The 71,900-nt window shown below is 46.0% G+C and overlaps 2 protein-coding genes across 3 annotated transcripts; both read left to right on the top strand.

Annotated features, from left to right (window-relative positions):
- Positions 1 to 26,260: 26,260 nt before the first annotated feature.
- LOC123443600 (DNA mismatch repair protein MSH5) lies at positions 26,261 to 61,929 on the top strand. 2 transcript variants are annotated; one of them, XM_045120060.1, is made up of 34 exons: positions 26,261 to 26,568; positions 28,426 to 28,457; positions 28,764 to 28,858; positions 29,042 to 29,122; positions 29,195 to 29,267; positions 29,833 to 29,896; positions 36,724 to 36,875; positions 37,183 to 37,284; positions 37,369 to 37,396; positions 37,461 to 37,492; positions 37,583 to 37,640; positions 37,737 to 37,823; positions 38,368 to 38,424; positions 39,431 to 39,532; positions 39,646 to 39,690; positions 40,293 to 40,370; positions 46,397 to 46,447; positions 46,536 to 46,617; positions 51,495 to 51,568; positions 51,632 to 51,728; positions 52,290 to 52,386; positions 52,468 to 52,557; positions 52,659 to 52,723; positions 52,813 to 52,871; positions 58,546 to 58,622; positions 58,791 to 58,877; positions 58,946 to 59,007; positions 59,100 to 59,161; positions 60,240 to 60,293; positions 60,401 to 60,483; positions 60,584 to 60,615; positions 60,862 to 60,885; positions 61,157 to 61,272; positions 61,379 to 61,929. In XM_045120060.1, exons 1-34 carry the CDS (start codon positions 26,500 to 26,502, stop codon positions 61,463 to 61,465), a joined length of 2,454 nt encoding a protein of 817 aa, XP_044975995.1. In that variant the 5' UTR covers positions 26,261 to 26,499; the 3' UTR covers positions 61,466 to 61,929. The 2 variants fall into 2 exon arrangements, with proteins under 2 accessions (XP_044975995.1, XP_044976003.1); XM_045120068.1 differs by lacking the exon at positions 61,379 to 61,929 and having other exon boundaries at positions 60,862 to 60,926; positions 61,157 to 61,248.
- On the top strand, positions 32,034 to 34,592 carry LOC123443611. Its single transcript, XM_045120079.1, has 2 exons — positions 32,034 to 32,667; positions 34,354 to 34,592. The coding sequence occupies exons 1-2, from the start codon at positions 32,046 to 32,048 to the stop codon at positions 34,395 to 34,397; spliced, it is 666 nt and encodes a 221-aa protein (XP_044976014.1). The 5' UTR covers positions 32,034 to 32,045; the 3' UTR covers positions 34,398 to 34,592.
- Positions 61,930 to 71,900: the final 9,971 nt, after the last annotated feature.

Below are 71,900 nucleotides of genomic sequence, written 5' to 3'. Positions count from 1 at the left end.
AGTGGCCCAATCCCTTTTGTAGCAAGGGCAAGCCTACACAAAGTAACGTAGCGAGGACCAGTAGTAAAAGACTCGTAGGCAGTGGATCGGTGATGGATGAGTGTGACGGATGTGATTCATCATGTAACAGCTATAACATGGAGAGATATGTAACTAGCTCCCATTCATCAATCTAATGTAGGCATGTATTCCGTATGTAGTCATACGTTCTTAGGGAAAAGAACTTGCATGACATCTATTGTCCATCCCTCCCGTGGCAGCGGGGTCCTAATGGAAACTACGGGATATTAAGGTTCTCCTTTTAATAAAGAACCGGACCAACGCATTAACACGTGGTGAATACATGAACTCCTCATACTATGGTCATCTCCGGGAGTGGTTCCGGCTATTGTCACTCCGGGGTTGCCGGGTGTTGACGTGCAACTATTCCTGACTTGATTCCTCCACGGCAACAGAGCCAGAAAAGAGATGCTTCCAGTTGCTCAACAATTACAAATTGTCTTGCAATAGCCCACGAGCACGTGGGATCGCGACAGTTTTCGAGGGTAGAGTATTCAACCCAAATTTGTTGGTTCACACGACGGGAAGTGAAAGAATATTCTCAAGTATTAGCAGCTAAATGTGTCAGATTCAACCACACCTGAAAGATTAGTGTCTGCAAGCAAAGTATCAACAGCAAAGTAGTATAATAACAACGGTGCGAGAAACGATCTGTTGACGGCAGACTATTCCTAACCGTTGTATCAATGGCGCTAGTAAGTTGCCCGTGGACGGGGAATATTCTTTCCCGGCAACGGTGCCAGAAAAAGTATTGTAGCAGGTAGCAGCAGTGTAACGAGTAACAGCAGTGGCAAGGAACAGCAGTAGTAACAGCAGTAGCAAGTAGCAGCAGTAGCGAGTAACAGCAGCAGCAAGTAATAGTAGTAGCAACAATAGTGGCAGCAGCAGCAGGACAAAGCAAGTAACAGTGGCAGCAAGTAACAGTAGCAGCAACAGTAGTAACAGCAGCAGAGCAAAACAAGTAACAGCAGTGGGACAAACTCGTAGGCAATGGATCGGTGATTTGTTTGGATGACATTCATCATGCAACAGTTATAACACTGAAAGATATGTGGCTAGCTCCCGTTCGTCAATATGATGTAGGCATGCATTTCGTGTGTAGTCATACGTGCATAGGGAAAAGAACTTGCATGACTTCTATTGTCTCACCCTCCCGTGGCAGCGGGGTCCAAAAGAATACTACGGGATATTAAGGTTCTCCTTTTAAAAAAGAACCGGACCAACGCATTAGCACTTGGTGAACACATGAACTCCTCAAACTATGGTCATCACCGGGAGTGGTTCCGTTTATTGTCACTCCGGGGTTGCCGGATCATAACACATAGTAGGTAACTACAACTTGCAAGATCGGATCTAACACACACATATATTGGTGACAACATAATAATTTCAGATCTGAAATCATGGCACTCGGGCCCTAGTGACAAGCATTAAGCATGGCAAAGTAGTAGCAACACCAATCTCAGAACATAGTGGACACTAGGGATCAATCCTCGTCAAAACTAACTCGATTACATGATAGATCTCATCCTACTCATCACCGCCGAGCGAGCCTACGAATAGATTACTCACGAACGATGAAGAGCTTCATGGAATTGGAGAGGGAAGAAGGTTGATGATGACGATGGCAACGATCTCCTTGATCCGGAGCCCAAAACGGACTCCAGATCTGCCCTTGAGATGAAGAACGGGATGTGGCGGCGCCTCTGGATCGTGAAACGCGATGAAATCTTCTCTCTTGATTTTTTCCAGGACGAAAGGGGATAAATAGCGCTGGAGTTGGGGGCGGCAGAGCCACGTGGGCCCCACAAGCTTGGTTGCCGCGGCCAGGGGGGAGGCCGCGGCGTTAGGGCTTGTCGCCCATTGGCCCGTCCCCTCCAGTGGATCTTTGCGCATGTATTTTTCATATTTTCCAGAAATATTCTCCATAAATTTCCAGGACGTTCCGAGAACTTTCATTTCTGCACAAAAACAACACCATGGCAATTCTGCTGAAAACAACGTCAGTTCGGGTTAGTTCCATTTAAATCATGCAAATTAGAGTCCAAAACAAGGCCAAAAGAGTTTGGAAAAGTAGATACGATGGAGACGTATCAACTCCCCCAAGCTTAAAACCTTGCTTGTCCTCAACCAACTCAGTTGACAAACTGAAAGAGAAAGAAAAACTTTGACAAACTCTGTTTGATCTTGTTGTTCCAACTATGTCTAACTCATAACCAGAATTTCAGCAAGATCACAAGTTAACCACATAAGCAAGTGACACAAAGGTCTCACGATAAACTAATATCAATGGAATAATCAGCTAGCGAGCAAATAATAATGAGTTTCAGATACCAACAATTCAATCAAAACAAGCATGAAGCAATATGAATAGGTGGTATCTCGCTAGCTCTTTCTGAGACCGCAAACATAAATGCACAGCACTTTCAAAGATCAAGGGCTGACTAAACATTGTAATTCATAGCAACGAAGATTCAGTCATAGTCATACTCAATATCAATCAAAATCAAAGCATAAAAATGACAGAGGTGCTCTCTAATTGGTGCTTATATAAGAAGAGGATGACTCAACAGGAAAATAAATAGACAGGCCCTTCGCAGAGGGAAGCATTGATTTGCAGAGGTGCCAGAGCTCAAGCTTTGAAAACACAGATAATAATTTTGGGTGGCATGCTTTCATTCTCAACGCAATGACCAAGAGTTCTCAATATCTTCCATGCAACTCATGCTATAGGCGGTTCCCAAACAGAAAAGTAAAGTTTTAACTCCCCCACCACCAATCAATCACACTCCACGGCTAGCCGAATCCTCGGGTACCGTCCATACTAACATCAATCCGGTGGGAGTCTTGTTTTACAGTTATGTTTTCGATTTAAGCGTGGAACTGGGCATTCCAATTACCGGCCCCTTTCTCGTGAATGACAGTGAATAAACACATGTCGAGGATAACACGCCTAACATGGAAGATGCCAATAGCCCCCTGTCACCACATGAGCGGTTCGGGCATGCAAAACAGATTATTTCTTGAAGGTTTAGAGAATGGCACATGCAAATTTACTTGGAACGGCAGGTAGATACCGCAAATAGGTAGGTGTGGTGGACTCTCATGGAAAAACTTTTGGGTTTATGGAAGTGGATGCACAAGCAGTATTCCGCTTAGTACAAGTGAAGGCTAGCAAAAGACTGGGACGCGACCAACTAGAGAGCGACAACAGTCATCAAGATGCAATGAGTTTGACTAACATTGAGTGCAGGCATGAGAAGGATATAAATCACCATGAACACGAACATCATAGAGGCTATGTTGATTTTGTTTCAACTACATGCATGAACATGCACCAAGTCAAGCCACTTGAATCATTCAAAGGAGAATACCATCCTATCATACTACATCATAGTCATCTCAAAATCTATGTTGGCATTCAAGACAAACCATTATAAGCTCCTAGCTAATTAAGCATGGCATCAGAAACTATGATCTCTAAGTTGTCATTGCAAACATGGTTCTCTCTCAACAAAGCTGAATCTGGAATGACAAGCTAGTCATATTTACAAAAACAAAATAGATAGAGTTCATACCAGCTTTTCCAGTCTCAGTCACTTCATCATTTATCATCATTATTGCCATTCACTTGCACGAACGAACGATGTGAACAATAATAAGAGTGCTCGTGCATTGGACTAAGTTGAATCTGCAAGCAAACACAAAGGAGAAGACAAAGTAATATGCCTCTTTGAAAGCTAAACAAGTATGCATGCGAGAGCCACTAAACATTGTAACCAATATCTTCTACCTTGACCCAAAGAAAAAGAAAACTATTTACACGGGAAAACTCCCAACAAGCAAAAGAAGAAGGGAAAATCTTTTTGGGTTTTCTCAAAAGGACACAAAACAAGAAAACAAGAAAACAAAAATAAACTAGCATGGATAATGCAGTGGCAAAGTGTAAAGACCGACTAACAAAGTGAAAGCATGAATGTAAAGTTGGTGCAAACACATACTCCCCCAAGCTTAGGCTTTTGGCCTAGCTTGGTCTACTCCCAAGGATGGTCCTCGCGAAACCCAAAATCATAATCGGGGTTATACGGGAGCGTTGCAGCCACTGCCTGAATAGCTGCCTCATGGAGACGAGCAGCCGCCGCCTCCCTCTCATACTCCTCTGCCTCTCCTATGGTTATGTAGTATCTCCGTTTTACCTGAAAGTCAAAGAAAGTAGGAGCAGGAAGGGTAATATGGAAAACACGTTGTCGGTTAAATATCAATAGGTATAGGAGGGATTCATCATCCCTCTCAAGGAACTGGTAACGTGTCATAGCGACGCGGTCAAGGAAAGCTATATGGAGCGGGGGATCTCCTGCGCGGATGGGTACTCCAAGAAAATTTGCTATGCGAGTGGCATAAATGTCGCCAAAGAAATCCCCATCAATAGCATTCTTATCCAGCCTCCTTGCTATAATAGCTCCCATGTTGAAGCTTTTGTCACCCGTCACTACGCTCTTAAGGATGCTAAGGTCGGATGCGCATAGGTGACAATGTTCAACCTTGTCGTTAATGCATCTACCTATGAAGAGGGCAAAGTAGTGCAAGGCAGGGAAATGAATGCTTCCTATGGTAGCTTGCGTGATGTCTCTAGTTTCTCCAACAGTTATACTAGAGACAAAATCTCTAACCGAAGATTTAGCAGGATCTTTAAGATTACCCACATCGGGTATCTTGCAAATCATATTGAAATCCTCCAAATCCATGGTGTAGGATTTATCATACAGATCAAACAGTATGGATGAGTCATGTCCAACTGAAAATTTAAATCTACGCACGAAAGAGGCAGTGAGCATAGAATACTGCTCACATTTATCTGAGAGGAAATCTTCTAACCCGGCATTGCGGACAAGTGTATCAAACTCATCCTCGAAGCCTGCTTTGATCATGAACTCATCGGAAGGCCATTCACATGGTTTTACAGGTGTGTCCCTTAGTTGATAAGGATCGGGCTCCCTAATAGAAAGACGGGGGACCCTTCTTACTTGAGGAACCACCATGAAACTTCCTCATGAACATAATTTGTTTTTGCTGAAATTTTTGAAGTTCAAGAGAAAAGTGAATAAAGACCAACCACACCTTGTAGCAACTACTCCTACTAGTGCCTAGAGACCGTATCACACGCTAAAACTACTTGGGACCAGCTAAAATCAACATTTCAAGCTCAAGAACAAGGTCACCAAGGTAGCAAGAATACACGAAGGATAAAGCACTAGAGTAGAAACTAATTGGACCAATGGAGGAGTCACTTACCAAGGATTAATTTCCCCAAAATGGTTCGGAGAATGGTGCTTTGAGCAAGGAGATTGAAAATCACAGCCAAATGAGCAAGAACACGGGTTTGAGCTGCGAAACGATTTTTTCTCGAGGTAGAAGAAGAGGATGGGAGCTGGAATGAGTGGAGGGGATCCTTGTGGGCCCCACAACTTGGTCCCCGCGGCCAGGGGGGAGGCCGCGGTGACAGGGCTTGTGGCCCACTGGTGTGGCCCCCAGGCTAGCTCTTAGTCCCAGTATTTTTCAAATATTCCAGAAAAAATCATACTAGATTTTCAGGACCACCGGAGAACTTTTATTTTCGGGGTATTTTTCTCCGGGACGCTAAAACAAAAAACAGGGAAAACTGAACTAAATCTATCATTTTTCTTCTAAGAAACAGAAAGTGAAAGCTTAAAACAGAGGTATGTGACTCTTTGATTCATCCATTTCATGGTCATCAAAAGAAATCTATCAATGGGGTTGATCAAATCCTCATGACAAAACCTTTTCAAATCGCAAAAGGAAAACGGAGAATTTCGAATAGCCACTAAGTCATCTCAATGGGGATATGAATCTCCCCAACAAGCAAATCATACTTCATCTTAACACGAGGAATAGGGCATTCAAAGCTCCCAATAAGAATCGATGAAGTTTTTTCGATAGCATTGATGCAATGTACTTGATATCATTTCTTCGGAAAGTGCACTGTATGCTCATTACCGTTGACATGGAAAGTGACGTTGCCTTTGTTGCAATCTATAACATCCCCTGCAGTGATTAAAAAGGGTCTTCCGAGGATGACAACCATGGCATCGTCCTCGGGAATATCCAAGATAACAAAGTCTGTTAAGATAGTGGTGTTAGCAACCACAACAGGCACATCCTCGGAAATGCCGACAGGGAAAGCAGTTGATTTGTCAGCCATTTGCAGAGAAATTTCAATGGGTGTCAACTTATCCAGTTCAAGTCTACGATAAAGAGAGAGAGGCATAACACTAACACCGGCTCCAAGGTCACATAAGGCAGTTCTTACGTAGTTTCCTTTAATGGAGCAAAGTATAGTGGGCACTCGAGGATCACCAAGTTTCTTAGGAGTTCCACCTTTGAAAGTGTAATTGGCAAGCATGGTGGAGATCTCAAGATCTGGTATCTTCCGTTTATTGGTCACGATATCTTTCATGTACTTGTCATATGGAGACATTTTGAGCATATCAATTAACCACATCTGCAGAAAGACAGGTCTTATCATTTCAATAAAGCGCTCAAAATCCTCATCATCCTTTTTCTTGGATGGCTTAGGAGGAAAGGGCATAGGTCTTTGAACCCATGGCTCCCTTTCTTTACCATGCTTCCTAGCAGTGAAGTCATTCTTATCGTGTCTCTTAGGTTGTGGGTTATCAGGATTAACCATAGGTTCAATCTCCACATCCTTATCATTGCTAGGTTGAGCATCATTATGAATGTCACTATCCATATTGTCACCGGGTTCATGTTCATCACCAGATTGTGTTTCTGCATCAGACGTAGAAATATCATTTGGTTCTTCAGGTGTGACAGTATTTGGTGAACTGACATGTAGGTTTCTATCATCCTTCTTCTTAGGATGACTGGGTGTATCAGCATTAATTCCTTGAGAATCTTGATCAATTCTCTTAGGATGTCCTTCAGGATACAAAGGTTCCTGAGTCATTTTGCCTCGTCTAGTAATGACTCTGACAGAGTTGTCATTTAATTCATTGAGCAAGTCATTCTGAGCTTTAAGTACTTGTTCTACCTGAGTAGTAATCATAGAGGCATGTTTACTCAGAAGCTTCAGATCATTGACATTTCTGTCTACGCAAGCACTTAAATGACTAAGCATACGAGTACTTTGTTCCAATTGTGTGCTAACATAATCATTGAAACTCTATTGTTTGGCAACAAAGTTGTCAAATTCATCAAAACATAGGCTAGCAGGTTTGTCAAAAGGAATATCACTCTCATCAAACCTACACAGTGAATTTACTTCTACTACCTGTATCGGGTTATCGAGACCATGGATCTCTTCGATAGGTGGTAGATTTTTTACATCTTCAGATCTAATGCCTTTCTCTTGCATAGATTTCTTGGCTTCTTGCATATCTTCGGGGCTGAGGAATAGAATACCTCTTTTCTTAGGAGTTGGCTTAGGAGGTGGTTCGGGAATAGTCCAAGCATTATCGTTGATCAAGATGTTATTCAGTAGGATCTCAGCTTGTTCCACAGTTCGTTCCCTAAAAACACAACCGGCACAACTATCTAAGTGGTCTCTAGAAGCATCGGTAAGTCCGTTATAGAAGATATCAAGTATCTCGTTCTTCTTAAGAAGGTGATCAGGCAAAGCATTCTGTAGCTAGATGAGCCTCCCCCAAGCTTGTGGGAGACTCTCTTCTTTGAGTTGAGCAAAGTTGTATATTTCCTGCAAGGCAGCTTGCTTCTTATGGGTAGGGAAATATTTCTCACAGAAATAATAGACCATATCCTGGGGGCTACTCACACATCCAGGAGCAAGAGAAGTGAGCCAGGCTTTAGCGTCATCCTTTAGAGAGAAAGGAAACAACTTAAGAATATAGTAGTAGCGGATCTTCTCCTCACTAGTGAAAAGGGTGGCTATATCGTGTAGTTTGGTAAGATGGGCTACGACCGTCTTAGACTCATAACCGTGGAAAGGATCAGATTCGACTAGAAAGATTATCTCAGGGTCGACAGAGAATTCATAATCCTCATCGGTGATAAAGATAGGTGAAGTGGCAAACTTCGGGTCGTATTTCATCCTAGCTTTCAGAGATTTATCCTTCCACTTGAGATGTAATTTCTCAGCGTCATAGGCATCCTTACACACAAGAAAATCCTCAGCTATCTTTCCCTCCATAACATAACCCTCAGGTATATCAGGAAATTCATATCTAGGAGAGCTAGATCTAGCAGGAGCAAAATCAGGTTCTATCTCAATAGTATCAGCAGTTTCAGAAGCATCACGAGCATTGGCAGTGACTCTAGCAATATGAGCATCAAGGAATACCCTTAGTGGCGTATCAGGCAAAGTAGTATCAAGCATAGCATCTCTAGCGGTATGAGGCATAGCATCTCTAGCAGTATCAGGCATAGTAGCATCATAAGCATCATCAAGCACAGGCGACATATCAAGATTTCTAGCAGGAGGTGGTGTCGCAAACTTACTCATAACTGAAGGTGAATCAAGTGCAGAGCTAGATGGCAGTTCCTTACCTCCCCTCGTAGTTGAGGGCAAGACTTTGGTTTTTGGATCTTTCAGATTCTTCATAGTGATCAGCAGATATAAATCACAAGTGACTCAGAGAATATAGCTATCCTTCCCCCGCAACGGCGCCAGAAAAATGTTGTTGACGTGCAACTATTCCTGACTTGATGCCTCCACGGCAACGGAGCCAGAAAAGAGCTGCTTCCAGTTGCTCAACAGTTAGAAATTGTCTTGCAATATCCCACCAACGCATGGGATCGCGGCAGTTTTCGAGGGTAGAGTATTCAACCCAAATTTGTTGGTTCGCACGACAGGAAGTGAAAGAATATTCTCAATTATTAGCAGCTGAATGTGTCAGAGTCAACCACACCTGAAAGATTAATTTCTGCAAGCAAAGTATCAACAGCAAAGTAGTATGATAACAACGGTGCCAGAAACGATCTGTTGATGGCAGACTATTCCTAACTGTTGTATCAATGGCGCCAGCAAGTTGCCTGTGGACGGGTAATATTCTTTCCCGGCAACGGTGCCAAAAAAAGTATTCTAGCAGGTAGCAGCAGTGTAACGAGTAACATCAGTGGCAAGGAACAGCAGTAGTGACAGCAGTAGCAAGTAGCAGTAGTAGCGAGTAACAGCAGCAGCAAGTAACAGTAGTAGCAACAGTAGTGGCAGCAGCAGCAAGACAAAGCAAGTAACAGTGGTAGCAAGTAACAGTAACACCAACAGTAGTAACAGCAGCAGAGAAAAAAAGTAACAACAGCAGTGGGACAAACTCGTAGGCAATGGATCGGTGATTTGTTTGGATGACATTCGTCATGCAACAATTATAACACGGGGAGATATGTGGCTAGCTCCCGTTCGTCAATGTGATGTAGGCATGCATACCGTGTGTAGTCATACATGCATAGGGAAAAGAACTTGCATGACATCTATTGTCCATCCCTCCCGTGGTGGCGGGGTCCAAAAGGATAATACGGGATATTAAGGTTCTCCTTTAAATAAAGAACCGGAACAACGCATTAGCACTTGGTGAACACATGAACTCCTCAAACTATGGTCATCACCGGGAGTGGTTCCGGTTATTGTCACTCCGGGGTTGCCGGATCATAACACATAGTAGGTAACTACAACTTGCAAGATCGGATCTAAAACACACATATATTGGTGACAACATAATAATTTCAGATCTGAAATCATGGCACTCGGGCCCTAGTGACAAGCATTAAGCATGGCAAAGTAGTAGCAACATCAATCTCAGAACATAGTGGATACTAGGGATCAATCCCCGTCAAAACTAACTCGATTACATGATAGATCTCATCCTACTCATCACCGCCCAGCGAGCCTACGAATAGATTACTCACGAACGATGAAGAGCTTCATGGAATTGGAGAGGGAAGAAGGTTGATGATGATGATGGCGACGATCTCCTTGATCCGGAGCCCAAAACGGACTCCAGATCTGCCCTCCAGATGAAGAACGGGATGTGGCGGCGCCTCTGGATCGTGAAACGCGATGAAATCTTCTCTCTTGATTTTTTCCGGGATGAAAGGGAATAAATAGTGCTGGAGTTGGGGGCGGCAGAGCCACGTGGGCCCCACAAGCTTGGTTGCCGCGGCGTCAGGGCTTGTGGCCCACTGGCCCGTCCCCTCTGGTGGATCTTTGCGCATGTATTTTTCATATTTTCCAGAAATATTCTCCGTAAATTTTCAGGACGTTCCGAGAACTTTCATTCCTGCACAAAAACAACACCATGGCAATTGTGCTGAAAACAACGTCAGTCCGGGTTAGTTCCATTTAAATCATGCAAATTAGAGTCCAAAACAAGGGCAAAAGAGTTTTAAAAAGTAGATACGATAGAGACGTATCACCGGGTCATAACACATAGTAGGTGACTATAACTTGCAAGATAGGATCTAAAACACACATATATTGGTGACAACATAATAGGTTCAGATCTGAAATCATGGCACTCGGGCCCTAGTGACAAGCATTAAGCATAGCCAAGTAGTAGCAACATCAATATAGAACATAGTGGATACTAGGGATCAATCCCCGTCAAGAACTAACTCGATTACATGATAGATCTCATCCAACTCATCACCGTCCAGCAAGCCTACGATGAGATTACTCACGAACGATGAAGAGCATCATGGAATTGTCGATGGAGAAAGGTTGATGATGACGATGGCGACGATTTCCCCTCTCCGGAGCCCAAAACGGACTCCGGATCTGCCCTCCAGTTGAAGAACAAGGGGTGGCGGCGCCTCCGTATCGTAAAACGCGATGAAACCTTCTCTCTAATTTTTTTCCAGGCGAAACGGAAGATATAGAGCTGAGATTGGGGGCGGTGGTACCACGTGGGCCCCACAAGCCTACACGGCGCGACCTAGGGGGTGGCCGCGGCCTGTGGGCTTGTGGCCCACTAGCACGCCCTCTCTAGTGGATCTTTGCGCAGGTATTTTTCTTTTATTCCATAAAAAATCTCCGTAAATTTTCACGACATTTCGAGAACTTTATTCTTGCACAAAAACAACACCATGGCAATTCTGCTGAAAACAGCGTTAGTCCGGGTTAGTTCCATTCAAATCATGCAAATTAGAGTCCAAAACAAGGGAAAAAGAGTTTGGAAAAGTAGATATGACGGAGACATATCAATTACCTATGGGTAACCCGCCCTTAATGGGTCGGGTCACAAAAGGGGCGACTCACCATCAGCAACGCGTTCCACGGCCCGGGAGTTGAAGGGCGGTTCGAAAGATCGTGCGGATGATGGAATATCAAGGAAGCTCTTGATCGTGGGGAACACGGAACTTAGAGATAAGGAAAGTTGCAAAGAGTAGAATGGCAGGACTTTGTAAACCCTAGGGGCCTCGACCTGTATATAATGGCGAGTCCCAGGGAGAGGCCAGGCGAGTTAGAGAGAATCTAGAGCTAGGTCAGGCGAGTTACGCCCTCCCTGTAATCGAAACCACCATTAATCCATATAAAGCAGGACGTAGGCTTTTACCTCCTCACGAGGGGCCGAACCTGGGTAAATCTGAGTCTCGCTTTCGCTCACCCCCTTCGAGTCGCCACCAAGGTGCGATGGCTCCATCTCTGAGTCCTTTCACGAGGACATCTGCCGTGACAAAACCACGACACACGGGATCATGTGTTACCGAACGAGTAAAGAGACTTGCCGGTAACGAGATTGAACAAGGTATAGGGATACCGACGATCGAATCTCGGGCAAGTATCATACCGATAGACAAAGGGAATTGTATACGGGATTAATTGAATCCCCGACATCGTGGTTCATCTGATGAGATCATTGTGGAACATGTGGGAGCCAATATGGGTATCCAGATCCCGCTATTGGTTATTTGCCGGAGAGGTGTCTCGGTCATGTCTGCATGGTTCCCGAACCCGTAGGGTCTACACACTTAAGGTTCGGTGACGCTAGAGTTGTAATGGGAATTGTATGTGGTTACTGAAAGTTGCTCGGAGTCCTGAATGAGATCTCGGACGTTACGAGGAGTTCCGAAATAGTCCGGAAGTGAAGATTTATATATGGGAAGTCCAGTTATGGTCGCCAAAAAGGTTTCGGGGTTTATCGGTATTGCACCGGGACCACCGAAAGGGTACCGGGGGTCGACGGGATGGGCCACCTGTCCCGGAGGGCCACGTGGGCTGAAGGTGGGTGGGAACCAGCTCCCTGGTGGGCTGGTGCACACCACCCAAGGGCCCAAGGCGCCTAGGGCTGGGACCCTAGGGCGTGGGGGTTGCCTCCCACCAACTTGGGAGGCAAGCCACCCCCTTGGCTACCTCATACGTCCATTTTGCATGCTTTCATGTTGATATTCATTGCTTTTTGGGCTGTTATTTCACTTCACGGTACAATACTTATGCCTTTTCTCTCTTATTTTGCAAGGTTTGCATGAACAGGGAGAATGCCGGCAGCTGGAATTCTAGCCTGAAAAAGGAGCAAGTTTGAGATGCCTATTCTGCGCAACTCCAAAAGCCGTGAAAATCAACGTGAATTTTTTTTGCGATTTATAAAAAATACTGGGCCGAAGAAGTGCCAGAGGGGTGCCAGCAGGTGGCCACATGCCTGCTAGGCGCGGCCACCCCACTGGCCGCGCCTAGGGGGCTTGTGGGCTCCCTGCTGGCCCACTCTTTTGCTACAAGAAGGATTTCGGTCTGGAAAAAAAATCAAGAGGAGGCTTTTCGAAGGATTCGCCGCCGCCACAAGGCGGAACTTGAGCAGAACTAATCTAGAGCTCCAGGGAAACTTCCCTCCCGGAGGGGGAAATCATCGCCATCATCATCACCAACACTCCTCTCATCGGAGGGGACTCATCACCATCAACATCTTCATCAGTACCATCTCATCTCCAAACCCTAGTTCATCACTTGTAACCAATCTCCGTCTCGCGACTCCGATTGGTACTTGTAAGGTTGCTAGTAGTGTTAATTACTCTTTGTAGTTGATGCTAGTTGGATTACTTGGTGGAAGAGTTTATATTCAGATCTTTGATGCTACAAATTACCTCTCTAGTCATGAATATGATTATGCTCTGTGAGTAGTTACTTTTGTTCCTGACGACATGGGATAAGTCATGCTATAAGTAGTCATGTGAATTTGGTATTCGTTCGATATTTTGATGTGTTGTATGTTGTTTTTCCTCTAGTGGTGTTATGTGAACGTCGACTACATAACACTTCACCATTATTTGGGCCTAGAGTAAGGCATTGGGAAGTAGTAAGTAGATGATGGGTTGCTAGAGTGACAGAAGCTTAAACCCTAGTTTATGTGTTGCTTCGTAAGGGCTGATTTGGATCCACTAGTTTAATGCTATGGTTAGACTTTGTCTTAATTCTTCTTTCGTAGTTGCGGATGCTTGCGAGAGGGGTTAATCATAAGTGGGTTGCTTGTCCAAATAAGGGTAGTACCCAAGCACCGGTCCACCCACATATCAAACTATCAAAGTAACGAACGTGAATCATATGAACATGATGAAAACTAGCATGACAGAAATTCCCGTGTGTCCTCGGGAGCGTTTTTCCTCCTATAAGACATTGTACAGGCTTGTCCCTTGCTACAAAAGGGATTGGGCCACTTTGCTGCACCGTTGTTACTTTTGTTACTTGCTACTTGCTACGAATCATCTCACCACACAACTACTTGTTACCGATAATTTTAGTGCTTGCACATATTACCTTGCTGAAAACCACTTGTGAGATCCTTCTGCTCCTCGTTGGGTTCGACACTCTTACTTATCAAAAGGACTATGATAGATCCCCTATACTTGTGGGTCGTCAAGACTCTTTTCTGGCGCCGTTGCCGGGGAGTGAAGCGCCTTTGGTAAGTGGAACTTGGTAAGGAAACATTCATATAGTGTGCTGAAATTTATTGTCACTTGTCACTATGGAAACTAATCCTTTGAGGGGCTTGTTCGGGGTATCTTCACCTCGAACGGAAGCACAAAGAGTTGCTCCTCGACGTGCTGCACCTACTGAAAATATTTGCTTTGAATTTCCTTCAGGTATGCTTGAGAAACTGCTGGCTAATCCTTTTACAGGAGATGGTACATTACATCCATACTTGCACCTAATCTATGTAGATGAAGTTTGTGGTTTATTTAAGCTTGCAGGTTTGCCCGAGGATGAGGTCAAGAAGAAGGTCTTTCCCTTATCTTTGAGGGATAAGGCGTTGACATGGTATAGGCTATGTGATGATACTGGATCATGGAACTACAATTGGTTGAAATTGGAATTTCATCAAAAGTTTTACCCTATGCATCTAGTACATCGTGATCGGAATTATATTTATAATTTTTGGCCTCGTGGTAGAGAAAGCATCGCTCAAGCTTGGGGGATTAAATCAATGTTATATTCATGCCCCAATCATGAGCTCTCACGAGAAATTATCATTTAGAACTTCTATGCTCGGCTTTCTCATGATGATCGCACCATGCTTGACACTTCTTGTACCGGTTCTTTTATGAAGAGAGATATTTACTTCAAATGGAATTTATTGGAAAGAATTTAACGCAACTCTGAAGATTGGGAGCTTGATGAAGTTAAGGAGTCAGGTATGAATTTCAAGTTTGATTGCGTTAAATCCTTTGTTGAAACAAATACTTTTTGTGATTTTAGCGCTAAGTATGGACTTGACTCTGAGATAGTAGCTTCATTGTGTGAATCATTTGCTTCTCATATTGATCTCCCCAAGGAGAAGTGGTTTAAATATCATCCTCCCTTAGAATTCAATGTAGTTAGACCCAATCCAATTGAAGAGAAAGTCATTGCCTATAATGATCCTATTGTTCCCAGTGCTTACATTGAGAAACCACCTTTCCCTGTTAGGATAAAGGATCATTCTAAAGCTTCAACTGTGATACGTAGAGGCTACATTAGAACACCTACACCCCCTGAGCAAATTATAGTTGAACCTAGCATTGCTATTATCAAAGATCTCCTGTCCGACAATGTTGATGGCCATGATATTCACTTCTGTGAAGATGCCGCTAGAATTGCTAAACCACACGCTAGAGACAAACATAGGCCTGTTTTTGGCACGCATGTTGTTTCTCTTAAGATAGGAGATCATTGTTATCATGGTTTACGTGACGTGGGTGCTAGTGTTAGTGCAATACCTCAATCCTTATATGATGAAACCAAAGACAAGATTGCACCTATTGAGATATAGCCTATTGATGTCACTATTCAGCTTGCCAATAGAGATACTATCTGCCCTGTGGGAATTGTTAGGAATGTTGAAGTCTTGTGTGGTAAAACGAAGTATCCTGCTGATTTCCTTGTTCTTGCTACCACTCAAGATAGATTTTGTCCCATCATATTTGGCAGACCTTTTCTCAATACTGTCAATGCTCATATTGACTGTGAGAAGCAAATTGTCACTGTTGGCTTTCAAGGTGTGTCACACGAGTTCAATTTCTCCAAGTTTGGTAGACAACCTCATGAAAAAGAGTTGCCTAGTAAGGATGAAACTATTGCCCTAGCTTCTATTGTCGTGCCTCCTACTGATCCCTTAGAGAAATACTTGCTTGAGCATGAAAATGATATGCATATGGATGAAAGGGATGAAATAGATAGAGTTTTCTTAGAACAATATCCCATCCTTAAGAATAATTAGCCTGTTGAACTGCTTGAGGATCCACCCCCACCAAAGGGTGATCCTGTGTTCGAGCTTAAACAGTTTCCCGATACTCTTAAGTATGCTTATCTTGATGAAAAGGAGATATATCCTGTTATTATTAGTGCTAGCCTCTCAAGAGCATGAAGAAAAGAAGTTACTAAAAACTCTGAGGAAGCACCGTGCTGCTATTGGATATACTCTTGATGATCTCAAGGGAATTAGTCCCACTCTATGCCAGCACAGGATTAAAACTGATCCTGATTCCAAACCAGTTGTTGATCATCAAAGGAGATTAAATCCTAAGATGAAAGAGGTAGTAAGAAAAGAAATACTAAATCTCCTGGAGGCATGTATTATCTATCCTGGTGCTCATAGTGACTGGGTGAGTCCGGTGCATTACCGTTGTCCCTAATGCTAAGGATGAATTGATCCCACAGAGGATTATTACTGGTTATAGGATGGTGACCGATTTTAGGAAATTGAATTAAGCCACTAGGAAAGATCATTACCCTTTGCCTTTTATCGACCAAATGCTAGAAAGACTGTCTAAAAACACACACTTCTGCTTTCTAGACGGTTATTCTGGTTTCTCCCAAATACCAGTTGCACAATCTGATCTGGAGAAAACCACTTTCACCTGCCCTTTCAGTACCTTTGCTTATAGATGTATACCTTTTGTCTTATGTAATGCACCTGCCACCTTTGAAAGATGTATGATGGCTATATTCTCTGACTTTTGTGAAAAGATTGTTGAGGTTTTCATGGATGACTTCTCCGTTTACGAGTCTTCTTTTGATGATTGCCTCAGCAACCTTGATCGGGTCTTGTAGAGATGTAAAGACACCAATCTTGTCTTGAATTGGGAGAAGTGCCACTTTATGGTTAATGAAGGCATCGTCTTAGGACATAAAATTTCCGAAAGAGGTATTTAAGTCGATAACGCTAAGGTTGATGCAATCGAGAAAATGACATTCCCCACAGATATCAAAGGTATAAGAAGTTTCCTTGGTCATGCTGGTTTCTATAGAAGGTTCATTAAAGACTTCTCTAAGATTTCTAGGCCTCTTACCAATCTCTTGCAAAAGGATATTACTTTTGTTTTTGACGATGATTGTGAGGAAGCCTTCGAAATACTTAAGAAGGCTTTGATAATTGCACCTATTGTTCAACCACCTGATTGGAACTTACCTTTTGAAATCATGTGTGATGCTAGTGATTATGCTGTTGGTGTTGTCCTAGGGCAAAGAGTTGATAAGAAGTTGAATGTTATTCACTATGCTAGTAAAACTCTAGAAAGTGCCCAAAGAAACTATGCTACTACGGAAAAGGAATTTTTAGCAGTCGTGTTTGCATGTGAAAAGTTCAGGTCTTACATAGTTGACTCCAAAGTCACTATTCACACTGATCACGCTGCTATTAAGTACCTCATGGAGAAGAAAGACGCTAAACCTAGACTTATCAGATGGGTTCTCTTGCTACAAGAATTTGATTTGCACGTTGTCGACAAGAAGAGTGCTGATAACCCCGTAGCAGATAACTTGTCTAGGTTGGAGAACGTTCTTGATGACCCACAACCTATTGATGATAGCTTTCTTGATGAGCAATTGAATGTCATCAATGCTTCCCGTAGTACACCATGGTATGCTGATTATGCAAACTATTTCGTTGCCAAATATATACCACCTAGTTTCACATACCAGCAAAAGAAGAAATTCTTCTTTGACTTGAGACATTACTTTTGGGATGATCCTCACCTTTATAAGGAAGGAGTAGATGGTGTTATTAGGCGTTGTGTACCTGAACATGAATAGGGACAGATCCTACAAAAGTGTCACTCCGAGGCCTACGGAGGACACCATGCGGGAGATAGAACTCCACACAAGGTATTGCAATCAGGTTTCTATTGTCCCACTCTCTTCAAGGATGCCCGTAAGTTTGTCTTGTCTTGTGACGAATGTCAAAGAATAGGTAATATCGGTAAACGTCAGGAAATGCCTATGAACTATTCACTTGTCATTGAGCCATTTGATGTCTGGGGCTTTGATTTTATGGGACCTTTTCCAAAATCCAACGGGTATACTCATATCCTAGTTGCTGTTGATTACGTCACTAAGTGGGTAGAAGCTATCCCAACTAGTAGTTCTGATCACAACACATCTATCAGGATGCTTAAAGAAGTTATTTTCCCTAGATTTGGAGTCCCTAGATATCTAATGACCGACGGTGGTTCACATTTCATTCATGGTGCTTTCCGTAAAATGATTGCTAAGTACGATGTCAACCATAGAATTGCGTCTCCCTATCACCCTCAGTCCAGTTGTCAAGTAGAGCTAAGCAATAGAGAGATCAAACTGATTCTGCAAAAGACTGTCAACAGGTCTAGAAAGAATTGGTCTAAGAAGCTCGATGATGCACTGTAGGCTTATAGAATTGCCTATAAGAATCCCATGGGCATGTCTCCGTACAAAATGGTGTATGGTAAAGTATGTCATTTACCTCTTGAGCTAGAGCATAAAGCTTATTGGGCAATCAAAGAGCTCAACTTTGATTTCAAACTTGCTGGTGAGAAGAGGTTATTTGACATTAGCTCGCTTGATGAATGGAGAGCTCAGGCATATGAAAATGCCAAGTTGTTCAAAGAAAAGGTTAAGAGGTGGCATGATAAGAGGATACAAAAGCGTGAGTTCAATGTAGGTGATTATGTCTTGCTATATAATTCTCGTTTAAGATTTTTTGCAGGCAAGCTTCTCTCTAAATGGGAAGGTCCCTATATTGTTGAGGAAGTATATCGTTCCGGTGCTATCAAGATCAACAACACGGAAGGTAATTGTCCGAGAGTTGTAAATGGGCAGAGAATCAAGCATTATATCTCACGTACTCCCATAATTGTTGAAAGCAATATTATAATACCATAACTCCGGAAGAATACATAAGGGATATTTATTAGCTTGTTTCAGACTCCGAAAACGAAGAGGTATGTGATTCGGTAAGAAAACAGACTCCAAAACTTTTCGAGTAGGAATTTTTCTCCGTTTGGAATACTTGAAAAATAGAAAAATTGGAAGTAGTCCAGAAAGTGTGCGAGGAGGCGACAAGCCTGCCAGGCGCGGGCCCACCCCCTGGCCGCGCCTGGGGGGCTTGTGGCCACCTTGTGTGCCTCCCGGACTCCGTTTTCGTGCGGAGTACTCCTTCTGGTCTGTAAAAAACCATTATATATTCTCCCGAAAGGTGACCCTCGTATCACGCAGATTTCCTCTGTTTTCGTTTCGAGCATGTTTTCTGCTGCAGATTTAGGGCAAGATGTCTTCTCAAGACCTCTGCAACAACTCCACCACCGTCACCTCCAAAGGAAGACAACTAAGCATGGGTATGGGCAATCCCCTTGGCTTGTGCCAAGTTTGGGGGAGTTGCCCCGGTATCGTATCACCATCACATCTTTTGCCTTTACATTTGTTTTAGTTTGTTCCTTTTCAGCTTTCTCTTTCTCTAGTAGAATAAAGGTCTTAGTGTTTTAGGCTTGAGTTTTGCTTTGTGTCACCCCCGATGTATTCGAGCTCGTGAGCCATATAATAAAGAGTGTCTTAGTTGAAGGGCTTTGCCTCTTGCCATGATCAAGATATTGAGAAAGAACAAAAGCATGAAAGATCATGTAATGATCTGATGGGAAGTGATGGCTTCACATATAAAAAGAATGATGATTGAAACTTGTTGAGGTTAGACAAACGTAGACCTTGTCATTGTTGCAATTAATAGGAAGTGATAAAGAAGGAGAGGTTCACATATAAATATATCATCTTTGACACCATCTATGATTGTGAACACTCACTAAACTATTGCATGCTTAGAAGTAGATGTTGGACAAGGAAGACAACACAATGAATTGTGTTTGCTTGGTTCCGAACAATGTTATATGATTAGAGATCCCTTAGCATGTGACGATTGCTTCCACCTCATATTAGCCAAAACCTCCCGCACCAAGTAGAGATACTACTTGTGCATCCATAAACCTTCAACCCAGTTTTGCCATGAGAGTCCACCATACCTACCTATGGATTGAATAAGATCCCTCAAGTAAGTTGTCATCGGTGCAAGCAATAAAAAATGCTCCCTAATATGTATGATCTATTAGTGTGTGGAAAATAAGCTTTGTACGAACCTGTGATGAGGAAGACATAAAAGCGACAGACTGCATAATAAAGTTCTTTATCACAGGAGGCAATATAAAGTGACGTTCCTCCGCACTAAGAGGACACACATCCAAACCCCAAAAGCGCATGACAACCTCTGCTTCCCTCTGCGAAGGGCCTATCTTGTACCTTTACTTTTTGCCCTTGAAAGAGTCATGGTGATCTTCACCAATTCCTTTTTTCGCCTTTATCTTGGCTAACGTCATATGCTAGGGAAAGATCTATATTATTATGTCAACTTGAAAGTAAGTATTCATGAATTATTATTGTTGACATTACCCTTGAGGTAAGCAGTTGGGAGGCAAAACTATAAGCCCCTATCTTTCTCTGTGTCCAGCTGAAACTTTGATCTCTTGAGTACCACGTGAGTTGTAGCAATTGTAGAGAATGAAAAGATGATTGAGTATGTGGATTTGCTTTACAAGCTCTTATTTGACTCTTTCTGATGTTGTGATAAATTGCAATTGCTTCAATGACTAAAGGCTATCGGTTGTTAATTCTCGGTAAGGTTCTTGATCCATACTTTACTTTGTGAAGGAACTGTCACTTTAGCATGAGAGATTATATGTTTGTATTGCTGTTCTGATCATGATCATGATGCCTGCATGTTCGTATCTTGTTTTGTCGACACCTATCTCCCTAAACATGTGGGCATGTTTATTGATCTAGGCTTTCACTTGAGGACAAGCGAGGTCTAAGCTTGGGGGAGTTGATACGTCCATTTGGCATCATGCTTTCATGTTGATATTTATCGCTTTTTGGGCTGTTATTTCACTTCATGGTACAATACTTATGCCTTTTCTCTCTTATTTTGCAAGGTTTACATGAAGAGGGAGAATGCTGGCAGCTGGAATTCTGGCCTGAAAAAGGAGCAAGTTTGAGATGCCTATTCCGCGCAACTCCAAAAGCCGTGAAAATCAACGTGGAATTTTTTTGGGATTTATCAAAAATACTGGGCCGAAGAAGTGCCAGAGGGGCGCCAGCAGGTGGCCACAAGCCTGCTAGGCGCGGCCACCCGCCCTGGCAGCGCCTTGGGGGCTTGTGGGCTCCCTGCTGGCCCACTGGCCCCCCTCTTTTGCTACAAGAAGGGTTTTGGTCTGGAAAAAATCAAGAGGGGGATTTTCGGAGGATTCACTGCCGCCACGAGGCGGAACTTGAGCAGAACCAATCTAGAGCTCCGGCAGGACGATCCTGCCGAGGAAACTTCCCTCCCGGAGGGGGAAATCGTCGCCATCGTCATCACCAACACTCCTCTCATCGGAGGGGACTCGTCACCATCAACATCTTCATCAGCACCATCTCATCTCCAAACCCTAGTTCATCTCTTGTAACCAATCTCCGTCTCGCGACTCCGATTGGTACTTGTAAGGTTGCTAGTAATGTTAATTACTCTTTGTAGTTGATGCTAATTGGATTACTTGGTGGAAGAGTTTATGTTCAGATCTTTGATGCTACTCATTACCTCTCTGGTCATGAATATGATTATACTTTCTGAGTAGTTACTTTTGTTCCTGAGAACATGTGATAAGTCATGCTATAAGTAGTCATGTGAATTTGGTATTTGTTCGATATTTTGATGTGTTGTATGTTGTTTTTCCTCTAGTGGTGTTATTTGAACATTGACTACATAACACTTCACCATTATTTGGTCCTAGAGGAAGGCATTGGGAAGTAGTAAGTAGATGATGGGTTGCTAGAGTGACAGAAGCTTAAACCCTAGTTTATGCGTTGCTTCGTAAGGGGCTGATTTGGATCCACTAGTTTAATGCTATGGTTAGACTTTGTCTTAATTCTTCTTTCGTAGTTGCGGATGCTTGCGAGAGGGGTTAATCATAAGTCGATTGCTTGTCCAAGTAAGGGCAATAGCCAAGCGCTGGTCCACCCACATATCAAACTATCAAAGTAACGAACCCGAATCATATGAACATGATGAAAACTAGCATGACAGAAATTCCCGTGTGTCCTCGGGAGCGTTTTTCCTCCTATAAGACTTTGTCCAGGCTTGTCCCTTGCTACAAAAGGGATTGGGCCACTTTGTTGCACCGTTGTTACTTTTGTTACTTGCTACTTGCTACGAATCATCTCACCACACAACTACTTGTTACCGATAATTTCAGTGCTTGCAGATATTACCTTGCTGAAAACCACTTGTCAGATCCTTCTGCTCCTCGTTGGGTTCGACACTCTTATTTATCGAAAGGACTACGATAGATCCCCTATACTTGTGGGTCATCACTGCCGCCGCCCCCTCCTAGGCCATCTAGAGTGGACGCCCCCTCTCCCCTTCCCCGTATAAATAGAAGAGGGGTGAGAGCGTTTCAGCACACCAAAACCCTCTCCCCCTGGTGCAGCCCTACCCCCTACACCTCCTCCTCCGTTGAGCTTAGCGAAGCTCTACTGGAGAACCACGAGCTCCACTGCCACCATGCTGTCGTGCTGCCGGAGCTCTCCCTCAACTTCTCCTCCCCCTTGCTGGATCAAGAAAGAGGAGAAATCCCCGGGATGTACGTGTGTTGAACGCAGAGGTGTCGTTCGTTCGATGCTTGGATCGGATCTTCCATGATTTGAATCGCCGCGAGTACGACACCATCAACTGCGTTCTTTGCAACGCTTTCGCTTAGCGATCTTCAACGGTATGAAGATGCTCTCCCTCTCTCTCTCGTTGCTAGCATCTCCTAGATTGATCTCGGTGACACGTAGGAATTTTTTTAATTATTACTATGTTCCCCAACAGGTAGGTAGGCACAAACTCGTCTCGCACGGCAAGCTACGTCGCCACTCCACAATGCCAAGTCGCCCAACACTAGTTGTGTGGCCCCCTCCGGCCTGCTCGAGGGTATGGAGGCACAAACTCGCCACGCACAGCGAGCTAGGTTGCCGCTCCACATGTACCAAGTCACCTACTAACAGTAGAAGCAGTGACAACAGTAGCGACAAAGTAACATAGCAAGGACTAGTAGGAAAAGACTCGTAGGCATTGGATCGGTGATGGATAATTATGCCGGATGACATTCATCATGCAACAGTTATTACACGGAGAGATATGTAACTAGCCCCAGTTCGTCAATGTAATATAGGCATGTATTCCGTATGTAGTCATACGTGCTCAGGGAAAAGAACTTGCATGACATCTATTGTCCATCCCTCCCGTGGCAGCGGGGTCCTAATGGAAACTACGGGATATTAAGGTTCTCCTTTTAATAGAGAACCGGAACAACACATTAGCAGTTAGTGAATACATGAACTCCTCATACTGTGGTCATCTCCGGGAGTGGTTCCGGCTATTGTCACTTCAGGGTTGCCGGGTCATAACACATAGTAGGTGACTACAACTTGAAAGATAGGATCAAGAACACACATATATTGACGAGAACATAATAGGTTCAGATCTGAAATCATGGCACTCGGGCCCTAGTGACACGCATTAAGCATGGAAAAGTAGTAGCAACATCAATCTCAGAACATAGTGGATACTAGGGAACAATCCCCGTCAAAACTAACTCGATTACATGATAGATCTCATCCAACCCATCACTGTCCAGCAAGCCTACGATGAGATTACTCACGAACGGTGAAGAGCATCATGGAATTGGCGATGAAGGAAGGTTGGTGATGACGATGGCGACGATCTCTCCTCTCCGGAGCCCAGAACGGATTCCAGATCTTCCCTCCAGAGGAAGAACAGGTGGTGGCGGCGCCTCCGTATCGTAAAACGCGATGAACTCTCCTACTTGATTTTTTTCCGGACGAATGGGACTAAATAGAGCTGGAGATGGAGGCGGCGGAGCTCCGAGGGCCCCATAAGCCTGCTAGGCACGACCAGGGGGCCCGCGCCTGGTGGGCTTGTGGGCTCCTCGCTCCACTCCTCCGGTTGATTCTTGCACCAGTATTTTTTATATATTTCACAAAAAATCCTCGTAAATTTCCAGGTCATTCCGAGAACTTTTATTTCTGCGCAAAAACAACACCAAGGCAATTCTATTGAAAACAACATTAGTCCGGGTTAGTTCCATTCAAATCATGCAAATTAGAGTCCAAAATAAGGGCAAAAGAGTTTAGAAAAGTATATACGACGGAGACGTATCACCTACCACGTGGACATGGGCCTCGCCGGACCGACTTGGGGGTACGCAGGCACAAACTCGCCTCGCATGACGAGATAGGTCGCCACCCCACACATGCCAAGTCGCCCAACACCGGCCGCGGGACCATCCTCTAGCCGGCTCGGGGTACGGAGGCACAAACTCGCCTCGCACGACAAGCTAGGTCGCCGCTCCACACGTGCCAAGCTGCCCAACACCGACCACGGGCCCATCCTTCGCCCAACTCGGGAGGTAGCTAGGTAGACACAAACTCGCCTCGCACGGCAAGCTAGGTCATCGCTCCACACGTGCCAAGTCGCCCAACACCGGCCGCGTGCCCCCTTCTGGTCGGCTTGGGGGTACGGATGCACAAACTCGCCTCGCATGACGAGCTAGGTCGCCGCTCCATACGTGCCAAGCCGCCCAACACTGACTGCGGGCCCACCCTTTGACCGGCTCGGGAGGTAGCTAGGTAGGGACAAACTCGCGCGTGCCAAGTCGCCCAACACCTGGGCGTGGGGCCCCCTTCGACCGACTCGAGGTACAGAGGCACAAACTCGCCTTGCACGACGAGCTAGGTCGTCGCTCCATGCGTGCCAAGTTGCCCAACATTGACCGTGGGCCCACGCCCTCCGGCCGGCTCGGGGTATGGAGGCACAAACTCGCCTCGCACGGCGAGTTAGGTCGCCGCTCCACACGTGCCAAGCCGCCTAGCTAGGTAGGCACAAACTCGCCTCGCACGACAAGCTAGATCGCCGCTCCACACGTGCCAAGTCGCCCAACACCGGCTGCTTGCCCCCCTTCGCCCGATCGGGGGGTACGGATGAAAAACTCGCCTCGCACAGTGAGCTAGGTCACCACTCCACACGTGCCAAGTCGCCCAACACCCGGACGTGGGCCCCACCAGTCCGGTTCGGGGGTACTGAGGCACAAACTCGCCTTGCACAATGAGTTAGGTCGCCGCTCCAGACGTGCTAAGTCGCCCAACACCGACCGCGGGCCCACCCTTCGGCCGCGAGCCCATGTCCGGGTGTTGGGCGACTTGACACGTGTGGAGTAGCAAGCTAGCTCGCCGTGCGAGGCGAGTTTGTGCATCCGTACCCCCGAGTCAGACAGAGGGCGGGCCCGCGGTTGGTGTTGGGCGACTTGGCACATGTGGAGCATCGACCTAGCTCGTTGTGCGAGGCAAGTTTGTGCCTCGGTACCCCCGAGCCGGTCCGGCAGGGCCCACGTCCGGGAGTTGGACGACTTGGCACGTGTGAAGTGGCGACCTAGCTCGTTGTGTGAGGCGAGTGTGTGCATCGGTACCCCCGCATCAGCCGGAGGGTGGGCCCGCGGTCGGTGTTGGGCGACTTAGTACATCTAGAGCGGTGACCTAGCTCGCCGTGCGAGGCAAGTTTTTTTTTGAGATAATGCGAGACGAGTTTGTGCGTATCTAGCCACCTTCCGAGACGCCGAAGGGTCGGCCCGCGATCGGTGTTGGGCGGCTTGCCACATATGGAGCACGGTGATTTAAGTGTGTAAGGTTTTGGGTCTAACCGAGATACAACTGCGCACCGGACAAACCTGCCTTGCCCATCTTTTCTTTTCTTTTTGAGGATCAGGCCTTGCCCATCTTTCTTCTTGGTTAGGCCCATGTTTTAGGTCGACGCTGCTTGAGTGCAGATCTGGCCAAACAGGCCCGGTAAATGGGCCGGCCCGACAGCTTGCGTGCCTGGCACGACACTGGCCCGGCCCGACACGGGCTAATCATGCTCGGGCCCGGCACGAAGCACGCCTCGGGCCGTGCCTGGGCCTGGAGGCTGGGCACGCGGGCCGGCACGGTACGGTCCGTTTTATTTTTTATATATTTTTAGATTTTTTAAATATATATATATACAAAAATATGGCCCAATAGACCTAAAAATAACCCCATAAGACGCTAAAATGCGGCCCAGCGTGCTAATCAGGCCAACATGCCGGTCCGTTTAATAATCGGGCCGTGACTGGGCCTAGAAGCGCACTCCACGGGTTGGCACGACACAGCCCGACTAATAAACGTGTCTGGACGGGCTGTGCCGTGCTAGGTCCGATTACCATGGACCGTGTCGGGCCGTGCCGTGCCGGCCCGTTTGGTCAGGTCTGCTTGAGTGACAGGGCAAGCCCAAAAAGAAAAGAAAAAAGACCGAGTGACTGGCCTGTGGGTTCAAGGCGTCGGGTGTCAAAGCAGCCGCAGCCGCAGCCGCAGCGGGTTTTCAGCGTTGCCGCCGCCGCCGCAGCCGCAGCCCTCTCCCCGCCCGTCGCCGGCGAGACGACTCCCTCGTCGTTCCGGTGTTCCTCCCGCGGCATCGCGTCCCCGCTACCCCCACCCCGCCCGCCATCTTTGGCCGCTGGGTTTGAGGAGTGAGGTTGCTTGCATCGAGCCATTAGTTCAGGGCGCGCCGGCTCGCCCCCGCGGGGAAGCGAGCGGGAGGAGCCGCCGTGTGGAGGAACGGGGGAGGCGAGCGAGCGTCAATGGACGAGGAGGAGGAGGAGCAGCAGCAGCAGGAGGAGGATGTGGCCGAGACGGGGATCGACTCCCAGGTGCGTATCGACTCGACTCGATCATTCTAGTTCCTCGTCCCGACCTCCGCATTATACGCTGTATTCCGTTCTGGATCAAACGCCCCAGTAATCTCTGCACCCGTTCGAATCGTGTTGTGGCCTTGTGGGCAGTGGAAACCCCCCAATTTCGCGCGAAATGCCGTGTCCCTGATCTGGAATTTAGCTGGAGTTATTGTTGCACTTGCCAGGCTCGTGTGCTTTGTTGTGGCGTCGCATAACTGCTTTTGATCTGATGCACATGCCAGTGCTCTGATTCGGTCCCATGATTATTTTAGTGCCGCTTTTGCTTCGCATGCTCTCTAGCCTTTGAGCAACCGGTCATAGAAAATGCATTTAGAAGAGCACTTGATGCCACTTGAATCAATGGATCCAATCATCCAAGCGTCACGCACTTCTTCATGTTATTTTAATGGGCATCCCTCTTAGCTTATGAATAGTTTCCAGGACTCGAGGTACGGAGCATATTGATGTTTGAGATGGTTGTCGCTCCCTTGCCTTGTAGATTTGGCTTGTTTCAGTATTGCATGCCCCTTACACATTTGATGAGCCTTTCAGTAGAACGGCAGATTAAGACCCTGTCCGGCAACCCTCCACCCCTTCACTACGGAGTGGAGCACTGTTCTAGTCGCTCTCCAAATTATAACTGCATGCCACTCCGCTCCGGAGCGGAGTTGCAGAGTGGAGGGGGTACGAACAGGCCTTAAGTAATGATGGAACCCTTGTTGGATGAATCATGATGTAGTTTGCTGCACTACTGTTTTGACTCAAAAACTGTTTTAAAATTGTCTGCATATTGTGGACTTAAAAGGAAAGCAATTCTGATGCAAGGTTGAGGGATTTTTCTTGTGATAGGATGAAGTGTTTATACTGCTTCGTTGCTGGGAATTCTTGTTCTGCATTCCATTGAGTTAGACGCTGTGTTTGTATTAGTTCGGATAAACTTTTTTTTGCCTAAAAACTAAATGTGCCTCTAGGATTTGGCAAGTATTACCTTAAACTGCAAAGTCAGTTGTTGCTTCTTTTGTCACCAGTCACCACACCCCTACAGACCTGAGCCTGATTTGAGAAATTTCCTAATGTGCCTGAATTGATTGGATCAGTCTGTCAAACAGGTGGAGTTTTGCATTTGTGTAACAGAACATCTCTTATTTTACGTATTATTTGGCAATGTTTCTTCTTGATGTTGAGGTGCTTCTACACATCCCATCACTGAAGAAAAAGCTAAGCACAGAGAAAAAAAAGACAACAAATGATTCCTGCATTATACCATTTATATGTACGCATATGGAGGCGAGGTTAAACGTTTTTTTATCAGAATGTCGAGCAAGGTTATATGCTTATTAATGGCCATGAATAATTGAATGGGTATCTTGGCTTACTGGAGAGTTAGACAGTGCTACTGGCTGAATCATATTTCTGAAATGTAAATCAATTCAGAGGAGTGCAGTGTGTCTACCTCTGAAGTTCTTAATAGTGCCTTCTTTAAGCTTCCTTTGCAGCCGCAAGGTTAATGATGCTATATTGAAACACTGTTTTTCTGAAGAGAATGGCACAATTCCAAACTTGTCAGGGGCCTTCCTTTTGTTTTGATATTCATGCATTGCAAAGCATGAAAGGCCTTGGATGGCTCACTATGGAGTTTCTGTGACTTCGTTCTTCATTTATTAGACTGTTTTATGACCTCGTGTTTAGGTTGAAATGTAGTTTCTGTTTCACACTCAATAATCTTGCAGATATGATTCTATATGCACGTCATACTTGGCAACTTCAGAATATCTTATTCACACATTTGTGCTATGCAATGTACTGACCGATTTTCATCTGATTGTGTTGCAGGTCCTTATGGCTTGTGTAATGCAAGGGCGTAGGTAAACATTAGATGTATATTTAGTTATTGAGATTTTTTCCCATTATTTTACAAGATAAGCTTCTTTACTTGTATTTGTATCCCGCACAATATACTTTCCGAAGGACATGAATGCTAGTCTTCAGTAAATCTCAATGTCCCCCGCTGATTTGCAGCATAGTTTGTGTTCTAGTCTACCATTACACTAATTTTCAAAGCTAAAAGTTTCTTCTGTCGATTACTGGCACATCAAGGTATTTGTTGGATCAGTGGAAGATACAGTATGAGTTAACTGGTTATAATCCCTGCCACTTTCATGTGATATCAGGGTTGGAGTGTCATACTATGATTCAAATACGCGCCAGCTTTTTGTGTTGGAAATCTGGGAAGATAGCGCTGGGGGATTCCCTCTGATTGATCTTGGTATGTTGTTGACTTGGTACTACAGAAATCCAAATTTCAAGTTGTATGCTATGGATTTTTTAAACAAAAAAATTGTTTTGGTAGCAAAATACTTATGGCAATTTTTCCAGTGAAAGTATTTTCAACATTTGCAACAATAAAAACTGCATTACTGACTCTCTGTGTTTGCTTGATTTTGGTCAGTGAAATGTCAAGCAAAACCGAGCACCATATATGCAAGTACAAAGACGGAAGAGGAACTTCTATCAGCTTTACAGAGAAATGGTTTGGACTGCAGCCAGTTCTTCAACTGATATCTTAAGTTCTCTTCTGATTGTTTTGCATGGAATCACACAGATAGTAATGATGACCCCCCTGTTGTGAAGCTCGTGAAAAGCTCAACATTCACCTATGAGCAAGCCTGGCACAGGTTAGCAATTTTTGTGTACTCTTTACCTGATCACTAGACCAGGCACTTCCTTGAGTGAATTGAGAACTATGGTTTCTGCACCTTACTATTGCTTTACTGAATATATTAAGGATTAATCAGATTTGGGTAGTACTAATCTGCTTAATTATTGGATATGTTGTTTCAGTTGCTGTTTTGTACGTTAAACCAATTAAATTTACCAAGTGTCAGTCTGAACTTGATTTTTGCAATAATATACGAGGATGGCGGCTTTTCTATATCATTGTTTTGTCAGTGAAAAACAAATTAGCCTAACAACTGCAATTGAATGTTTTCGGTTTTAACTTTGGAGAAGGCTGAGAAACTCATCCATGTAGATGTTTGATAACTTATGATATGCATGTCATTCTTGTTGTATATCTGTATTGATCCTGCTATGTGAGGAAGGAAAACAGTTGTCAGTAACTAGAAAGTTCACTGCAATCAATAATATTGGGCTACTGTATCTCCATCTTCTGCATTTCCTAATTCTTCAACCTGATGAATTGATGATGAATTATCTGTGTATTGCTTGTCCAAATTGCAGATTAATATACTTGAAAGTTGCAGCAATGGATGATGGATTAAGTGTAAAAGAGAGGATTTGCTTTGTAAGTGATCTAAATGAGAATCATAATGCTACCGTTTTCTACCTATATGTTTCACTTCTCCATAGGTTCCGAAAAGACCATCTCCAGCCATGATAAAATCTTATTCAGCATGGCCTTGAAGTCATTTATTCTATCATTGTTTCGTTCGGTTTATAATTATCTTTTCTTGATTTCTTCCACCCCACACTTGCTACAGTTGCCAATAAGCCAATAAAATTGAAATCTGGACCTCCTAAGAAATCACATATCTGAACTCTGAGGACATATGATTAGCGAGTAGTCCCTCTTTTGTTTATGGGTTCTTCTTGTTCTCGTCCATTTAATACAAATGTACAGGGCTACATGTACAATTGTTTCTGTTTTTCTACTTGGTAAAATGGCAGTATTCCTGCCCAGTTACATTCCTTTTAAGAATTTTGGTGAAATTTACATGCTTAGGAATCTGAAGGTGGGAATTGTCAAAAGTAAACCACTCTATTTTTATATCTTGTTTTGCGATTGTAGAACCGATATTCTATACTGAACATTTCTGCCAACTGGTCGAAACAGTTACTTTACTTCATTTGCTTAGGGACTTCATATCATAGATCACATGAAACTTATTATGCATATAACTGCAAATGCAGTTGTTTAGTTCTACATTTTCATTATCTTTATGTGAATCTACATCCTACAATCTGGATCTAACAAAACAGCGGTGTAGCTCCTTTTTATATCTATGTGCAATAAAATCTCGTATCTCTTTCTTTTGAGGGCATTGTGGCATTTTCGTGCCCTCAAAGTGAGGCAGGTGCTTTGGATCTCGCAGATCATTTATATAGAGAGAATCAACTTTTGTTTTCTCGTAATTAGTTGATACTATCACATTTGGTATTTGAAAGCTCATGTCTATTACAACTCTTTAGAAAAAGTGTTGAACCGGTATGGCCCAGCCCATCTAGTTATCTCTTAGGGCCCATGCCCATGTAGTGGGACTGACCTAAAAGGAGTCTCCCAGCCATCTCCGTTCCCAGACAGAGCCGCCACACACGAGCTGGAGGTACTCCTCTCTCCCTCCCGTACTCTTCTCTCCCTCCCGTTTCTACATGGTATCAGAGGCCAGCGACGACGGGGCCTGAGAAGACGGCGGCGACATCCGGCGAGGTAGCGGCGGATCTGGGAGGCGCGGCGTGGCTGCGCAGAAGGTGCGGCTCGTTGGAAAGGAAGGAGAGGTGGAGCTGCTGTGCTGCGCGGCAGGAGGAGGAAGCTGAGGAGCGGCTTGGTCTCCCCGAGAGTGGGTTGTGCTGTGGCTGCTGCTTGCTCCTCAGCGTGGCGCGCTGTGGTGCTGCGGGAGGAGAAGAGGAGAAGGGTAGTGGAGAAGGGCAGCTCCTTGTTGTGCTGTTGTGTGTGCGTGTGTCTGCAGGGGACCGGGAGCTGGAGAACTGCTGTGCGGGTTGGCTGCTGTTGGAGGCCAAGATCCTCTGGAACTGCTGCTGTTTGCAGAGGAAGGAGGAAGAGAACTGCTGCTGTTTGCAGAGGAAGAAGGAAGAGAACTGCTGCTGGAGGAAGAGGCTGTGGTTGCTGCTTGCACTTGGAGCTGCTGAGTTGCTGGGTGCTGCTGCTAGCCAGGGGGCGTAAAGGAACCAACCGTGCAGCTGTAGGGCTGTGCTGCTGAGGGCTGCTGTTGCTGATTACTGGATCGGAGATGGCTGAACCAAATGCGCTTGCTGAGGCTTTTGAGAAGCTCGCTAAGATCCTCACGGAGTCCAACTCCAACTCTGGGGCCATCGTTCCTCGACAGGAAGTGGCTCAGAAGCTCGAAATGTCACCCGTGGACATGAAGCTAGAGGGGGCCACAAATTATTTGAGCTGGTCCAGAAGGGCATTGTTGGCTGTGGAACAGAAGGAACTTGATGGGCACTTATTGGGTGCGGTTGATGAACCCGGAGACAAGACCACCGCGGAGGGAAAGCGGTGGAAGGTCATAAACTCTGTGCTTGTTGGCTGGTTGTTGAACTCAGTGGTGCCCTCCATTGGTCGCTCTGTGGAGGGACTATCCACGTCCGCCGAGATATGGAAGACTCTATCCACCCAATACTCAGGCAAGGGTAATTTCATACTAATTGCTCAGATTGAGGGGAAGATCAGTCGACTGCGCCAAGGCGATGACATGTCAGTGATGGCATATGTAGCAGAGCTGCAGGCTTTGTGGGCAGAGCAGGATAACTGTGATCCTCTGGAACTCTATGATGCGGCGTGCATCGAGTCAGGGCGCAAGTGGATTGCACGCAGGCGTGTGCTGAAACTGTTGGAAGGCCTCAGAGGTTGCTTTCATGGCAGGGGGGCTTCCCTGTTGCACCAACCTCTCCTGCCAACTATTGAGGAGACTATTGCAGCAATGTCTCAAGAGGAGGTGAGGCTATCTCTTGAGCATGCAAACGTGAAGTTTGTGCCGGCTTCGACATTTGCAGTCACTGAGCGCATGGAGTGGGGAGATCCCAACAAATGTCATATTTGTGGGGAGGTAGGTCATTGGAAGAGGGAATGTCCAACTCGTGGTAGAGGCAGGGGATACAACAGAGGGGGCACTGGCAGAGGCAGGTATGCTCGAGGCAGAGGTGGATACCCATGGAACTCAGGGGGTCAACTTTCTAGGGGCAGAGGTGGCTACTCAGGAAACTCAGGGGGCATGGCGCATATGGTAGTTGAAGAGGACATTGGGACGTCACAGGGCAAGGGAGTTGATGAGGCTGCCTATGGAGACTTTGCTCACTGGGCCTCCACTGATGAAGGTAATTCGATGAAGGCATTTCTTCCTCCTAATGAGAGTGCTTCAGAGTGGGTCTTAGACTCTGGAGCATCTAAGCATGTTGCGGGTAATTCCTGTGTGTTTGAGTCTTACCATAAGAGCATCTCCAACAGCCGCGCTTCGCGCCGCGCCCAAAAAATGGTTTTACAGCGCGCGCGCCGGCTGGTTTAGCGCAGGGATAGGCGCTGGCTCCAATAGCCGCGCTATAATGCAGCGCGCGCGCCGCGCTCCAGCAGTGCCCAAAAATGCAGCGCGCGCAGCAGGCACAAACCACATATACATTTCAAAAAATAGTGAGAAAAACGATCAAACAAACAAAATAAATCAACAATAAATAGTTATTACAACTCAAACAAATAGTTTTTCGTTCAGTACAACAAATAATGCAATAAACACAACCAATCTATTGAGCCAAGCATGCCAGGAAAGCCGCGAGATTTGTTCATCGCCAATAGCCTTGCGGCGTCTTCAGCAGTGGGAGATACGACTCCGGTCATGGCTCGCAAGTTTCTCTGCAATGCGCTTGAACAAGTCTGTGCTCATCCTAAACCGGCGACGAAAATACGACTCCGGGTATGTGGGATTCTCCACGAAATAGTTATTCATCAATCTGTTATGGGCATCAATCCTATCTCTCCAAATTTTTTCCCGACCCATAACCGAACCACCGTGCTTCGGTTTTTTATTGATATGCATAGCTATGATCATTGCAAGATCCTCCTCCTCTTCCATATCAAATTCTTCTTCGGAAGAATCATACGACGAACTCATCTACAATGTTCAATACTATACTATAAAAAACTACAATTCAAAACATGGACCAAATTCATAAATTTGAAGCAATACATACCTTGTAGGCGTTTTGTCGAACACCTTGCGGGCGCGGCGCGACAACGAGCGGTGGGGCACTGTTCCTCGGACGTCGGAGGCGCGCGAGGGCCGGCTGGACTAGGAGGGGTGGGGCGGAAGCGCGGCGGCGCGGGGAGGCCGGGGAAGCGCCTGAACGGGGGGGGGGGGGCGGTCGGCGGCCGTAGCGGAGACAGGCCGGGGAAGCGCCGGCGGGCGCGGGCAGCGACGGCGGCTCGGGGATAGGTCGGGGCAGCGCCGAACGGTGGCGCGAGCGGCGGCGGCGGCGCGGTCGGATGGGGGCGGCGGCGCGGTCGGATGGGGGCGGTCGCGAGAGTGCAGAGCGAGCGCAGAGAGTGCACAGCCAGCGCAGGAGAGAGCAGGAGAGAGCGCAGAAGAAAGAAGGAGCGAGCGCGGGAGAGTCGCGCGCGCGGGAGCCGGCACAACAAATAATGGGCGCGGGATTGCGTTTCGGCCAGCGCGCTCAATTGGAAATGGCGCGCGCGCCGTTTTTGCGCGCCCGCTGGAGCTGCCGCCGCGTCGCGCGCGCGCTAAATACAGCCTTTTCTACGGCGCGGCGCTTGTATAGCGCGGCTGTTGGAGATGCTCTAAGCATGCTCCTACTCACAAGGGCACTATACAAACTGCCGATGGTACCAATCAGCCTATCGTAGGGGTTGGCACAGTCAAATGCACTTCAGCCATCTCCTTATCGTCAGTTTTGCATGTGCCAGCTTTTCCTGTCAATTTGGTCTCTTTTAGTGCTCTCATTGATCAAATAGACTGTCGTGTGATCCTTGACAAGTTCGGTTGCTTGATTCAGGAGCGACAGACGAGCCAGACGGTTGGGACTGGCACCAGGCGTAGGGGGAGCAACAAGGCAATGAGGCAAGAGTGCAAGGGGAGCAGCAAGGCAATGAGGCAAGAGTGCAGGGGGAGCAGCAAGATAGTGAGACGAGCTCATCTGACACAGTGGAGCTGCCCATTGCATTGCGAAAGGCTACACGTGAAGCGGCAAGAAAGGGTGAAGTAGCAAGGAAGGCTCTACCGAAGGATGATGCTTGTGATTATCTTGATATTGGCAATTTTGTGCCTTATAAAGCTTTGTCACCCACATATAAGGCGTTTGTTGCCTCCCTTCAAACTGTGTCAATTCCAAAGGATTGGAAGGCTGCAAAGCAAGATCCGAGGTGGCGTGAAGCGATGATAGAAGAGTTGGAAGCACTAAGGAAAAACAAGACATGGGTGCTAACCACATTGCCGGCAGAAAAGAAAGCAGTGAGTTGTAAGTGGGTCTATACAGTGAAGCAGAATCCTGAAGGGAAGGTGGAACGGTATAAGGCCAGATTGGTCGCCAGAGGATATAGTCAAACTTATGGAATTGACTATGATGAGACGTTTGCTCCCGTGGCAAAGATGAACACAGTAAGGATATTGGTCTCCTGTGCTGCAAACTTTGGGTGGAAGTTGCATCAATTAGATGTCAAGAATGCCTTCTTGCATGGTGAGTTGCAAGAAGAAGTGTACATGGAAATACCACCAGGTTTTGGTACTTCAGAGACTACGGGGAAGGTATGCAGGCTGAAGAAATCCTTGTATGGACTGAAGCAATCACCAAGGGCCTGGTTTGATAGGTTCAGACGTGCTGTCCGTGGTATGGGGTATGGTCAGTGTAACGGTGACCACACGATGTTCTACAAGCACTCTGATCGGAAGATCACCATTCTTGCTGTTTATGTGGATGACATTATCATCACTGGAGATGATGAGGAGGAAATAGAGAGATTGAAGGGTTGTTTGAGCAATGAGTTTGAGGTAAAGGATTTGGGTAACCTAAAATACTTTCTTGGCATTGAAGTGGCTCGGACAGAGAAGGGAATCTCTTTGTGCCAACGAAAATACACCTTGGATCTCTTGAGTGACGTGGGCATGATGGGATGTCGTACTGCCCCTACTCCGATTGAACAAAATCACCAAGTGACAGCACAATCAGGAGAGCTAGTGAATAAGGAAGAGTATCAGAAATTGGTTGGAAGGTTGTTGTACTTGTGTCATACCAGGCCTGACATTACGTATGCTACGGGGGTGGTGAGCAGATACATGCATGAACCAAGGAGTGGGCATCTTGATATTGTGCACAAAATCCTGAGATACTTGAAGGGGACTCCGGGTAAAGGGTTGTGGTTTGGGAAGAGTGGACATCTTGAGGTGGATGGCTATAGTGACTCTGACTGGGCCAGTTGTCAAGATGATAGAAGATCAACTTCTGGTTACTGCGTGTTTGTGGGAGGAAATTTGGTATCATGGAGAAGCAAGAAACAGCCGGTTGTGTCTAGATCAACAGCAGAAGCTGAGTATAGAGCATTATCTCAAGGGTTGTGTGAGATGCTCTGGGTGAAGTACCTACTGAGCGAGTTGAAACTTCCGAGGAAGGGGCCCTTGAAGGTGTGGTGTGACAATCAGTCAGCTATAGCCATCGCTAATAACCCAGTTCAACATGATAGGACAAAGCATGTCGAAATTGATCGGTTCTTCATTAAGGAGAAGCTTGATGTCATCCTCATGTCAGTTCTGGGCAGCAGTTTGCAGATTGTTTGACAAAGGGTCTGGGAACAAAGGATTGTAACTTGGCATGTGACAAGATGGGAATGATAGATATCTACCACCCATCTTGAGGGGGAGTGTTGAACCGGTATGGCCCAGCCCATCTAGTTATCTCTTAGGGCCTAGGCCCATGTAGTGGGACTGACCTAAAAGGAGGCTCCCAGCCATCTCCGTTCCCAGACAGAGCCGCCACACACGAGCTGGAGTTACTCCTCTCTCCTCCTGTACTCCTCTCTCCCTCCCGTTTCTACAAAAAGTATAGTGTAACATTTTTTTATCAAGCTCTTGCATTGCATTTCTTGGTGGAAAAGTATTGCTATTTCTAGTCATTATATGGAACTTGCAATCAGGAAATGTTCATTTCCTCACTAAACCTGTAATATATAATTAAAACTATGATCAGGGTACTTATCCCCTTTAAAAGTGATTCCTTTCAATATATCCTCGGTGCTAGGATATATCCTATATTTGCCTCACATGAATTGCTGATAAACTCTTGCTAGTTGACGTTTGACCATTCATCTAGTTTCTCAAATCTTGTTAACCATTCTGTCCTTACACAGTGAAATCATCTTGTGTGTACTTGCAGCTTAATTCCATGATGGATCTTGGAAGTGATGTTCAAGTTCGTGCTGCTGGAGGTCTTCTTGCTATATTAGATAACGAGAGGCTTCTTGATACCCTTGAGCAAATGGAAGGAGGAGCATCCATTGCGATTGATTCTGTGGCACAGATCTCATTTTATCCTTTGGTCTATGATTGTATTAGATTAACACAACATGCTAATGTGGTCAACTTTAAATTACATCTTCCACCAGGATACTTTATTTGAGATGCAACATATCTTTCGTTCATACTTTGGAACCAACTCAAGAAATTTATGTAGCTCCACTGCCACATTGGAAGCAACTTAACAATTTATGTAGCTGCACTGCAGCTCCACTAAAGTTGTACTAAATCAAAGACACTTATTTTGGGATGGGAGGGAGTATATATTAGCAATTCGTTATGGTTAGTTAAGCACTGTATGCCTTGACATGCATCACAGAGACAGATTTTTGAAACTTGATGCAGCTGCTCATGAGGCACTACAGATTTTTCAAGTAGATAAGCACCCCAGTTACATGGGAATAGGAAGAGCTAAAGAAGGGTAAGGACTAAGAATCTTCTTGGATCTATGTCTTGTACTCTTACTCTGCAGGTTCCAGTTTGTAATAGTAATATTAAACCGCAGGTTTTCAGTCTTTGGTATCCTCAATAAGGTAAAAAGCCTTTTGCTTTCCTTTGTTTATTTTCTAGTAAGTTCACAGTTTGTCCCAATTGTAGTGTGTGACACCTATGGGAAGACGTCTCTTGAGGTTAGTTTTCTATCTCTGCTAGTTAGTATCATTGAAATAAGAATAAATAACATTCTCTGAAGTATTAACTATTTATATGCTTCATTTTAGAGCATGGTTCTTGCGTCCCATAATTGACATCGAGGTCATAAATAATCGCCTGAACACAGTATCCTTATTTTGAACAGTACAAATCTTTCATCCCCTCTGACTTTTGATGACAAAATACCATTAGTTTGTGGCCTGTGTTTCCTAGCAATTCTAGATATCGTTCTTCCTTTGCTGTGAAGAAGTAATGTCTGCACTGCGTGAGACTTTGAAGTCTGTGAGAGATGTTCCTCACATGCTCAAGGTTCTATTTAGTTTACTCTGTTCATGTACATTTTAAGGTATTTTATTTGTACCCTTTACTTTTTCATGACATGACGGGTGTGTCTAAACTGAAGTGAAAAAAAAGATGATACCTCTTTGATAATGTTCTCTGGGTGGAAAGATGGAGGTTAGACTTGCCGGAAGTGCCAGTTAATTGGGTTACGTGATGTTTTAACCTTCATGTAATAACTCTCTATAGTTCTTTTGGATCATGGGTATTGTTTGCCCGCCCCGTCCATCTTGCTACACACAGTGTGAATTCATTAAAACATAGTTTATATGCTATCTTTGTATACATCCGATCAATAGTTATTTATTGTAACTCTTAATGAATGAAATTGAGAGCTTGGGACGTTCTACTTTGGCCTGAAGGCAAAAGGAAATTCAAAAGTAGGGTAAAACAGTTGAATCCATAGCCATATGCTGATTAAGAATATCATGGTTATTCCTAGTTTTTCGAGCATGCTGTATTCAGCTTCAGAGTTTTCAGATATGCCGAACTAACATTTTCCTTTTTTCTGAAGAAATTCAACTCTCCAAGTTCCAGCTGTACAAGCAATGATTGGCACACATTTCTGAAGGTACTCAAAAAGCTTCATTTCCAAGTTCAAATACATGTTATCGTGGAACAGTATATTTCACGTTTGCCATTCTGGTCAATTAGTTCATTTATACCTTTCATGCTATTATCATATATTCCATTCCATCCTCAACGGATGGAGCTTCCCTTTCTAAGTAGCAAAACGGTAAATGGAAAGTGTCATTGCGTACAGGGAAAAATCTTATCCATCCCGACCAAAAAAAATTCTGGAACAAACTTCTGATCAGGTCACGCTGTTGCCGGCTGACAGAAGTTATTTTGCACTGCTTTCAAGTAAAGGACTCTTTGTGCTCATGCTGTGGCATGCTTTCCTCGACACACAAAGATCACTCCTACTCTCTTATAAAGTTAGCTTCCCATCACATCTTGCTCCTTGCCGATGCGGTATTGTTGTCTGGGATATTCAGCTGGACAAGCGAGATACAGGGCAGACTCTTCTGCGATGGGCCTGCATGCTGTTACCAAGCACTGGTATCAGACAGGTCTAGATGGACGTGAGCATGTCTATGCCAGCCTACAAGCAACATCTACCCCCCTTTTCCCCTTTTATCTTTTCTATGGTGTGTGTCTTATGCATATGTATCCATTTTATATGAAAGCACAGAACGAAACACCGGAACTCTCTGGTACCATAACGTTCCATTCCAAACACCAAACTCGGAGGCTCGCCGGAATGGAATTAATAAGTATGTCTAGTACAGTACTTGTGGAGGACTCAAATTTGGAACATGCCTCTGTTGTTTCCTAATTGAACTAAGTAAATGCTCAAATCAGTCGGCCACTTAAGATTTTGGGCAGGAAATAACTGAATAATTATCACCGTGCATGTTTTGATTAATGCTTTGTACCGTTCTGTAATGAATCTGATATCCAGTATTGGACACTGAAGGTTACTGATCATAAATGGTGCACAAACGTGATGTGTAGGTTATTTATCTCCTTTTGTTTCTCTTGGTAATTTTCTTTGCCCGCTTCTCTTGTTTCAGTGCATTTGCTCTTTGCTTCATATAAACAAGATTTTCGAGGTGGGAATATCAGAGCATCTGGCAAATAAGTTGCAACATATGAGCATTGACTTGCTTGAAAAGGTACTAGTCTCCAAGCCGGTGCTGTCACTTCCACAACTAACTAATGGAAGTTTGAACTAGTTTCATGATATTGCAATAAGAATTTTCTTTATTCTTGAATGCTATGTTTTCAGGCAAATTCTTCAATTACAGCAGAGCTGGATTATGTATCTAATCTGGTTAGTACCCATACCATTGTCCCTCACTTTAAATGCAGAAAAAAGTTTGTGCATGCGTTTTACCCTTTTCTTTGACTTACATTGATATGCAGTGATGTTTTAGATCATTACGTACAACAATATGACCATCTCAAAATTTTGAAATAGTATGAGTTATGCTATACCGTATAGCTTTGTACAAGTCTGCCTACTGGTATCTCTAACTAGGCAATGGATATTGTGAATTATATGAATTGGTGTGGTCAGCACTCGGGCTTCTAACATCATGTAGCATAAATTTGCATGAAATGATTTACGGATACTCTTGTATGGAAAGTTATTTGTAAAATTTGTTGCTTCAGACCTGTGCAAACATGTTAGCCTTGGACAAACAAATGTATAATCATTGCTTAACATTATTTTTTCTGCCTGTGAAGTTATTCACATTTCTGCGGAATCTGTGGCTCTGTGCAGTGAATGAGTGGTTGCGTTGCAATTTTATCCAAATAATATGTTAGTATCTTATCGACTGAATACATATTTGTTTTTTCTGGGGGACTGTTGAGGCATGCTGTTTCTGTTTCACATTTCATAAATTGGTGACCTCTTTCTATTATTGATAGGTGGTTGGTGTCATTGACGTACAACGGAGTAAGGAAAAAGGCTATGAAACATTGGTGAAAGAAAATTTATGTGATGAGGTCAGGCCTTGGGGTGCTTATTCTGGAGCTGTATTCTATTGTCCTATAAATTGTACTCCCTCTGTCCCAAAATAAGTGTCGTTGATCTAGTATCAAATTTGTACTAATTTAGTACTAAATCTGCGACACTTAATTAGGGACGGAGGGAGTACTTTTTAATCGATCTCATACTTTAATTTATATTCTATAATCATTTAGTTGCAATCTATCACTATAAGCCAATTATCAAACTCCCATCTCTTTGTGCGATAGTTGAAGCAGGTTTATTGCTTTGCCTTGAGGGTAACCAGTACTTGTGGTATTCTTCCTGTTCAGTTGTTGCAGTTGGTGATTGCCATATAACACTATTAAATTTATTTATTTTCCCATTTTCTCAAGCTCAAACACATGGTTATCTTCTGGTTTGCTAAATACTCTCCCTGTCCCATAATATAAGATGTTATTACAACCAATATGTGAGTATATCGGTTTTAATAACATCTTATATTATGGGTGCGGGAGTACTTCAGTGGCTCACAGGGGTCTGGTCGAATTGGGTAATAAGAACAGATCTTTGTGTTGTGTGGACCTTGTCTGCACATTTGGGTGGGTGTGCACATGTGTGGGTACTATTTAAAGTTTGAACACATTCTTTAATGTGATAATAATTCATCATAACATAATTTTTTCTTGGCAACTTCTGTGGTTCTTCAAAATATCTTGATTTTCCTTTTAAGTTTGGTATCTAGTATTGTATGTTTCTTTTTCTCAATGATATGACCGACCTTTGTTAGAGTTATAATATAAGTCATGTACCCTTTTGTATTAATCCCAATATATAAGGGGTTTCCTGCATATAGTCCATCACGTTTACATATATATATATATATACCGGCCTATGGCCTCATGGGAATACAAGTTGTTTATTCCTAACATGGTATTAGAGCCTTAGGGTTTTTTCTCGCACGCGCAACTCGTGCTCTGATCCAATCTCGTCTCCCCCGCAGTCGCCATCCGTCTCGTCCGCATCTGGCGTCTGAGGCTGCCGCTCGCGTCAACGCCGCGCTCCCGGCCGCGTTGCTCCTGGCTGCCTGGATCCCGCTACCGACGCTCCTGGCCGCGTTGCTCCAGATCGACCCGCTCCTGGCCGAAGACGCTCCTGGCCGCATTGCTCCTGATCGAGGCTTCCTGGTGGTTCCCGTACCCATCGCTTACTCGGTCACCGCTGTTGGATTTTGTCCCGATCTGGAGACAAACCAGCCGGCTCTTGCGCTGCTGGATAACATCCCGATCTGGAGTCAAACCAGCAGCTCATCCGACTCGGCTCACAACACGTGGGTCTCCACCGATTCTATAAAACTACTGCCTAGTAGCTCCCGTGGCCACCAACTCCCGATCTCATCGCCCCCCGGCTGCTGCCTTTGTCGGATTTTGCCGGATTCTTCTGTCTCGACGTGATAAAAAAATAATGTCTGTTGCATCCGGCTACGTTGCTGTTCCTCGTTGTCCAGTGATCTTTGATGGCACTAACTACACCGAGTTCATTGGCTTCATGCGCATTCACATGCGTGGCATCCGTCTATGGGGTGTTCTTTCTGGTGAGGTCTGCTGTCCGCCATGTCCGGTTCCTCCCGTGGCTCCCACTCCGCTGACCCCACCGGCTCTTCCTGCGGATGCTTCTCAGACCGCAAAGGATGCGGCTAAGCTTGCTGATGAGGCCGCTGTGAGTGCTTATGATGCGAAGGTCTTGGCTTATGAGGAGGCTCTTCAGGTGTATCGTGGTGCTCTGATAGTTTACACCCAGTGGCTTGATGATGATGCCCGTGCTGCAGCTGTTCTCACTGCTAGTGTTCTGCCTCAGTTTGCCTCTGAGTTTTTGGGCCTTCCTACTGTATCTGAGATGTGGACCCGTCTTCGTAGCGCTATCAGCCCTTTGGTGATGCCTTATACCTCTCTGTGATTCGTCAGGAGCATGCTCTTCAGCAGGGTGACTCTACTGTTGATGACTTCTATGCACAGAGTTTTGCTATCTGGCGCCAGCTCGATTCTCTCCGCACTGCTGGTTGTCGTACTTGCCCCTGTTGCCAGGCTGTCCAGGCCAACTTGAAGTTTCATCGCGTCTACGAGTTCCTCTCTCGGCTTCGTAAGGAGTTTGAGCCCCGACGTGCTCAGTTGTTTGCTCGTGGCCGTATTTCTCTCATGGAGGCGCTTTCTGAGATTCGTGCTGAGGAGACTCGCTTATGTGGTGCTGGTTTGCTGGAGGTTCCCTCGGTGCTTGTTGCTCGGTCTCCTTCTACGCCACCTGCTGCACCGACACCTTCTCGCTCGAGTGCTCCGCCGCTCTTGCCCACTCCTTCTGGAGGCTCAGGTCGCCCCCGTCCACATTGTGGCTACTGCAACAATGATGGTCATATTGAGTCCCACTTCTACACGAAGAAGAAACACTTGCGCAAGGCGCGATCATCATCTACAGAGACTTCGTCATCTACCTCGACAGCTTCAGCCATCGCTTTGACTGAGCAGGATATTCTGAGACTTAAGCATCTGCTCGCTGCTTCAGGTTCTTCCTCGACGGGTACTGCTGGTTCTGTGACTGAGGCTTCTCGCACTGAGCAACCACCTTCTACACAGTCAGGTACATCCCCATGGGTTCTGAACTCTGGAGCTTCCTTTCATATGACTTCTAATTCTTCCACTCCGTCCTCTCTTCGCTCGCTTGATTCTCCTGTTCATGTCCTCACTGCTGATGGTACTCCCCTTCCTATCATTAGTAGAGGCACTCTTACCACTCCTTATTCCGTTCCTGATGTTGCTCATGTTCCTCGACTTACCATGAATCTGTTTTCCGCTGGTCAACTTGCTGATTTTGCTTGTCGTGTCATCCTTGACCTTGACTCTTGTTCTGTCCACGACCGTCGCACGCACACTCTGGTTGGGGCTGGTCCTCGCCGCCGTGATTCTGAGGGTCTTTGGGAGTTGGACTGGCTTCATGTTCCTTCCGCTGCCGATTCTATCACCAGTTCTTTCGCTTTGGTCGCCTCGGCTACTGGTTCCTTCCAGCAGTGGCCTCATCGACTTGGTCATCTGTGTGGTTCTCGTTTGTCGTCGTTAGTTCGTCGAGGTCTTCTGGGGTCTGTCTTAGGAGATGCCTCTTTAGAGTGTCAGGGTTGTCGTCTTGGCAAGCAGATTCAGTTACCATATCCACATAGTGAGTCAGTGTCTAAGCGTCCTTTTGATTTAGTTCATTCCGATGTATGGGGTCCGGCTCCCTTCGCTTCGAAAGGGGGTCATAAATACTATATTATTTTCATAGATGACTTCTCTCGTTACACATGGCTTTATTTCATGACTTCTCGTAGTGAGGTGTTGTCCATTTATAAGCGTTTTGCTGCCATGGTTCATACTCAGTTCTCTTCTCCCATTAGTGTGTTCCGTGCTGACTCCGCTGACGAGTATATCTCTAAGATGTTGCGTGGTGTTCTTGCTGAGCAAGGGACTCTCTCTCAATTCTCTTGTCCTGGTGCTCACGCTCAGAATGGCGTGGCTGAGCGCAAGCATCGTCATCTTCTTGAGACGGCTCGTGCATTGATGATTGCTGCTTCTCTCCCGCCTCATTTTTGGGCTGAGGCCGTCTCCACCTCCACCTATCTCATCAATTTCCAGCCTTCCGCTGCTCTACAGGGTGGTGTTCCTTTCGAGCGTCTTTTTGATCGTTCTTCCGATTATTCGATGCTTCGCTTGTTTGGTTGTGTTTGTTATGTTCTTGCCCCCCGCGAATGCACCAAACTGACCGCTCAGTCTGTTGAGTGTGTCTTCTTAGGCTATAGTGATGAGCATAAGGGCTATCGTTGTTGGGATCCTATCGTTCATCGGATGCGTATCTCTCGGGATGTGACTTTTTATGAGTCTCGTCCCTTCTACCCACGCCCATCTTCCTCGACTTTTTCAGTGGAGGATATCTCTTTCCTCACTTTTCCTGACACACCTATCACACCCGTCGAGCCTTTGCCTCTTCGTTTCGCTCCCTCTGCTTCTCCACCTCCAGTCGATTTGTCGCGACCATCTTCCACGGTCTCCTCGTCTAGCATGTCACCAGATTGTACACCTTCATCTCCGGTGACTTCTTCGTCGCCACTCCCCGATTCTATCTTGGCGATTCCTCCTTCCATTGTTTCATCTTTTCCTCAGTGTTACACTCGTCGGTCACTTCTGTGGATGCCTCTGTGGATGTCTCATCATCCTCGTCTCAGCCTACTTATGGCTTGTGTTCTCGTCCTCGTCCGCCTGTTGATCGCTTTGGATTTTTCACCGCTGGTGCTGCCATTCTTGAGCCGACTACTTATCATCAGGCTGTTGTTCATCCTGAATGGCAGTTTGCGATGGCAGAGGAGATTGCTGCTCTTGAACGCACTGGTACGTGGGATCTCGTTTCCCTTCCTCCTGGAGTCCGTCCCATCACTTGTAAGTGGGTCTACAAGGTTAAGACTCGCTCCGATGGTTCTCTTGAGCGTCAAAAAGCTCGTCTTGTGGCTCGTGGTTTTCAGCAGGAGCATGGTCGTGATTATGACGAGACTTTTGCTCCTGTGGCTCATATGACCACTGTTCGTACACTTCTTGCCATGGCCTCTACACGCCACTGGTCTATCTCTCAGCTTGATGTTAAGAATGCTTTTCTTAATGGTGAGCTGCGTGAGGAGGTGTACATGCAGCCACCACCTAGGTATTCTGTTCCTGATGGCATGGTATGTCGTCTTCGTCGCTCTCTCTATGGCCTTAAGCAAGCCCCACGCGCCTGGTTTGAGCGTTTTGCCTCTGGTGACTGCCGCTGGTTTTTCACCCAGTGTTCATGATCCAGCATTGTTTATTCACCTTTCTCCTCGTGGTCGGACTCTTCTTCTTCTCTATGTTGATGACATGGTCATCACTGGGGATGATCCCGAGTATATTGCCTTTGTCAAGGCCCGCCTTAGTGAGCAGTTCCTTATGTCTGATCTTGGACCTCTTCGCTACTTTCTTGGGATTGAAGTCTCTTCTACCTCTGATGGCTTCTTTATATCCCAGGAAAAGTACATCCAGGATCTTCTTGCTCGTGCTGCTCTTACCGATGAGCGCATTGTTGAGACTCCTATGGAGCTCAATGTTCACCTCTCTGCTACTGATGGCGATCCCTTGCCTGACCCGACGCGTTATCGTCATCTTGTTGACAGTCTTGTTTATCTAGCTGTCACTCGTCCGGATACCTCTTATCCGGTTCATATTCTGAGTCAGTTCGTCTCTGCTCCCACATCGGTTCACTATAGTCATCTCCTCCGTGTTCTCCGATATCTTCGGGGCACGATCTCTCACCGTCTATTCTTTCCTCGCTCCAGTTCTTTACAGCTTCAGGCCTATTCGGATGCTACGTGGGCTAGTGATCCTTCAGATCGCCGTTCACTTTCTGCTTACTGTGTTTTTCTTGGTGGTTCTCTCATTGCCTGGAAGACGAAGAAACAGATTGCAGTTTCCCGTTCGAGTGCAGAGGTTGAGTTGCGAGCGATGGCTCTTTTGACGGCAGAGGTGACTTGGTTACGGTGGTTACTTCAGGATTTTGGTGTTTCTGTCACTACACAGACTATGCTCTTATCTGACAATACAGGTGCTATTAGCATTTGCGCGATCCTGTGAAGCATGAGCTCACCAAGCATATTGGTGTTGATGCTTTCTATGTGCGCGCTGCTGTGCATGATCATGTTGTTGCTCTTCAATATGTGCCTTCCGAGTTACAGTTGGCGGATTTCCTGACGAAGGCCCAGACTAGAGCACAACATGGCTTTTATCTCTCTAAATTCAGTGTTGTTCATCCACCATGAGTTTGAAGGGTGTGTGTGTTAGAGTTATAATATAAGTCATGTACCCTTTTGTATTTATCCCAATATATAAGGGGTTTCTGCATATAGTCCATCACCTGTACATGTATATATACCGGCCTATGGCCTCATGGGAATACAAGTTGTTTATTCCTAACAACCTCGTTCTTCTAATCAAATGAATCTCTTTCTGAAATATAGTTGGATGAACTGAGGATGGTGTATGAAGGATTACCTGACTTTCTGGAGCAGGTGATGTATCTTCCAAACTGAAATTAATTTGAAGCGTGAACTTTTTATGCCTTAGCTCGATAAATCGTAACAGTTTAGCTGCTTCTAGGTTTCAGCTAATGAGAATGCCTCCTTCCCTTTCTCGCTCGAATGCAGAAAAGCTCCGCTAATTGTCTATGTACACCAAATAGGTATTTTTGTTGCTGATCCCCAGATAAAACTTTATTCTTGTTATCCTGTTGAATTTGATACTATCGAGCCCTCCATATGATATACATTGCTATTGCATGCTCAAGCTTTCTCCTCTTTCTTTTGTTTATGCTATGGAATACCTCCTTTTCTACTATGCTAACATGAAATATACTCCCTCTGTTCCTAAATGTAAGTCTTTTTAGAAATTTCACTAGGGGACTACATACGGAGCAAAATGAGTGAATCTACACTTTAAATTACGTCTATATACATCTGTATGTAGTCTTTTAGTGAAAACCTCCAAAAAGACTTATATTTAGGAATGGAGGGAGTACATAGCAGGGGTCCTTACTAATGTGCTTTCAGTTTTTAGAAACCAACATATTCTTCTCGGTCATCAAACACCTTTTTGGGCCAAAAGTTAATCTTACAGGAGAACATGTTAGTTAAATTCCTTTTACCCTTGGGTAGTTTGGTCAATTTTGTGTGTTAGTGCAGCTGGGTACTCTGGTTACACTTTGATGTAGTTGCATGAGAAAAAATAGGAACTTATAAGAGGGAAATGCAATTCGGCTCCCGGGAGCACGTGCTCCTGCCCATCGAAAATGAATTTTGAAATGTGAAAAAATATCCCAACAATTTTTTTGTGTGTTCTTTGTCACATTCAAATGCTACCTGAAATTTTTTAGGCAAAAAGGTTAAGCATTTTGGCCTGTGCAAAAGAAACAAATTGAACATCAATTGTTACCCAAAATTTCACATCCAATTTTTTTTTTCACCGACGAAACACCACTGCTCCGATTCGCATGGAAATTCTCAAGCATGCTTCCGACAGTACCACGAACATCCAAAATAAAATTCAGTTTTTTTTAAACATTTACTATTATTTTTCGTGTTACTGTTAATCCAGGTGCATATGCACCCGGGAGCCAAAACACCTCTCCCCTTATAAGATAATTTCATAGCCTATTTTAGGGTCAATTTACGTAATTAATCTTTGAACCTTTAATGGCCGGTGCATAATGTATGAATGATTTTCTCTCAGATTTTCACTAATCAGGGCGCACCCTTGTTTGTTCCTCTAACATGCTGAGTATGCCCTTCCACACTGCACCGCGCTCTTCCAAAGATGCAGCCTTAATTGTGTTGTGAACAGCTCACCTCCTCTCGCTATAATTCCCGCTTGCATGCATCGAGAGTAACGGCCAGTGCCAATCCGTGTAGAGCTAGCTGCCTCTGATTGGCCATGTGTAGCGTGGCTGGCAAGAATATATTTTTTAAACAAGGCAAAATATTTACCATTTATATTGATTAAGAAGAAGAGAGTTGCCCGGTTAATTAGAGGAAAATCGGGCGAAAACCGTGATTACAAACCCCACATAGGGCACGTGGACGGCCTGGCCACAAACGCCAAACAATCGACTGAAGCATCGAGGACAAGACAACTCCGACTTTGCCAACGAGCTTCACAAAGAAAGTTGCAAGCCTCGCACCGACCTAGCCCAGTGCAACATTTGGAGAGCACCACCCACAAAAACCGCCCTCATGGAGTCATCGTTGCCGCAGTGGCCTCGCCGACCGCAGCTTCGACTTCTTTGTCACAGCCAGAAAGAAGCATAGACGCATCCATTGACGCAACGAACTGTCGGCAGCAGAAGGACAAGCCGCGACTCGTCACCATAGTCGTTGCCACACTCGTCGCAACGCCACACCAACCTCGCACCGCTGGTCGGACACCTGCCGACCGCAATGTCGTGCACGTCCAGCCCCTAGGGAAGTGCGAAGGAGACCATGTCCTTCAAGGTGACGCCCCCAAGGGGAGAGCGACGTTGAAGCGACGCGGTCACCCGACTCACACAGGGTCTTGAGCTTTCGCACGAAGGACATGACTCGGGATGGAGGAGGGGGGAGAGCTCCACGGCGACCCTCCAGGGAGGAGAACGACGCCCACGGGCGACGCTTCGTCGGCACAGACAAAGCCGGGCAGATTCTCATTCAAAGCATCCCAATCCCCTCCAGCTCATGCAGCCGGCAACCTAGAAGAGCCGCATGCCCGCACGCCCGTTGATCCGCGCACCTCAAGCGCGGAGACTACGCCATCCCACGCAAGAGCAACTACCTTGCCGCCGGCAGACCCGCCGCTGCAACGCCAAAGAAGAGTCCCAAGCAGGGAGGGGAGCCGCCACCTGACCCCAACTCGCTGGACGAGCCACCAGATCAGGAGTTCACTAGCCGAAGCACCAGCCGGAACCACCACCACGGCACTAAGCCGGAGAAACGCTGCAGAAGACCACTCCAGGACGCGCATCAGGGAGCCGAGCCTCCCTCCACTCGCATCCCAACCCACGCCAGCCGTAGCCCGCGAGATCCCAGATCGGGATCGCACGAGCACCACACCAGCGGCCGCCCGCATCACGACGACGCGCCCAACGCCGCGACCAGCCACTATGCAGCATGTCGAAGACCGTCACTGCCGCGCGCGAGGACGCCGCCCTGAAGCCGAGCGCCGGGCAGCCGCCAATCCGCTCGTGAGATCCCCTCCTCCCGAGCGAGCAGTGGCCAGAGAGCATCCTGCCGTCGCCGGCTTTGCCTGCCGGAGGCCACCGGCGACGGCGAGGGAGGGGGAGGGGGCGGGGGTCGCCGCCCGTGTCGCCCCGGGGAGGGAGCGGTGCTGGGGCAGTCCTGTGGAGGGGATGCTGGCAAGAATAATAGCCCTCATGGTGTGCTAATAACTAAATCTGAGAATGGTTTTTGAAAAACTGGTTTAAACGGTTTGGTTTTTTATTTTAGGCTTGACTGGTTTAGGTTTTGTTGGGCTGAGGCTTTTTAAGTTCGGTTTGGTTTGGGTTTGCTGAGAAACCAGTTTAGATATGATTGGTTATGGGCTTAAACCATTTGATGTATTATGGGCTGAAAACTATGGATACAACCCGGTTCTTGCACTGGTTCCTGACATCCAACTGCGAGTCTGCTAGCAAACAAGTGAGACAACCCGTACCAAAGAAAAGGGAAGCCGCACCCGCACGCATGCCTCCTCCCCGTCGGCCGCTGCACACCCGCACCACCTCCTCCCACTGGCCAGCGGTCGCCTCATCTCCGCCCATCCACTCCCCGTTCCGAAGACTCGTCGCACCGCTCGCCGCTGCTCCCACGCGGAGATGTCGCTGCAGGAGCCGGAGTTGTGTTGTCTAACGTCGGTGCTAGGAGCGAGCGAAAGCAGGCGACCATGAAGTTCCCGACAGCGCCGAGGAAGCCGCCGTCTTGAGGAAGCTGGACCTGCAACGGGGATGTAATTGCTCTGTCTGTATCGAGCTGGGAGTCTGCTATGACAGCCGCCATTATCAGCTAGCCATTACCATGTTGTTGAGGAGCTTCAGGAGCAGAGAAGGGACGTTCGTCTCCTGAATCCTGATTCGTGAGCATGAGCACCAAAGCTCATGGGGAATACTTGCTTTCTACACAATAAGGGCGCATAATTTATGACACACATCAGCAAAGTCTCTTGTTCGAATTGACCTGTCCGGTAGGTTTATTCTGTATGCTTCCTTTTAAACTGAATTTTTTTAATCTTGTCATCTCTGAATGTTCTCTTTTTGGTGATTCTGCCAATGTTGCTTGTTTGTTCTATTGTCACTTTTTGTTTGATGCTCTTTTGGCTGCCAATAGCATAATTACACTTGTGTCTAAATTGCTCTCTTGTAATATGCATAACTCATTCTTTGTCTGCTTCCAAATGCGTTGTCTAGTTCTTAGTCCTGTAGAAAAATAGATGAATTTTCTGCTTTGTTCTATTTCAGTGTGGTAGAGAAAGTACTCTAAGTAGTAACTCTACATTTACCACTGATTTCGTTGAGAACAAGTTGAGCTCAACAACTTCAAAGGACCATTTTTCTGGAAAATATGCATATTCAGAAAGGCATGTCGCTGTAAAACTGTGTAAAACTGTAATTGAAAACGGTTATGTCACTGCCAAATTATTGTTTATAATAATGTTTGGCATGTCATTGTTCAACCAAAGTTGAATCCGGTTTTGTATTGGGTTTAAACCCATAGTTATGTACTCGGTTTAAACTGGTTTGGGTTAGGAAAATATTGGGTTTAGTTTTGGTTGGGCTGAAAATGGTATTAAATGGTTATGGTTCAGGTTTGGTTTAGATACATACGTGTACGGGTATGGTTCAGTTATGGTTTAGTTATGAACCCGTTCTCAGATTTACTAATAACTGCTCAGGTGCGATTTATCAGGGGTTAAATAGCCCAAAACTTCTAAGCGCGCAGCTGCCTTGGTCTTTTTGACTAAAAGAACACACCTTGTTCATAAGAATGGAGAGAGTATGTGACCACGGACTAAGTAATTAGGTTCATGGTTCAAATATTTGTTTTAACTCCTTGTTTGACTATTACAAATTAAAGTTTGAGTCAATATCTGCAAGAAGATAAGGGTTTGGGTCAATATCTGCAAGAAGATAAGGGTTTGAGTCTGGTCTGCATATGGATTGGAAATATTAGCTAGTATTTGTTTGTAAACTTCTTTCTGGTTGTGATTTACTAGTTTCTTTGTCTAGTTTACTATAGTTGGTACTGGAGTCTTACAGGTTGCTAGATAGTGCTTGTAAAATACTCCCTTTGTTTCTTTTTACTCTGCATATAAAATTTGTTTGAAGTCAAACTATGTAAAAATTGATCAAATTTATCTTAAAAAATATCAGCATTTACAATATAAAAATTATATAGTAGTATGAAAATTGATTTCATGATGCATCTAATGATACTTATTTTATATTGTAAATGTTGATATTTTTTCCTATATAGTTGGTCAAACTTTACGAATTATTAATGAGAACACTCATGTGTTTACCATTTATGATACTAACAGGATACTTGATGTGTTTTTTCGATGAGAAGATAAGTGATGCCTTGTTAATAGGACTTCAAGATTTTGAATTTGCGGTAAGCTGTGCGTTATTTTATTTCGTTTGATTGTTAATGTGTAATAAGTTCTATGCTCATCAGTTTTCAGAGGATGGGGAGGAGAGAAGGTTCTACTACCATACTCAAAAGACAAGAGAGCTGGACAACCTTCTGGGAGATATTTATCATAAAATTCTTGGTAGCTTAAATAATTTATCTACTTATTTAATTCTGTTCCCAGTGCTGTGGATTCTTATCAAATCATGTATACTGTTGGTGCAATAATCATATTTTCCCTGATGATGAAGATAGAGCTAGACTTACAAATAAGTTTATTTTGAACTTGATGTTCGATGGTACTTTACCTTCAAAGTTACAGTCCATGAATAAGCAAACAGTGAGCATTTTACCTTGACAAGTTTATCTTGCCATCATTTCCAGATATTACATGCCTGCAGATGTGGGAATGCAATTTTATATTCATCTACCAGTTTCTTGCTATTTTATATTTTGTTCGAGAAATTTCTATGGTTCAAGTTTACATGTAACCTTTCTTTTTTCCAATACGGGTCTAAACGTGCGTCTTGTTGAAGTTTGCATGTAATCGATGCCTTTTTTGTATTTCCAAAATTAAGTCGATTATCTATTTGATCTCTCTCGACTGTTTTATACCAGTTTTGGGACTTTTTGTGATAATTTGCATATTTAGGATAAGCAAATCCGCAAATGGATAATGACTTTGGCATTGTTGCGCTGATAGACATGGAAAGAGCAATCATAAGGGATCTAGTATGCCGTGTTCTTCAGTTTCTACCTCAACTGACAAAAGCAGTGAACTTTGCAGCAGAACTTGATTGGTATGCACACATTTTTTACACACATTGAACTTACTGACAGTATGGCAATCTAATGAGCCCTTCTTGTTGCTATTACATTAGTACTTTATCATTGGCAATTGTTGCGCGCCAAAACAATTATGTGAGGCCAATCTTAACTGAGGATTCCATACTTGAGATACAGAATGGAAGGTTGGTATTTATTTCTTTTTTATTCTCATGTTACATGTTAGTTGGGTATTACTAACAATCTTATGGTTGAAGGCATTGAACTTACACCAACAACAATTTAGACATGCTTTGCAGGAAATGACCGTTGACACGTTTGTTCCAAATGATACTAGAATCCGCAGTGCAGGTGACTAGCTCCCATGATACGTGACATTCTGAACTTACTAGCACTACTCTTATTGTCAACGACCTGATTTATGGTATTTCTTATCCCAGGAAGAATAAACATAGTAACTGGACCTAACTATTCAGGGAAAAGCATTTACATTAAGCAGGTAATGTTACCTGAGAAGTACTTTATGCCCCCAAACTAAATTGCACAAATGTTGAGGCTGTATCTGGTAGAGGCTAGGGTTCTACCAGGTCTCGGACGTAGGTTGTAGGGGTGGAAGTGCGGGCTGCGAGGTTGGGGACGCCGGCGCCGGCGGTTGGGCGCCGTCGCGGCGTGAGAGAGAGAGAGAGGCGGCTAGGGTTTGGGGCTCCCGTCTCCTGAGGGAGACGACAACAGAATAGTGTTTATTGTCTGCTTAATATCGAAGGGGTACATGTGTTTATATAGGAGGACAACCTCCACTAAACACTAGATAACTTGGACTCTAACTTGGACTCTAATATAACTTGGACTCTAAGATAGGTAAGATAACTTGGGCTAAGCCCGTAATTAACCCTGCCCATTGGGCCTCCTCCGTTGGTACATTGTACCGGTCATAACATCTCTCCCTGCCTTCTCAAACAGCTCGTCCTCGAGCTGAACATCTGGAAACTGCTGGCGGAAATCGTCGAGCTTCTCCCAAGTCGCTTCCTCCTCTGGCAGGCCGGTCCACTGTACCAAGACATGCCAGACGCCGCGACGCTGCTGCGCCTGCAGCACCTTCGCCACCTGTGCGGAAGTTGGAAGGAGGCGGCCATCCGAAGTAGGAGGAAGGGCCGGCGTCGCTGCAGGAGGGTCCCCGCGATAGGCCTTCAGTAAGCCGACATGGAAGACGTCCTGGAGGCGAGAACCAGCTGGCAGCTCCAAGCGGTATGCGAGTGTGCCGACACGCTCCAGCACACGAAAAGGACCGGCGTAGCGAGGTCCCAATTTGCGCTTGGAGCGCGGGTCCAGAGACTGCGTGGTCCTGTGGAGGAGGCGCAGCCACACCCAATCGCCCACCGCGAACTCCGCCTCGCGATGATGAGCATCGTAGTACTTCCGAGCCAGCTGATGTGCTTGGAGAAGACGCTGGCGCGCCTCAGCCAGAATGTCGTCGCGGGTGCGGAGTAAGTCGCCCGCCGTCTCAGACCGAGCCGTCCCAGGCTCGTAAGGGAGCATCGCCGGAGGTGGGCGCCCATAGACCACCTCGAAAGGCGTGGTGCGCAGGGCAGAGTGATAGGAGGTGTTGTAGCAGTACTCCGCCCACGCCAACCAGTCCACCCAAGCTCGTGGACGATCACCAGTAACACAGCGCAGGTACATGGCGATCACCTTGTTGACCACCTCGGATTGGCCGTCTGTCTGAGGGTGGAACGCCGTGCTCATGCGGAGCTTCACGCCCGCCAGTCAAAAGAGATCCTGCCAGACATGTCCTGTGAACACGGGATCACGATCGCTGACGGTGGACGACGGAAAACCGTGGAGGCGGACGATGCCGTCGAAGAAGGCCGCGCCACGGAGGCGGCTGTATATGGATGACCCAGGGCGATGAAGTGCGCATACTTGGAGAAGCGGTCAACCACCGTGAGGATGACGGACTTGCCGCCCACCTTGGGAAGGCCCTCGATGAAGTCCATGGAAATATCCGCCCATACCTAGGAGGGTACGTCTAGCGGCTGCAGTAGACCCGCGGGTCGTAGTGTCTCCGTCTTGTTCCGCTGGCACGTCACGCACGACCGCACCCAATCGCGGACCATCGCGCCATCACCGAGGAAGTAAAAATCAGCACGGAGACGATGGAGAGTCTTCTGCACGCCCTCGTGCCCTGCAGAGTGCGCCAAGGTCAGGACCTGGTGGCGCAGGTCGCCATGGTCGGGCACGAAGATGCGGCAGCCATGTAGGAGCAGCCCCTCGTCCAAGCGCCAGGGCGCGTCCAGCTCGTCGGCGTCAAGGCGCTGGCGCAGGCCCTGCGCGTCCGCGGCCGTCGAAGTTGTCCGGCGAATGTCGTCGATGAAGGCGAAAGATGGCTCGGAGCGGATGCACATGATAGTGCCAGCCATGGCGACGTCGTCTGCGACATCCTCAGTGTCGCGGCGGGACAAGGCGTCGGCGACCGTGTTGAGACGGCCAGGGCGGTACTCGACGGTGAAGTCGAAGCCGAAGAGCTTGCTGATCAACTGGTGCTGCGGAACTGTGGAGAGGCGCTGGTCCAGCAAGAACTTTGAGGCTGTAGTGGTCCGTGCGCACACGGAATGACCGGCCCCAAAGATAAGGCCGCCAGTGGCGCACCGCCTGAACCAGCCCAATAAGCTCGCGCTCGTAGGCCGCGAGCTTGTGATGGCGAGCGGCGAAGGGGCGGCTGAAGAAGGCGAGCGGTCCCTCACCCTGGTGGAGGACGGCACCGAAGCCGATGCCAGAGGCGTCGCAGTCCACCATGAACGGCATATCAAAGTCCGGCATGTGGAGGACGGGTCCCGTCGTGAGCGCCCGCTGGAGAGCCTCGAATGCCGTAGTCGCCTCCTCGTCCCAGGAGAAGGCGTCGCGTCGAAGGAGACACGTCAGTGGTGCGGCGATGAGGCCGAAGTCCCGGATGTACTTCTTGTAGTAGCCGGCGAGGCCCAAGAAAGCCGCGGAGCGCCCGTGGTGACTGCGGGGTCGGCCACGCGGCGATGGCGGCGACCTTGTCCGCGTCCATCGCTACCCCGTCTGCCGAGATGACGTGCCCCAGGTACGCGACGGAGGTTGTGCCGAACGAGCACTTCGAGCGCTTGAGCTGAAGACGATGCGCTCGAAGCTCGTCGAAGATGATGGCCACGTGTTGTAGGTGCTCCGCCCAAGATGCACTGTAGATAAGAATGTCATCAAAGAAAACAAGCACAAAGCGGCGCAAGTATGGGCTGAGCACGTCGTTCATCAGGGCTTGGAAGGTCGCCGGCGCATTGGAGAGGCCGAACGGCATCACCAGGAACTCGAAGTGGCCATGGTGAGTGCGGAACACCGTCTTCTCGATGCCGTCAGGGTGCATGCGCACCTGATGGTAGCCCGAGCGAAGGTCGAGCTTGGTGAAGAAGCGCGCTCCGTGTAGCTCGTCCAAGAGCTCATCCACGACGGGGATGGGTAACTTGTCCTTGGACGTCAGGGTGTTGAGGGCGCGGTAGTCGATGCAGAAGCGCCATGTGCCGTCGGGCTTGCGCACAAGGAGCACCAAGGCGGAGAACGGCGATGTCGAAATCCGGATGATGCCCTGCGCGAGCATGACCGCCACCTGACGCTCGAGCTCGTCTTTCTGCAGCTGAGGGTACTGGTACGGACGCACGGCGACAGGTGCCGTGTCCAGCAGCAGGTGGATGCGGTGGTCACAGGGCCGCACGGGAGGGAGGCCCTGTGGCTCGTCGAAGATGTCAATGTGCTGCTGCAGGAGGTCGGCCAGGAGGGGATGCGCCTCGTCCAGTGCGGCCACCATCACTGGAGCTGTGGAGTCGCGGCGCCGGAGCCGCCGATGCTTGTCCACTGAACGCGACGGCCGCTCTCGCGCCAGAAGATGAGGGACAGCACATCGAGGTCCCAAAGGATGGGGCCGAGAGTGGACAGGAAGTCGATGCCGAGGATGAAGTCGTAGCAGCCCAGGTCGATGCCGACGCAGTCGATGGAGAACGGCTCGTCGCCGATGAGGACGGGAACCTGCCGCGCCACCCCCTGGCAAGCAAGGCGGTCCCCGTTGGCGACGGTGACGCTGAACTTCTCCGAGCCTGCCGGTTGGAGTGCGAGGCGGCGCATGGCGTCCCTGGACAGGAAGTTGTGCGTCGAACCCGTGTCCACGAGCGCGGTGAGACGCTCCTCGTTGATCATCACCGGAAGTAGCATCGTCTTTGCCGCCTTGATGCCAGCCATGGCATGAAGGGAGACGACGAAGGCCGTCGCGTCGACCGGCCCGTAGGTCGTGACGCCGGCCTCAGAGAGTGTGGTGGCGTCGAGCTCCGCGGTGAGGGCCTCCAACTCCGCGTCGTCGACGGTCTTCAAGTAGAACAGGCGGGCGCACGTATGACCGGACGCATACGGCTCGTCGCAGTTGAAGCACAGGCCCTTGTGGCGCCGCTCGAGCTGCTCGGCCGACGTCAAGCGTCGGAAGGTGCGTGTCGGCGCGGGGGCAGCCGCAGTAGCAGCCGGCAGGGCGGGTCGGGGGACGCGTGCCGCGGCCCGGGAACGCCTGCTGCAGGGCGTTGGCGCGCTGCTCGTACGCGCGTGCGTAATACATGGCCGTCTACAGGTCCTGGGGTTGCGCATCTCGACGTCGATGCGGATGTGGTCGGGAAGGCCGCCGACGAAGAGCTCGGCGCGTTGGCGAGCCGTGACGTCAGGCGCATGGCAGGCCAACGTCTGGAAGCGGTCGGCGAAGTCCTGCACCGAGGTGGTGAAGGGAAGGCGACCGAGCTCGGCCAAGCGGCTCCCACGTATGGGGGGGCCGAACCGGAGGAGACACAGGTCGCGAAAGCGCTCCCACGGAGGCATCCCGCCCTCGTCCTGCTCGAGGGCGTAGTACCACGTCTGGGCGGCGCCACGGAGGTGGTAGGAGGCAATCCACGTGCGGTCGGACGCCATGGTCCGCTGCCCCCTGAAAAACTGGTCGCACTGATTGAGCCAGTTCAGGGGGTCGACGGTGCCGTCGTAGGTGGCGAACTCCAGCATGGTGAAGCGGGGCGACTGCTGCACGTGTGGCGAGGCCGCCTAGGTGCCCTCGTGACGACCCAACGCGGCGGAAGGAGAGTGTTGTGGCACCACGGAGCTCCCGGCGTACGGGTCAGTGTACCCGCCGAATCCCCCGAAGGTGGGGGCGGGTGGCTGCAACACCGTCGGCTGTAGCGGCACCGTCGTGTAGGTCGGCGTGTCGATCCACGTCGGTAGCGGGGACGGCGACGGCGGCGACTAGACCTGGGTGATCGGCAGGCCCTGGGGCGCGACAGTGGCTGGGGGCGGTGGTGCGAAGGGCGCCGCTGGCGGAGGCGGTGGTGGCGGGGTTGCGTACGGAGCCTGGAGGAAAGTCCGGAGGTTCGAGACCGCCAGGTTGAGGTCGCGGATCGCCGAGGACATCTCCGCCGGGGAGAGGACGGGGGCGGGTTCGGCCGCCAGGGCCGCGGTACCGGAGGCGGCCGGCGGCGGCGAGTGGTGCGGCGGCAGCGGCTGCTGCGAGGTGGCGGGGAAGGCGGCGGTGGCGGCGGCGGTGGTGGTGGGAAGGTCCGACAAACTCATCGAACCCAAGCTACCTGATACCAAATTGGTAGAGGCTAGGGTTCTACCATATCTCGGACGTAGGTTGTAGGGGTGGAAGTGCGGGCTGCGAGGTTGGGGCCGCCGGCGCCGGCGGTTGGGCACCGTCGCGGCGTGAGAGAGAGAGAGAGAGGCGGCTAGGGTTTGGGGCTCCCGTCTCCTGAGGGAGACGACAACAGAATACTGTTTATTGTCTGCTTAATATTGAAGGGGTACATATGTTTATATAGGAGGACGGCCTCCACTAAACCCTAGATAACTTGGACTCTAACTTGGACTCTAATATAACTTGGACTCTAAGATAGGTAAGATAACTTGGGCTAAGCCCGTAATTAACCCTGCCCATTGGGCCTCCTCCGTTGGTACGTTGTACCGGTCATAACAGTATCAGTTAGTTCTGGATTAAAAAGTGGCTGCAGATCATCAGATCTTTAATATACTTCAAATTTTGTGTTTTTTTCAGTTCTTGAGAGAGCATGTACAGACTTCCTACTTTCATAAACTCAAAGTAGCGAAATAGAGTTCATGTTGTGTTGGATATTTGCTTTCAGGTTGCATTGGTGGTTTTTCTTGCTCATATTGGAAGCTTTGTTCCTGCTGATTCTGCTGTTGTTGGATTGACAGATAGGTTTGTGTTTGTATGACATGTTTCAATATGAAGAATTGTGGAAAAATTATATAATGTATTAGTGTTGCAGGTCAAATGCTAATATGTATACGGTCCATGAGACACAGTTATTGTACTAATACTAGATTAAAGTTTTATATATCTGACATGCTTAATAATGTTTTGTAGGATATTCTGTGCAATGGGAAGCAAATCAATGACAACTGAGCAGTCAACATTTATGATTGATTTACATCAAGTTGGAACAATGCTCAGGTATCATAGTTGTATCCACCCTTACGTTGTCTTGTGATCTTGAACATACAACCAAAGAAATTTTGCAGGCATGCAACATCGAGATCACTGTGCTTATTGGATGAATTCGGTAAGGGTACTCTAACAGAAGGTGAGATGGCTAATTTTCTTTCATGATTCGTCCTCCCATCCTCAACATGGCTCAAGAGTAGATGGCTAATTTTCTTTCATGATTCCCTGTAGATGGTATTGGTTTGCTTGGAGGGACCATCAGTCATTTTGCAAATTATGATTATCCTCCAAAGGTTAGGTAGCCAGCTTGGGTAAATGTTACTGTTGATTATGAATTTGATAGCATTGCCTGTCTGATCTTCCTTACAGCCACACTTGAAGTTAATACCATTATCTCAATTTTACTAGCTCAGTTTTTTGCATTGCTACTATCTTCATTTTTTCCTTTTCACTTTAAATTAGGCATTTCAATGCCATCGATTACTGGATATTAGAGTTGTGAATACCGGTACCAGAATGGTTACCCTTGTTAGCGGCAGATTTATGCATTTTTGAAACTGAATCATTTGATTCATGATAGACAATAAGGGCCCGTTCGGTGTCACTCTGGAAGCGGACGGAGCTGTAGTGCAAAATCTTGGAGCGAGCAAACAGCCACTCCGCAGATCTTAGGAGCCGGTGGATTACCGAACGGGTCCTAAATATACTATTTTTCTAACTTAAAAAGAAGATGTACGGAAAACTCCAGTATTGCTCGAACTTCGTACTTGTGGGAAAATGGGACTGTAGAATAGGACACTGAGTGCAAACATGGGATGGAAGGAAGGCATAGCATTTTGTTTCTTGAATCATATTGTTTATTTTGTTTGATGCTTTCAAGAACGCATAACATATTATTGTCAATCTATGGTTCTATACCTAAAGCAGATTCCATGTATGGCTCTATATTTTGTCGAAGGGAAAACCTGGTCGGTTGTTCATCTTGCATCCTATAACACACTCCCTCTGTAAACAAATATAAGACGTTCTAATTCTTTTCTGATTCGGATGTATAGACGCATTTTAGTGTATTTGTTCACTCATTTCAGTCCTTATGTACTCCATATTGGAATATCTAAAACGTCTTATATTTGTTTATGGATGGAATATTTCCTATATGAGAGTTTCTTTCGTAATGGCATAATATTTTCTGAATGGAGTGAGTATCGTGACACATTAGTTTTGCTGATTGATTTGTATATCTTGTAAACAACTTGATTGAATGTGGGAATGCTATGAATTTACTCTATGGTTAAATGATGGAATTCTTGTTGTAGTAATGTTTACCACTGTAATGTATTGGGATATGATCTAACTGTTGCAACCTTGCAGGTCCTTTTGTCAACACATCTGACGGAGATCTTCACCGAAAACTACTTACCACAGGTTAAGAAAATAACTAGTTTGCTGGTGTATAGAGATTTAGTATGTCCTTTCACATTTGGGTTTTCCTGACCCTGGTTATAACATATAAAATGTGAGAAATTCTGCAGTCTGAACATATAAAATGCTGTACCATGAGTGTTCTGAATCCTGATGGACAGACAAGCAATGAAGATATCATATTCCTTTACAGGTAATTGGTATGAAAGCTTAGCTGTTATGTGTTTTTTTTGTTCCGGATAATTTCATTTTGGGACTAATTTCTTATGTAACTTATGATACCCATGGTGAAGACTTATACCTGGACAGGCACTCTTGAGCTTTGGTAAGCTTATGCATACTGCATTTATACAATGATACTCCCTCCGTTCCTAAATATAAGTCTTTTTAGAGGTTTCACTAGAAGACTACATACGGATGTATATAGACATACTTTAGAGTGTAGATTCACTCATTTTGCTTCGTATGTAGTCCACTAGTGAAATCTCTAATAAGTCTTATATTTAGGAACGGAGGGAGTAGATATGTATCCTTTTGAGTCAGATAACAAGTAACACATCTTTTCTTGCAGGACTTCATTGTGCACAGCTTGCTGGTATGTACTACAGGGAGTAAACATTCAGCTGGCAAATTGCAGTAATATGATAAACTAGTCTGCTTTCATTTTGATGAAAGGCTAAGTTTGTTTATTTATTTGACACTGTTAGTTGCCACCGTATTGAGAAATTCATATGCTAAAGTGGGATTGCTGTTCTACTTAATCTACATCAGGACATGTGTGGCTCCAGGAGATCATGTGAGAAGAAAAAAAATTGGATAGCATGACTGCCCATAGAAAATTGATCGCCGTGTTCGGCTGTTCGCAGGTGTCCCCAGTGAAGTTATTCAAAGAGCTGCTAGTGTTCTGGAGGACATCCATTCCAAGAGACCTGTAAGGCGCATGATCTGCGATAATTTGGCAGCAAAGGACAAACAATACGAGGTTATGACTTGCATGCATGTTGTTCTGCCGTTAGCTGGGCTGTTACACGCAGAATTGGCATAGTATTATAAGTGAATATATGATGTGTATTTGTTCAAAATTTCAGGATGCAATGGCAAAATTGTTGGCCTTCGATCCGCGCAAAGGTGATCTGAACCACTTCTTCGAGGACGTATTTCCGCCTGAGGCATAGATTGGGCTGCGTTGGAGTTACAAGAATGGCTGAATTTCCGAACCAGCAGAGCGTTGTACGTGAATGAAAATTGAATGCTGTTGGCCTCAAATACTTCACTCCACGTATTGCATCGTTACAGTTGTACGTATATTTTTGCTTCCCCAGCATATTCAAACGAGGAATCGGTTTTGACCATCCAGTCATTAGTTTTGCTGAGCCGATTCGGCCTGATTAGTGTTGTCACATATGTGAAGTGCTCGTCTGCACATGGCGGCAGCTGCACTGGACTATCCACGGATTTGTCAGCGTCAAGATTCAATCCCCTGGAAACGTTACTTAGTGTATACTCGTAGTTTTTCTTTACAGGTACTCCGGGCGTGTTTGGCATCTGTACTTCTGTAGTAGCCGGGGCTGACCCATGGAGCCTATGTAAACAAGTCCTGGCTTAGGTAAAACAGGTAGAAAACAAACATTTGCATTTAGTTTGGTTGTCCGCATATACTTTAGGCTGCATGAGATGTCATTCAGGCATGCTGTTTGATTGTCCGCTTGTAAGCGTCATGTTTGGTGTCATGCATTGTCTATTGTCTGGTAACCTCTTTGGCATGGTGATGAAGTTACTAACATATAGCGGCCTCAGGAAAAACACACATAACTATAACTGAACATAATATTATGCTAGAATTTAAACACATCAGTTTAAATGGAAAGCAGTTCGAGATTAAACTAAAGAGCAGTTGGAGCATGTCGGGGCAGTCCTAGGGGTTGACGGCGAAGGCTTCGTGGTGCTTCCTGCACCCGGTCACCATTTCAATGCCATCGTCATTGAACATGACATTGAGCATGTCGGGACTCAGCAGCTTGAAGGTCACCATGAAGCCTATCTGGATCTGATGGGCGGCGGACAAGGCCCTCTGACCCTGATCGAGGGTGACCCTGCCGTTCAACAGCCGGACGGTCATCCTTTAGGAGCAGCATGTGTTCGTCTTTAGCTTGAACTCCCGTGGCACGAACGAGAAGTGCTTCGTGAAGTCTATGGGCATAGGTATGGCCTCCAACTGCGGGGCTATGATCACCTTGCAGAAGTTGGTTGGCCCTGCCACTTCATGGTAGTGGTCGTAATTTCGGCTTTGCCGTTGGGTGGCTCTACCGGCTGTCCCTGCAAGGGGTTTGGATGGGCATCACCTGGACGGTCGTCACCTTCGAGGACAACACCACGACCTTGCCTTTCTCTTGCTCCTTTGGTGGCACCACCTCCTTCTCCATGCTCTTCGTGTCCATCTGCATTACGAAGAGGTTCAAACGGCCAGGATCTACAATATGAACGTTGCAACATCGTTATTAAAACCTATTGCCCAGAACCCCTTTATTTACCTAGCCTGAACTCCGGTCACCACTCCACCTATGTGTCTCTCAGTCTTCCTCTAACCCAACGACATGAACTCCAACCCCAACCACATTCCCAACCCCTTCCCTTGGGGCATTCGATGGAGGGCATTCTTCCTAGGGTGCTTGCTCGGTGACCGAACCAAGTTTGAGAACACCATGAAAATCTGCGCAAACTTTAGTAGCATGGACGAGTTGCACAAAGAGTCACATGATGTGGTCAAGAAGGCCATGCCGGAGGAGTTGAAGACACTGATTCCTGACCCAACAAAGGGCGCCGTCGACGGTGTCCTGGCGGCGGGGTGACGGGCGTCCACGCGGAGATGGTGGTGATTTCCCGGGGCGGGCTAGTCTGTGCTGCAGGCGGTGGCGTGGCCAACGCCGACCTTGGGAGGAGAGGGCCGCGAGTGGTCGCCCCTACCGTGGCATCGACTGGTGGGGATGAAGGCGCATCTGTGGTGGTGGGCGTCCCCCTCACCTACTCGGGTGGAGGCGGCGACATCATGTGGAAGATGGCCTGCAAGTGTACAAGACTATTGTAGCACTTTCGTGACAAGTGAAGTGTCGAATCCACATGGAGCTAATATGAAGGCACCACCGACCCCACAACTAAGTTGTCAATTAACACAGTTCTGTACGCATCCAAAACGGAGTTTGGAAATAGTCTACTTTAGTAAGTTGCTAGTAAGACAAATAAAAAGAGAGTTTTTACTAAACTACAAACAGAGAAATAAAAGACAGAAAAATAGAGTCTAGACTACGTGAATCGGTGCTTGAGTAATACTTCTCGAGGGATTCAGAGTCATCACCACAAGTATGATGCTGATAACACATAATAGACATGGCTCTGTATTCTTATCATTAAACCACTTGTATATGATCTTGCATGGATGGATCCAATAAAGTACGCATCCCACTCCGATTATTGTGTACCCTTGTGGCACCACCGTGCTTCCTCACTCCGGTTATCACAATGATGATTAAGGGGAGTGAACTCCCCACGACACGACATTAAGTTATAGGGTTCTCCATTGGTCGCTATTGCAATGGCCAGAGGTGAAGAGAGTTAGGACCTGTCACTGCCTACCTCCATGACCAGCCTGTTCACCAGCATGAATTGCCTCATGTCCACAAGGGGCTAGTTCTGTAAGAGCGCTTTTCACAACACCATGAGACAACCAACACAATGCATATAAAGAGAATGATTGGATAGCTTATTCAATATCAAAGTACTAATCATGCAAGGGTTCATCGAAATCCTCAAGAACTAATACAACTACTGAAACATAGGATAGGGAGAAGGCAAGTTACAAGCATGGTGGCAGAGAGGAGCATGGTGGCGGCGGCTCCGGTGGTGAAGATAACAATGGTGGCAGCACAGGTGATGAAGACCACACGACCCGAAGGCTGGTGCGCGTGATGGAGGCGCCCTCTCTTCCTCCTCTTAGCTTGGCCCTTTTCTTCTTTATGGAGGAGGTCTTGGAGCAACAATGAAGATTGATTACAACTGCGTGTGATGATGAAGATGATATGTTGACGACGCATAGGGTTGGAGGTGCATATAAAGATATGTCTTGGTTTCTCCCCCGTTGATGTAGTCATCAAAGGGCTCTAGATGAGGCTTATACTCTCCCAAACCCATCCTTATTTTGCAAGGATCTCGTAGGAAAAAATGGGGACGAAATTGGTGAAGAATTTCGTCTGAAAGGGTAACTTTCGAAGCAGTTTGCATGTCATAGGACCATCCATACGTACGTGGTCTTTTGTTTTGTCCTCCTCCGATGTTTTGGCCGCCACTTCTTCATATGGACTCCAATTGCAATGTTCTTGGGCCCATTGTATTCGTGGGAGCGGAGCCGGTACATTTCCGGTCTTTGTTGTATCGATAAAAGGGTGTCTAGATGGAGAGTGAATAGACTACTTGCATAAATTAAAATCCTAGCTTTCTTTCCCAATTTTAGTGCTTGGCAGATTTTAGCAATTCTAACAAGTCTAGTGCACCCTACACATGCTAGTCAACAAATATGGCAGCGGAAAGTAAAGACTTTGTGGTAGAATACAAGAAGTGGCCTTGTCTATTCCACCAATAAGTTTATATTTGTGGTAGAATGACTAAATATTTTTGGTGGCTATGTCTAAGCACTTGAGCAAGCAATTCATCATAATACTTCACCCCCTTTTAATAGTATTGGCTTTCCTATGGACTCAAAGTGATTTATCACAAATGTAAAATGTAGAGTCCTCTTTCTTGAAGCTTGAGCCAACCCTATTCCTTTCCTTTCATCAAGGGGCTTCTCCTCACAATCCTTTGGCCAATGCACTCTATGGACTATACCTGAAATATACTAGGTAAAAGTGTTAGTCCAAGAGACAATATATCTTGTCATGAATTATGAGAACCACCAAGGGAGCATATGTGCTTTCAATCTCCCCCTTTTTGGTAATTCATGACAATATACAATCAAAGCTTCAAATAAATATATGCATTAGAATATGACAACTTTGAAGGATACATGACTAGTACAAGCTCCCCCTGAATGTGTGCAATCCCTTTTTAAATGATAGTTGCTTTGGACTACATGGGCACACACATGGTAGAAAGACAAGACAAGTCATATAAATATTGGCTATATGCATCAAACATATGTGAATGATGAACTTCCATGGTCAAGACTCACTCTTGCAAACAATATGTGCAAGAGACAAGAGATCATCCTGAATAAGGATATGATGCATATACTTACCTTGAGGTTCTTGAGCATCTTAGCAGTAGGAGTACACTTGGGAAAACAAATATTAGGTAACACAATAGTACTCTATTGTAAAGATGCAAAGAGCTTCAAAAGTACCAAGATATGGAGAACATATGAGAAATCTGATTTGATGATAAATATGTCTCCAAGAATATTTTAGAACTTTCTCCCCTTAGAGTGAGTATTTAAAATTACCTCTCCCCGTGAATCATAGCATGCAGATATTGGGAGTAGGTAGGGTGAGATAAGTTCAATCCATAGATAGCAATAAAACAATTATATCTATCCCCCTTAATGGTATTTCTCCCCCAGAGTATGTAAGGTTTTATGCATCTCCCCCTTTGGCAGATGTCCCCTTAGGTATATATCTCCCCCTTTTACTGTAGATTATTGGAAGCTTTGATATTTCTCCCCCTTTGGAATTAATTTCCAAAAAGGTCAGAGGGTAAGGGCTCATTAGGAGAAAGGGATCCTTGATTCTTCTCTCTTTGATAAGGGTTCCTTGAATTTGACTTTTCTCCCCCTTAAGAATTTGATAAGAGTTCCTTGAACTATCTCCCCTATGTTAGAGATCCTGGATGTTTCTCCCTCTTATATTGTGGGATCACTCAGGATTTCTCCCACTCAAAATTTTTGGGAAGCAAGATTATATCCTCTTTGGTAAAAATGGAAATGTTCAATAAGAGCTTAGGAGGTAATAAATCTTAGGATCACTGAACATTTTTCTCCCCCTTAGGCAAAAGTTCAGAAATATCTGAAAATCATAGAAGTGATGAATTAATTTTGGAGTCACCAATGCATTATGGTTCGATAGAACCGAGAATGATAGCAAGCCTCTAGGAGAAATTGGCTAGACCGAGTTTCCCAGATCGGTGAGACCGAGTTGCAATGAAAATCAACTCCTTAAATCAAACAGACAAAAATTTCCACAAAATTTGAAAAAGGAAATATCCAAAGATTAAAAAAGAAACAAGAGAAAACATATTTTTTTGTAATATATACATACATATAGATGAGAGTTGAATGGTTCCAAGAATGCATGCAATGAAAATGTGAACCATATGAGAATCTCCATCTAGATGTGGGAGTGACTATGTCACCTATATTAGAGTATACTAGCAAAAGGGTCCGTGCGTTGCAACGGAAGAAAAAAATACCACACGCTTGGCACACGGTTAGAGGCATGGGGAGGGGATACGATGAGGGGAGCAAGGGTTAGGCGCCTCTATCTGGCCATAAGGAGTCGCCGTTGCCGTGCCATAACCTCGGAGTTCCCCGTGTGAGCCATGGAGGCCCGCCTCCACCTGCAAGTACTTCGCTCCGCCACGCCTTATCCGCGTGCCGCCGCCGTTCTGCATCGAGAAGACGTATCATCCCCAATCACTGTAGCTGTCGCGTTGATTTGATCAGAAGCTGTGCTCGAGCGCCGAAACGGGGGCAGCAAGCGGGCAGAGGTACGACCGCGGAGGCGGGTGGGTTGAGATTGACAGCAGTGGTGGTTGAGGTCGGCCGCGGCGGCGAGCGGCCTGGGCACATGCCAGGGTGGACCAGGGTCGACGTGATGCGCTCGAGCGCCGCAACGGGGGCAATGAGCGGGGAGAGGTATGGCCGTGGAGGCGGGTGGGTTGAGATCGGCAACGGTGGCGGTTGAGGTCGGCCGCGGCGGCGAGTGGTGTGGCGGCGGGCACATGCCAGGGTGGCTGAGGGTCGACGAGAGGAGGCGATGCGTACGGGTATAATTTTTGCAGCGAATCATTTTTTCCTTTTGTGTTGCAGATAAGTGATGGAGCGCGGGTTGAATAACAAAAAATACATGGGCTTTTTTATAAAAATGCCGTGGTGGATTTTCGGACGGAAGCAATAGCCGCTTTATTATTAGGTATAGATTTACTTGAGGAGTCAAGCACGAATGCTTGATCATAGGTTATACTCATCGTTAAGTGCAAAATGGGGTTACCATTTTTTGATTAAGCTTTTTAATGTCTTTATATCACTTGAGCTGCTTTACCTCATGACTTGGTGCAAAGCTTTATCAAGGATATGAGTACATACCTTTGAATGATGTTGATGATGTGGCATGTAGGTGAACTTGCCGTGGATGCTCAACATTGATGATGATCATCTTGAGTTGAGAGCAATCCTTGTCGTTCTGGTTCACTTTTCACCTACATTGGTTAATCATGTAAGGAAGAACATAATATATATCCAATTAACATGAGTGATTGTATCCATCAAATAGTTGTCAAGGATATGAATTTGTTGTCTTGTTCCTTCATCTCCGAAGAAGGGATTGTTGATACTTGGCCATGTCAAGATTTCTTTTGATGTCACTTGATGGCAATCTGGAGTGTATTTATTCCAAGTACCTACAAAAAGGTTAGATGCAATACAAGGGAGCATAGTTTTCCAAGATATAAGATAGTCATATCAATAGCATCATGGGATAATCAAGTAAGATCATGCCCTTGCATGCATCCGAGTGAGTCTAGCTCAAGTTTGAAGCATCAATGATGTTCAACTCATTCCTCAAATGACAAAATACTTTCTCATCAAGTGGTTTGGTAAAGATATCAGCTAATTGTTTGTCGGTAAGAACATGCTTGAGATCTATATCTCCTTTACCAACATGATCACGAATGAAATGATGTCGCACTTCAATATGTTTAGTTCGAGAATGTTGCACAGGATTATAGGCAATTTTAATAGTACTTTCATTGTCACACAATATTGGAACATGTCTCACATGAATGCCATAATCCTTAAGAGTTTGAGTCATCCATAGTAATTGCGCACACCATTATCCGATGGCAATGTATTCCGCTTCGGCAGTAGATAAAGATACTGAGTTTTGTTTCTTGGATGATCAAGACACAAGAGATCTCCCAAGAAATTTACATGTACCCGAGGTGGATTTTCTATCAACCATTTCTCCGGCATAGTCCGAGTCGGAATAGCCAACAAGATTAAGAGAAGATCCCTTGGGATACCATATGCCAAAGTTTTGTGTATGCACGAGGTATCTCACGATTCTTTTCACAGCCAATAGATGACACTCCTTAGGTGCCTCTTGATATCGGGTACATATGCAAACATTCAGCATGATATCGGGAGGGGAGGCACATAGATATAGCAATGAACCGATCATTGATCGATAAACCTTTTGATCAACCGGTTTGTCCTTCTTAGTGAGGTCAACATGTCCACTAGTAGGCATGGGGGTTCTCATACCTTTTAACTCTTGCATGTTGAACTTCTTGATTAAGTCCTTGGTGTACTTGGTTTGAGAGCTAAATGTACCTTCTCTCGATTGTTTGATTTGCAAACCAAGGAAGAATTCCAGCTCACACATCATATACATCTCATACTTCTCTGACATAAACCTTACAATTTTCTCACTAAAATGTGGGTTAGTAGAACCAAAGATAATATCATCCACATATATTTGGCACACAAATACTTCACCATAGCTATTTTAGTGAATAAGGTTGCGTCAATTTTACCAATCTCAAAACCCTTTTCAATGAGAAACTTTGTTAGGCATTTGTACCAAGCTCTAGGGGCTTGTTTAAGACCATATAAAGCTTTACAAAGTTTCTAAACATGATTAGGTTTCTTAGGATTCACAAAGCCGGGAGATCGTTTGACATAAACCTCCTCCTCAATTTCACCGTTTAGAAAAACACTTTTAATATCCATTTGGTAAAGAGTAATATCATGTTGATTGGCATAAGCTAGAAGAATGCGAATGGCTTCAAGTCTAGTAACGGGGGCATATGTCTCACCATAGTCCATACCTTCGGCTTGAGTGTATCCTTGGGCTACGAGACGCGCCTTGTTGCATACAACTTGACCATCTTCATCTTGATTGTTTCGAAACACCCATTTTGTACCAATGATGTTGTGCTCGTCCTTACGATTTTCTACAAGTGTCCACACTTGATTTCTCTCAAAGTTGTGTAGTTCTTCGTGCATGGAGTTTACCCAATCGGGGTCTTGAAGGGATTCTTCAACCTTCATAGGCTCAATGCTAGAGATAAATGAGTAATGGTCACAAAAGTTAGCTAAACGATATTTAGAGCGAGTGATTCTCCCGGTTTGTATGTCACCGAAGATTTGATTTAGCGGATGATCCTTGTCCACTCTTCTCAAACTCATGACATCTTCTTCTTGTTGGATGGTGGAGCTTCCTCATCATCATCTTCTTGCTCGTTGTGGTTGATGGTGTTATCTCCTGGAGGCGGTGGTGAGGAAGGTTGAGGTAGCTCACCACGATGTACTTCTTCCACTTCTTCATCATGTCATGTACCACTTGTGGATGCCTCCATGTCGTTTTGTGGTTCGCCTTGACGCGAAGTAGGAGCTACGATTTGAGTTGATGAAGTACTTTCATTCACCTCCATGGGACGAATCTTGCCGATAAGTAGATCTTGGATGGATTCTGAAAGTTCCTTATATCCTACATCATTTGGCAATTGTTTGAATTGAGAACCGTTAGATTCATCAAAGTTCACATCTACCGTCTCTTCAACTTTTTGAATGAAGCTGTTGTAAACACGTTAAGTGCGAGAGTTTGATCCGTAACCAAGTAGGAAACCTTCATGAGATTTAAGAGAAAATGTAGAGCATCTATGCTTATCAAGAATGTATAACTTAGAGTCGAATACTCGAAAGTATCCAACTTGGGGTTTGTTACTGGGGAGTAGCTCAAATGTTGTTTTACCGAGAAGCTTGTATAGTAGAGTCGGTTTATGGCATGGCAAATTGTTTCCATGGCTTCTGCCCAAAAGTGTCTTGGCGTCTTGTATTCGACAAGCATCGTTCTAACCATCTCTATGAGAGTTTGGTTCTTCCTCTCAAAAACTCCATTTTGTTGAGGTGTGTACGTCACAGAGAACTCATGTGAGATACCTTGTTCATCAAGAAAAGTATCCACATTTGTGTTCTTAAAATCCGTTCTGTTATTGCTTTGAACTTTCTTGATCTTCACTTCAAATTGATTTTGGGCCTTCCGAGCAAAGTTCTTGAAGATCTTTTGCACCCACGACTTTTCATCAAAAAAGAATACTCACGTAAATATAGAAAAATCATCAACAGTGGCTAAACCATAAGAATTTCCACCGAGGCTCTTATAAGCATTGGGACCAAAGAGATCCAGGTGAAGCAGCTCGAGTGGCCTTCTTGTAGTCATGGTGTTCTTCACGAGATGACTTCAACTAACTTGCTTTCATGCTTGACAAGCACTATGCTACTGCGACAACAGACCTTCCCTGGTACGGCGCCAGGAATCCTGCTGCTACGGCTACGCCTTTAGGGACTTCCTTGGCAAATATGCAAAGGATTTCCCCGCGGCCTTGGAGCCTTGCGTTGGTGTTCCCTTGAAGAGGAAAGGGTGATGTAGCACAACGGCGGTAAGTATTTCCCTCAGTTTTGAGAACCAAGGTATCAAACCAGTGGAAGATCTCGTCAAGTCACAAGTACCTGCACAAACACAAAGAGCTTGCACCCAACGCTATGAAGGGGTTGTCAATCCCTTATAGATTGTTTTCAAAGTGAGAACTGAAAGCAAAGAGTAAACAGAGCAAAGTAAAAGTGAAAGTGGAAACGATAGTTGTGAATAGACCCGGGGCCGTAGTGTTCACTAGTGGCTTCTCTCATGAAAGCAAGTAGACAGTGGGTGAACGAATTACTGTCGAGCAATTGATAGAACCGCGCAAAGTCGTGACGTTATCTAAGACAATGATTATATCTATAGGCATCACGTCCAAAACAAGTAGACCGATACTTCCTGCATCTACTACTATTACTCCACACGTCGACCGCTATCCAGCATGCATCTAGTGTATTAAGTCCAAAAGAACAGAGTAACACCTTAAGCAAGATGACATGATGTAGATGGACAATCTCATATCTACGATAAAAGCCCATCTTGTTACCCTTGATGGCAACAACACGATGCGTGCCTTGCTGCCCCTTCTTTCACTCGGAAAGGTCACCACACGGTATGAACCCAAAACCAAGCACTTCTCCCATTGCAAGAATCATAGATCTAGTTGGCCAAACAAAACCCAAGACTCGGAGAGACTTACAAGGATATCAAATCATGCATATAAGAAATCAGCAAAGACTCAAATATAATTCATAGATAATCCGATCACAAATCCACAATTCATCGGATCTAGACAAACACATCGCCAAAGAGGATTACATCGGATAGATCTCCATGAAGATCATGGAGAACTTTGTATTGAAGATCCAAGAGAGAGAAGAAGCCATCTAGCTACTAACTACGGACCCGTAGGTCTGAAGTGGACTAC

Source organism: Hordeum vulgare, chromosome 1H (assembly GCF_904849725.1).
Source record: "Hordeum vulgare subsp. vulgare chromosome 1H, MorexV3_pseudomolecules_assembly, whole genome shotgun sequence".
NCBI classification, from domain to species: Eukaryota; Viridiplantae; Streptophyta; class Magnoliopsida; order Poales; family Poaceae; genus Hordeum; species Hordeum vulgare.
This window is presented reverse-complemented; position numbering and strand designations above follow the sequence as displayed.

Bases quoted from the DNA above. Each gene is read 5' to 3' on its own strand.
- LOC123443600 (XM_045120060.1), top strand. From the start codon at position 26,500: ATGGACGAGGAGGAGGAGGAGCAGCAGCAGCAGGAGGAGGATGTGGCC. The intron at 26,569-28,425 runs GTGCGTATCGAC...ATTGTGTTGCAG, and splicing joins AGACGGGGATCGACTCCCAG to GTCCTTATGGCTTGTGTAAT. The intron at 58,878-58,945 runs GTATCATAGTTG...GAAATTTTGCAG, and splicing joins CAAGTTGGAACAATGCTCAG to GCATGCAACATCGAGATCAC.
- LOC123443611 (XM_045120079.1), top strand. From the start codon at position 32,046: ATGTCAGTGATGGCATATGTAGCAGAGCTGCAGGCTTTGTGGGCAGAG. The intron at 32,668-34,353 runs GTAATTCGATGA...TGCTTGATTCAG, and splicing joins CTGGGCCTCCACTGATGAAG to GAGCGACAGACGAGCCAGAC.